This window comes from Pteronotus mesoamericanus, unplaced genomic scaffold (assembly GCF_021234165.1).
Source record: "Pteronotus mesoamericanus isolate MK-2021 breed Mesoamerican mustached bat unplaced genomic scaffold, CSHL_Meso_final scaffold_31, whole genome shotgun sequence".
Taxonomy (NCBI): Eukaryota; Metazoa; Chordata; class Mammalia; order Chiroptera; family Mormoopidae; genus Pteronotus; species Pteronotus mesoamericanus.
Genome location: NW_026555312.1, coordinates 19,098,989 through 19,171,077, shown reverse-complemented (window position 1 = coordinate 19,171,077; position 72,089 = coordinate 19,098,989). Strand labels below are relative to the sequence as shown.

Here is a 72,089-nt window from a genome sequence, read left to right as displayed (position 1 = left end):
TATTCAGGTACACACTGAACCTCTGATTTTTCATACAGGATAGAGAGCTCATGAAGGGAAAACTTGTCTTTCTGTCCACCCCAGAGTAGGGCTCGGCCATACCTTGCACCCAGGAGGCCCCAATAATGTTTGTTGAGTTGAATGCTCATTATTAAGGTTAGTTTGCACTAATGGACTTAATGTGGCATGATTCATGATGTTTGTAAGATCTAGGATCTTTGCACGTTCTACGAACCGAGGGGATTATGGGAGTGCTGACAGTGAACAGTTCCTCAAGGTCATCTTTACCCCATTGAAGACATACTGACCTGCCTTGAATCTATCATTAATTCTCTAATTAAAGTAAAGAAATAAAGCAAAGACTTATTGTCACCTAGCTGCTACTTTGTCAAATTTTTATCTGTTCAAATGTAGATTATCTGATAGTACTTCATTTTGGATTAGTATAGTCATTATAATGATTATGAAAAACGCTTTTTAGATTTTTAATTTGCCAAATTCAATAATGCTGTATTCTATATAAGTGTCTGGCCTCCTTCTGATTCTTATGGCAATGTTAGAGAAAGTAGTTAACAATATTCCAATAAATTATTAACTCAAAAAAGAGGTGTTTATTTTAGACATATTTTCCCAAGCTCTCCCGAACAAGAAGTTATTCACATTAACATAAGGGTGTTTTTGAAAAATATATAAATAGTTTGCCCTCCTGGGCACCAGGAAATTCTAGACATGACATGCACTTGAGGCCTATGGGGTGTGGGAAAGAGATAGCTTGGAAGCAGAGGTCCCTCCTTGCAGGCTCCGGCGATAACTCGGGTGTTATCCTTGGTCTCGCTCCCTGCTCTGCCCCACAGATTGATTCCCTCTCCTAAATTTCATCAGGCTCTCTCTCCTCATCTTTATTCTTATTGTCAGCACCTTAACCTAGCCCTGCATTATCTCTTCCTAGAACAGGGATTGGCAAACTTTTTCTGTAAAGGGCCAAATTAAATACTTCAGGCTTTGTGGACACCCAGTCTCTGTTCCAACTACTCAACGCTGCCATGGTAAACACAGCCATAGACATTGTGTCAGTGAATCACTGTGACTGTGTTCCAATAAAGCCCCAGGCTGTGGGCTGGCTCTGGCCAAAACATCCTTTAACCACTTCATCCTGAAGTCAGGGGTCTGAGTGTTTTTTTTCTTTATATCCCCAGGTCCTTACAGAGGGTCTGGCATCTAAGAAACATTGAATAAAAGTTTGTTGGAAGAATGAATGAGTTCCCTAGTCCAAGCATGCATACCTATGATGTCATGCTATTACTGAGCAGCCAAATATTATTTTCAATTTCATTAACCTAAGATAAAAAATTTGGAGCTCTTTTTAGATTTAATAAAAATTGGAAAATTCATTCCCCTTCCAACAACACAATCTACATGTTTATTTATTGCTATATGTACACTTGTTTCAGAAACATGGACTCTGCAGCTCCTATTATAAGCATTTTAAAACACATTGCTCTTGGTGGAAAGTTTGATTGGGGCTGAACAAGAGGTGTTCTGGTTTTTTTGTTTGTTTGTTTAAACAAGAACATCTAAGACATAGGTGAATGACGAAAAGATCTGCTAGTGGCAGAAAGAATATCTTATCATTAAAGTTTGTGTTTAGTCAGTCATGATTTGTCTATCTTTAGTGTTAATAATTCTTGGAAGAAATTCCTCACCTTGTTACTCTAAGTCATAGCAAAAAGGCTTTGCTTCAACTGTTTGTTTTTATGAAGAGGGGTCGCCATGGGTCACATCACTTCCCTCTGCCTACAGATAACTGCTTGAGCGGGGTGTGTGCCCCGGAGAACTGGCATGAAGCTTGTGTGTCCTACACTGAGTGGGTTCAGCCACTACCAGTATGAACTTCTGTGTCAGAGGAAGACTTAGGTAAATTATCTATCAGCCCCATTAGCAAACTCTTCCAAGGCATTGTGCTTTTGAGAAACTATAAGAGGATTACAGAAGCAAAATATCAAAGTGTCAAAGAAAATTTGGGGTTTATAATTGCATCTGAGGTGATTTCTCTAGCCTTGGCAAAGAACAGTCATCTTCACTTTTAAAAGTGCTTTTCTGAAGGAAAATTGCTCTAAGATTTATCTTTTTACTATCAATCCACATCCCTCTACATCCGTCCTCCCAACCCCTGTCTCTCCTCCACACCTTCTACCTGACTTATGATCTACAGGAAGCACCTTCGACGTGCAGTCAGCATCTCTGATTTGAGTCCTGGCTCTGTTTTCTAAGAGCTTTAGAAAAATTTCCTTTAAATAGGAATTCCCAACTGGGTTCACTGTCTAAGCATCATCTGGGCAGCTTTATAAACTTTTAAGGCAGAGTCTTGGAGGTTGAGTAAAGGAGAGACGCTCCTGAACCTATTTTATGAAAGTTCTCCTAGGTGGTGTGAATGAAGACTTATGTTTTGGATCTACTTGCTAGAACCTCTAAATTACTTTCCTAGCTCATAAAGTGCCGAGTCAATTTTATAATGGCATCATGTAGGTTAAATAAGGCAATGTATGGAAAAGAGCATAATAAATGGAAAAACCAAATATAAAAAAAAAAAAAAAAAAAGAACTCTGTGCACTCCCCAGGAACCAGTGAGATGCTGGAGCCAGCTTCCACCAACTGGCTCAGGAGGGCTGACTGTGTACCTCTCTGTCCAGTGCCTTCACAATGGAGCTTGAAATCAGGGTGGTGGGAGCTGGATACAGGTGAACGGTACAAATCAGGTCTTTCTTGGAAGAAATTCCTAAAAGGGCCTATTGTTTAACCCTTTGCAGCACAGTGCTAACTCCCTTGTAAAGTCAATTTTTCTCATTCGCCTGCATGGGATGTATTAAAAGACAGAGCAACTGACCAACCAAGTGCATTATTTCTAACACTGGATTTCAGAAAGATCAATATTACTTGGTTTCTGTTTTCAAGGAGTCCGTCTGGAAGATAAAGCATGAACTTATGAAAAGATAACTAATCAAAGTAACCTTAACTGCCCTGCATCTCAGTTTTCTCATCTGTAAAATAATCATAAAAATATGTTGTAGAGGAGATAAGATTAAATTAAATAATGTATATAAAACATTTAGCATGTAGCAAAGGTGATAGTATGTACTTAATAAAGATTGGCTATTGTTTTTATTATTATTGAAGAAAGAAGTTGGAGATGAGGAGAGTAGCAGAAAATTAAGATTTGAGGTAAGTAAGCCTATGGCAGTAGATTCAGTCTAGAGACCACTAAAAAGTTAAAGGATCAATGTCAGGCATCTGGTCTACTATCAAAATCCAAGTAGCATAAGAATCTGAAAAATGGGAGGCTTCACTTAGAGCCTCATCTATCACAGAACTTGAAATTGTGTCAGGGGAGATAGAGTTGTTACCAAAACCTACTCACCTCTCCCCACACCAAGGCCTCAGGAACCTCCACAGCATAAGATTCGTGTAAAGGAAGGAAGCAGCAACACATGGAGCCAACGATGAAATTGGTATCTAAGGGAGCAGGGAAAGCTCTGAGCTGGCTTCCTCTCCCCTGTGTTTTGGAAAGGAAGCTCTAACTACAGTAAGTGGGTCATTGTGGATGTTCTGAGCAACCACAAAGGAGAGAAGAGCTAAGCTCTTATTTCCTTCCAGGAAGTAAAAAATATTACTTCATGTGTGTTTTTGGAGGATTATTTTAATGATGTAACTGAATTTTATACCTCTCTCACCATGGAAATTCAAATATATAAAGGAAAAAGTGTTCTGATTTTTTACACAGTAGGATTTAGAGATCTATCTGTTTATATGCTCATAATGATGAATGGCAGGTTGCTGACAATGGATGTGCATTATTGTATCAGTCACTATTCTTAGTTGTAAACAACAGAAACAAAATTTGTCATTTTAAGCAAAATGAGAAATGATTAAAAAGTTATTGACAAACTCAAAAACCCTTGGAAGGATGGAGAACCAGGCTTGGAAGCAATGCAGCCAGGAATCCCTTACTCCCACCTAGTTCAAATATTGCCACTGTGGTTGCAACAGAGGCACTCCTGACTTTAGACATCACAAGGCCCCAGATGCTGCTGCCTCCTTCACTAGTATGGATTCTGCACCACCTCTGTTTCTTCACACCACTGGCTTCTGACTCAAGGGTTGTCATGGGTGCATGTGATCAGTGGGGCCTACCTGATAGGCCCATTCTGAACTGTGCAGGAAGCTGGGAAAGTGAGCGATTGGCACAATCAGCTTGTGTACTGATTATGTGAGATCAGTAAGAATACTTTTGGCTACAGTAATAGTATTCCAACTAAAGGTGGTTTAAACTAGAAGGACTTATTTTCTTATATCATGGGAAGTCCATAACTAAGTGGTTCCAAATTTGGTAAATGCAGGCCAAAGAATGCTATTAATGCTCCAGGTGCTTTCTGTCTTTCTTCTCCAACTTCATCATCCACAGAACACTGGTTTCCATTTTTAGGCTTGGCCCTGCAGGGTTAGGAGATTATGGCCACAATCCTAGACATCACATCTTCACTCAAGGAAGTCCCAAATACAAGAAGTGGTGTTTTTCTTTGCATATCTCTTTTTATTGGGGAGAAAATCTTTCATGGGAAGTTTTACTGGAAACATCCCCTCATATCCCATTGAACAGGATTGGGACATATGTCCGTGTCCTTGCTGCAGAGGAGACTGGGAAACTGATTTCCTGACATTTTTTTGGCCTCCATACTGCAGTGTAGACTACGGAGATAGAGGAGAAATAGGGGAATGGCAGTTAGGTAGACACCCAACAAGACCTGCCATTGCCGCTATCCTTAGAAATGTTGGATGGCAACTAGGCTGATACTATAATGCGGAATTATTATTGGATTTCATCTTTTATGAAAACTCCAGTCTTCCAGCAACACTTTCCTGGTGTGCTTTTTTGGGAAGTATTCTGCAGTTCTGTCTAGGCTCAGCAGGAAAGAATGATGTCAGCAGTTAGTGATGTCTGCCATGGGAATGGGAGAAGTAAGTGTGAGCACATGGGCCAGAACCTGACACACCTAGTCTGGAAAGGAATTGGCCTGTTTTATCAACTCTCTTCATTTCCTTGTGAAGCATATTAATTTGCTTTTGAAGAACTAGGCATACCATCGTTCCAGTGGAGACAGCAATGAGCTTCTGTGGCATCTCACACATACACCACTGCTCTGGTCACTCTCTTTCTGATGTCTGGGCTGTTTCTTTGCTACACATTTCTAGCTGAACGGATTAGAATGAATGCTTGACCTAGGAATAATTGCTAGGTGGTACCAGTACTGGCTGGAGATCACTGTTGTTGCGAGTACAGTCTGATATTTTCTTCTTTAAATGTTTATTTCACCTGTGGTAGCTGCTTTGAGTAAATTTCATGTAAATTTTGTTCCAAATACCAGGGATATTTTGTTCAAATCTCTGTATTCCAAGGTAAAAAGTAGCTGACTCATTTGGCCTTTCTTAGCACATCCCTGCAAAGAAAAGCTTTAATAGTAAACACTACTTCAACCACAACTACTACCATCACTAATGATAGATAAGCAACACAACAGAGTAAACTTTACAGTTTACAAAACACGTTCCATACATGTTATTGCTTTAAGTTTCAAGAATGACAACAGTCTTGTAAATTAGTCAGTGTGGATAATAACAGTAGCTAACTTTTATTAAGTACTTACAGACTTGTAATCACTGGGCCAAATATTTACCTGCTTACAGTCTTTCATTAATTTAATCCTTGCCACGATTCTCTGAGGAAGGTACTATTGTTATTCCTATTTTTCAGACAAGGAAATTGAAGTCCAAAGAATTTAACTAACTTCCCCAAGGTCACATAGCTTGTATGTGACAGACCCTGGATTCAAATATATGTCTAAACAATCTAAACTTTTACTCTTTTTTTTCTAGGGCTCTCCATTGTTATTATTATTCCCACTTTTGCACTGAGGAAACCGATGTCTAATGATGATTGGGAGTGGTTCATCGAAGGCTACCCAGCTAGTGAAGGATAGACCCTTCCCCAACAAGGCTTCTTTTTAAAAAATTTTTTAATTAATTAATTATTTTAAGTTTTTAATTTATTCTTATTTTTTTTAAACTATTTTTTAAACATTTAAAAAAATTTATTTATTATATTTTTAGAGAGAGGCGGAGGGAAGGAGAAAGAGGGGGAGAGAAAGATCAATGTGTGGTTGCCTCTCATGCACCCCTTCCACGGGGGACCTGGCCTGCAACCCAGGCATATGCCCTGACTGGGAATCAAACCAGTGACCCTTTGGTTCGCAGGCCGGTGCTCAATCCCATGAGCCATACCAGCCAGGGTAATTATTTTTTAAAAAGGTTTTATTTATTCATACTTTTAGAGAGAGGGGAAGGGAAGGAAAAAGAGAGGGAGAGAAACATTAATGTGTGGTTGCCTTTCATGTGCCCCCTACTGGGGACCTGGTCCGCAACCCAGGCATGTGCCCTGACTGGGAATAGAACTAGTGACCCTTAGATTCAGAGGCCGGCACTCAATCCACTGAGCCACACCAGCTAGGGCTAATTTTTTATTTTTTTCCACTTCATTTTTCTATTGAATTTTTTTTCCATTATCATTTAGTCCCCTTATCCCCAAGGCTTCTTAATTCATTACCCCAAGGGCCAGAGACAGATGATTGCTGCTATTAAAAGGTAGTTTTAGCTTTTAGAAAAGTTACAGATTGGGATATCATTCATTAGTTGCCAAATTCACCAGATGTTATCTAAACAGAATTCCACATGGCACAGCTGAAAGGCAACAGGCTGGAAGGCAGGTCTACCTTAATTAGAATCTTGGCCAATTATGTAGTAGCCTCTCTGAGCCTCAGGCCCTCTATTTGGGAAATACAAACTACCATACTTTATAGAATTGTTGGGAGGATTAAATGAGATAATCTTATGACCTACCTATATAACGCCTGATACTTAAATATGCTGACCATCCTTTGTCATCTCCACATGCTTCCTTCTTTTTCTGGTTTCCAGAAGGACTGTACTTCCTACAATCTAATCAGGGAAATTTCAGGAGGAAGGTGTGACTTAGTCATGGGTTTTTCCACAGGCATTGACCAAAAACCTTGACCCTTTCACTGCTTTATACCAAATGCATCCATGAAGGCTTTGGCCTTGGGAAGCAAAGGTGAAATATATTGGATGCCCTAGTCTTCTTCTCAGACAGTAAATAATCAAGTCTGAGCCAACAATTTTCCCTGTGTTTGGAGGCAAGATGACTTAAGTGTCAGAGGATCCCAAACCCAAGGACTGTGCATGGTGGGTAAAGACAAAAAGGCTAAGTGTCCTCCAATGGTTAACAGGCAGTCAATATTTATTCTTGAAAGTAGATCCTGAAACTTTCAAGTGATAGCTACAATTTAATAATGCCTTATGCCAGACTGGTGGTGACTTAGGAAAATGTCCCTGATAGTCACATGCAAATTGCTAAATGTAGGCCCTCCACTGAGTGACTTAGGTACTAGAGTCGTTCCTGTCTAGACACTGAGGTCCATGAGGGCTGGGACCTTATAGCCTGATACACAGCAGATATCCAGGAAATGTTGATGTTGGATGTTGCAGACAGACGGGTAGATGGTCCCAACTTCCTCAAAATGAAGATAACATGGAAAGGAGACTCCCGGGTCTTAAAACACCACGTTTGCAAAATCCAGGCTGCTTCCTCTGGGTTTTTGGCAAAAATGTTCCCCTTTGAGTTATTTAGCACACACGTGAAAAGGAAAACTGGATAAAGGAAGTGAGCTTCTTGAATGACATCAGTCCCAGCCACCAATAGCCAGAGAAGGAACTATCCACAGGCTCCAGGGCCAGCCACAGCCACAATGACAACAATGACACTTCAGCTTCACACCCACAGTCTCCTGTTCTGGGGTTAAGAAGGAAGTGGCACCAGAAGTCAAAAAACCTGTTTTAGGTGTTTCTTCTTTGACTGTACAAGATGAATAAGCATGAAACAAAATTTCCCTCTAGTCTACAGTAGCCTTGGGAAATTAGTAGTAACTTTATTTCTGTCCAAGTACCTTGTCTACAATTCCAGAAGCTGCCGTTAGATGAACCACTAGCTTGTTCTTGGTGCTCACTGCAAATGTTTTCCACCGGGACTGATAATCTAAACTAATCCAGGTTCTGAGATTCCCAAACTGGTGCTACCTCCCACTACAGTCACTCTGCAAACATTAAACAATAATAACTTTTCATACAAAGCACTTTGAAAAGTTTAACTTTCTCTTATCTACATACCATGCCATAGTCAACCATTTACCTGTGGATTTTTCATTGAGAGCAAGAACCATTTTTCTTTCATTAACCTTCCTATTTCTATCGTTAACCCACTCATGTCTGTTGAAATAATCCCCAGTTAGATGCCTTCCCAACTCTCCAGGTAGTCAAGGCAGGTACTTCTGTCTCATACTGACCTTTAATGAACCAGCTACCCAAAGCTGAATCTCTAAGTTAGGAAGGAGCACCGTCATGGTTAGAACTCAGGACTCAGGATTACTCTCTTAAAGGCATGCTGCGGTAGGGCTCTAAACTGCCACTGAACGGTATTCTAGAGGGAAAACAAATTTGAGGCTGAGACTTAGGAAATGACCAAATGGGTCTGTAACTCAATGAACACAAACGAAATATTCATGTAGGAGGAACACACAACCCCTCCCACCTCACAAAACTCTCTGAATAGATCTAGAGGGTAGTTGCAAGGGCTGAAGGTGTTAAGATGTGAAAAAAAAATGAAACAAATTCTTTCCCCACTGGATAAGTGAGAACAGTAAAACACAGAACCATCCTGTCAGAGCCATGAGAGAAACATATGCACATTGAAATCATTCCTCCTTGGGCAATTTTACAGAATTCCCCCACTGCTGTTGTACTTTAGAACTGTGTTGGGAGTTATCTGACTGACCAAAATTCTACATCAATTACTCTCAAGCCTTTGCCCAAGGGGAGTAATGAGGGAGATATGAAATATTTTGTACATTAAATTTAGGGAAAATATTCATTCCATGTGCTTTTGCAGGCTGAAGGCACAGTTAGGGGACTGTTGAGACCACTGCTGAGGCACAGCAGGACACAGGGGAGTCACCTTTTCCCAAGATTCTTGATCAAAGATCTCAACCTGGCCTACACGGAGAGAAAATGAAGGACTGTTTAATGATCCAGTTATTGCTTTTATACCCAGTGATGCAGGAATGGAATTAAACAGTAGGCCTAAACATTATCCACACAGCCAAGATGTTGAAATTCAGGGAAAAAAGGCTTCTATAGTCGGTTGCTTTCATAAAATACTTTTATTTTGAAGAAAACTACAATTAGGAGCATTTCCAAGGGAATGTATTTATGCTACACTGTGCTTTGCTAGGAGCAGGAGAGAACCACATAATTTCCATGATGACAAGAGAGACGTCCATCTGGGAAGAGCTATTTCAACATTTCCACTCACTCAGGAAGAAAACCTTGAGAAAATTCAGATAAAGAAACTATAACCTGTGTTCATAAATGATCGACCAAGTCCAGACTCAGAATATTTAGTAACAGAACTTATCTCTAGGGAGTGTCTGAAGTGAGTGAGCTGGTATGAAATCATGGAGTTGTGGGATATTAGACTTAGCACCTTAGTGACCTCTGGACCATCTTCATTACAGAGTGGGCCAGACTGGGAGCTGCCCTGCTTAAACAGCTGAATCCCATCACTGGGAAGGAAGTGCGTCTCAGGATAATCTAATCCAGAGCTTCCAATCCTTTTACGAGAAGCTGTAAAGCACAGTAGTTAAGAGTGTGGACTCTGGAGTCAGATTACAGGGTGGAATCTTGGCTAGGCCATTACTACCTGCGGATTGAGCAGGCACCTTGAGCACCTGAGAGAAGTAGCAAGGCATGAAAAGCATGGAGGACAGAACCTAGTTCATTGTACAGCTACTAAACAGTAGCTGTTATGTGCTCACCTTAGACCCAGGAAAGAGAGGTCCCCAGTGTAGCCCCTACCCACTGAGGTGAGGATGTGCCTACCTGAAGCCCATGTCTCTTTTTCCAGACCATGTCCTAGGTAACTGGGAGCCTGAACTTACTGCCCACACTGCCTGTCACTATGTTCAGGGCCTACATGGGCCTAGTCCCCAGGGTCTATCCTACTGGGGTGGACCACACCCCCAGGACCTAGGGGCAAAGAGGTGGAGTGTGGCTGGAGCTTGGAGTTCTCTCATATGTTGTGGGGAAAAGGGAAGGGCATAGGGCAGGGGCCCAGAGCAGGCTTATCAGTACCACTATGAATCGATGTTATTAACCTCAAAGTGCTCAGAAATCTTTAATTTGAGCCTGGTCTTCAGGTCATTATGAAGGTATATTTACAAAAGCAAGATGATAAAAACATATTTTGTTTAACAATTTGATGAGTAACTTTTAAGTATTTAGACCTACAGTATGTGGGCCTCTATTTGTGCTTTTGCCTGAGGCCCCACAAATGCCTAGTTCAGTTGTTTAAATTCTCATTGCACCAACCACCATGTCAAATTCCTGCACTCCATCATGTTGGACACTAAAGTCCATTATTTCTAAAGAGGTACATGTATATGGCTTCATTATTAACATGTATGCTTTAAGGGAAGTTTGGGCCAGAACTTAGTGGGATGGCAGCCTGCAGCACCAGCAGGCCACTGGACACTAGAGTGGGGCTCATGGGCAAAAGCTTGTCCAGAGTCCGTACAGCCCTAGGGAAATGGTCATCTTGGCCCTGCACAAGCAGGAGTTGGCCGATATCTCTCCAGTGCTTTTCCCTTCATGAGGCTCAGCTACTCCCTCAGCCCAGGCTTTTCTTCCTGAGTCTTTAACACAAGTAATTCCACTTCTAGGAACTCACATTAAAAAGACAAGCAGGTGGCCCTGGCTGGTGGCTCAGTTGGTTGGAGAGTCATCCCACACACCAAAAGGTTGTGTTCCATCCCCAGTCTGGGCACACACCTAGGTTGTGGGTTCTTTCCCCAGCCAGGGCATGTACAGGTGGCAACAGATTGATGTTTCTCTCCCATATCAATATTTCTTTTTCCTCTCTTTCTCTAAAGTCAATAAACATATTCTCAGGAGAGGATTTTTTTTTTTTTAAAGCAGAGTGATATCTGCTTTTTTGCTGACCTCTTCCTAACCCTGGCACAAGGTGAGTGCTCAGTGTATAGTCACTGCACGTGTGAAGGAATGGCCAAGAATTTGTGAAGAAAGATGCTCTCTAAGACAAGATTTGTAATAATTAAAACAATCCAAATGCCTAAAATAGAAAAATGATTAAATAAAATATTCAACATCAATACAATGGAATATTAAGCAGTCATTAAAAGTTATGATTTTAAACGCAGTAAAGTGGGTTGCCCCGTCCTGGTGAATATGTAAGGCTCTACCCCTTACAACATAACGGGTGCACTGAGACAAAGAAATACAGTCCAAATGAAAGAACAGGTCAAAACTCCAGAAAAACAATTAAGCAATGAAGAGATAACTAACCTATCAGATGCAGAGTTCAAAACACTGGTAATCAGGATGCTCACAGAAATGATTAAGTATGGACACAAAATAAAGAAAGAAATGAAGACTATACAAAGTGAAGTAAATAAAAACATACAGGGAATCAACAGTGAAAGGAAGGAAGCCAGGACTCGAATCAATGATTTGGAATGGAAGGAAGAAATAAATGTCCAACTGGAACAGGAAGAAGAAACAAGAATTCAAAAAAAATGAGGATAGGCTTAGGAACCTGTGGGACAACTTTAAACATCCAACATCTGAATCATAGAGGTGTCAAAAGGAGAAGAGGGAGAGCAAGAAACTGAAAACTTATTTGAAAAAATAATGAAGGAAATCTTCCGCAATCTGGCAAAGGAAGTAGAAATGCAAATCAAGGATGCTCAGAGTCCCAAAGAAGTTGGACCCAAAGAAGAACAAACCAAGACACATCATAATTAAATTACCCAAGACTAAAGATAAGGAGAGAATCTTAAGAGCAGTAAAAGAAAAGGAGACAATTACCTCCAAAGGAGTTCCCATAAGACTGTCAGCTGATTTCTCAAAAGAAACCTTACAGGCAAGAAAGGGCTAGCAAGAAGTGTTCAAAGTCATGAAAGGCAAGGACCTACACCCAAGATTACTCTATCCAGCAAAGGTATCATTTAGAATGGAAGGGCAGATAAAATGTTTCCCAGATGAGGTAAAGTTAAAGGACTTCATTATCACCAAGTCCTTATTATATGAAATGTTAAAGGGACTTATCTAAGAAAAAGAAGAAGATCAAAAATGATGAACAGTAAAATGACAACAAACTCACAACTATCCACAACTGAACCTAAAAAAAAAACAAAAATTAAGCAAACAACTAGAACAGGAACACAATCACAGAAATTGAGATCATAAGAAGGGTTATCAGCAGGGAAGGAGTGGGAAGAATGGGGGAAAAGGTACAGGGAATAAAAAGCACAATTGGTAGGCACAAAATAGACAGGGGGAGTTTAAGAATACCATAGAAAATGGAGAAGTTAAGGAACTTATATGTACCACCCATGGACATGAACTAAAGAAGGGATTCCTAGAGGGAGGTGGGTGCAGGGCAGAGGGAGATAAAGGGGAAGAAAATAATGGGACAACTGTAATAGCATAATCAATAAAATATATATAAAATTATGATTTTAAATAAATTCTGGCAGCATGGGAAAATTCTCACAATAGAATTAAAAAACAAAACAAAACATGAATTATATGTAGAATATAGAGTACACAATTATCTGTGAAGACTCGCACAAGTTACATCAAGGTGTTCAGAGTTGTTATCTATTGTGGTGAAATTCTGAGTAATTTTAATTTTTCAATTCATCCTTTTTTGTTATTTAAAAAAAGTTCTACAATAGGTATACATGTATGTATCACTAAAAGTAATGTTTTAAGAGAGAAAACCCTATCAACGAAGTTAACCATGTAACCAGTTGCCAAAGAACACAAGTCATAATGTTGCTATCATTAATTTATGAAGAACTTACACATAGGAAAAAGCAAAAGATAAACAGTCCCATAGAAAAATGGGTAAAATATATTGTGGTGGAGATCAGGTTTCCAGCAAAATCTACTCTGCCTCACTGCAGTCCTAACTTCAGGCTGGGTAGGCCTGCCCAGCCACACTGCATTTCCCAGCATCCCTTGGAGGTACGTATTGTCTTGCAAGTTCCCTCCAGCAGAGAGTGATGAAGTGGAGTGCACCAGTTTTATACCTGGTCCCAAACCCTCTGGGGTAGTTTATAAAGCAGTAGAACACCAGTTCCAAAACTTAACACGTACAGGTTTTCCCCAATATCTGAAATTGGAGTATTCCTATGAAATCTTTCATAAGCCCAAATATTATAAAGCAAAGATATTGTTTCCCTTCTTTATGAAAGTTTATTATACTATTTTGCTTTTATGAAAGATTTATATTAGTACATGTTTTCAATAACTAAAAAAAAAACAAACCTGAAGAGAATTTTTGCTTTTACCAAAAAAGTCATTACTATTCTAATGCAAGTCTTTCATAAAAGCAAAGTGGCATAATGAGACCTTTCAGAAATTGGGGAAAACCTATATTGAGCTGTTAATATGAGCTCAGCACTTTACAGACATGATCTCATTTAATCCTACTAACAACCCATGAGGCAAGTTATAAGAAAAACCTGTTTTTTTCTTCCTATGTAGGAAGAAATCCAGTTCTTCCCCACTGAGCTTTTCTTTCCTGTGTTCTCGTTTCTTCTTTAATTCCATGCTACAGATGTTTCTCGACTTACAATGGCATCAATTTCTGATAAACCCATCATACATTGAAAATATTATAAGTCAAAATGCATTTGATACATCTAACCTACTAAATATCATAGCTTAGCCTAGCCTACCTTAAATGTCCTCAGGACACTTACATTAGCCTACAATCAGGCAAATTCATCTTGCTGTTGCTGTGCCCAGAGAGCATTGCACAGATATTGCTAGCCCAGGGAAAAAAAATCAAAATTCATAATTCAAAGTATGATTTCTACTGAAGTCATACTGCTTTCACACCATCATAAATGTGAAAAATCAAAACTTAGGAACCAACAGTACAATCACCCAGAGAACACTCCTGCTCTGCCACTATGGCCACCAAGCGTATGTAGGAGGTTTCCCCACACCAAACAATGTTCTGTCATACCAGCTGGGTGTCCAAAATTTGACTCAGTTCTGACACTACCTACCCGAAGATAGCATCAGATTCCACTGGTTAAGGGTTTAGTTCTATGGGAAAGACCCCAACCCCACTTCAGATGCCAGTTGTAAGCTTCTGACTGACCTGTTAAGAACTAGAGGTTCCAATGACACCCTCCAACTCAGGATACCAATCACAAGTTCAGGTTGTTACTTGAACTTATGACCAACTGGCTATAAATCATAGGTTCCTATGACTCCTTCCTTGGGCTTAATTCGTTTGCTAGAGCAGTTCTCAGAATTCAGGGAAATGCTCACGTTTACCAGTTTATTAGAGCACATGATAAAGGATACAGATAAACATCCAGATGGAAGAGATATGAAAAGCAAGGTATGTGGGAAGGAGGGTGGCACTTCCATGACCTGTCCGGGTGCACCACTCTCCCAGCACCTCCATGTCCTCGCCAACCTGGAAGCTCTCCAAACCCTGCACTTTTGGGCTTTTATGGAGACTTCATCACATAGGCATGATGGATTATAAACTCCATTTTCAGCCTTTGTCCCTTCTCAAGAGAATGGGAGTGGGGGGCTGAAAATTCCAAGCTTCTATCCATGGCTTGGTCTGTCTGATGACTAGCTCTCATCCAGAAACTCAGAGTTTCCTCATTAGAACAAAAGACGCCCCTATCACCCAGGAAATTACAAGGGTTTCGGACACTCTGTATCAGGAATCAGGGTCAAAGACCAAAGGCCTAAGAACAAGAAATGCTCTTAGTGCTCTTACCCCCCATACTCCTGCAGGAACTTAAGAGGGTTTCAGGAGCTTTGAATAAGGAACAGAGGGCACAGACCAATATATATTTTCTATTATCTCACACAGGTATTATTATTATTCTCCACACTTTAGAGATGAGAAAGCCCAAGTTAAAGAACAGTTTATTCTGTGGCATGCGGTGTATGTATGCATAGCAATGGCCTGAAAAGTTATATACTATAATATTATAGCGGTTATTTCTAAATGCTGAGATCTTATAAATATTGTATGCATATATGTTTTCAAACATATATTACTTGTATAATTTTTAAATAAAAAACTTTTTAAATGACAGTAAATCATTAGAATTTTTTTGCACAGTTTAAGACATTAACCAAAGAACTTTTGAAGGAGTATATAAGTTATTTTTCTTTTTTCTCAGTACATTCCATTCACACACCAAAAAAAAAACCCCAAAACATAAACAAGCAATTTTCACTACCAATATCATAAGCCAAATCTGTAAGCTTCAAGGAGTTCAGAAGAGCTAATCAGTGCTAGGACTTCAAAATCGACCCTGACTGTCCTGTGAAGACTTCAGATTCCCCATCATCTTATAATGAGCCTGGCCTACTGACCTGGGTTGTCAAATTCATAACTGACATGCCAGCATTAAAATGCTATAAACCAGGGGTATGCACCCTTTTTCTGTAAAGAGCCATGCGGTAAACATTTTAGGTTTTTGGGTCCTAGAGTCTGTGATAACCACCGAGCTGGACATGGCTATGGCCCTTATAAAACTCTATTTACAAAAATGGGCTCTGGCCTATGAACCATGGTTGAATGGGGGTTGGTTGGCCAAACCCCATTACAGACCTTTGCTGTTCTGAGCGTGGCCCCTGGACCAGCTGTATCCTCATCACTTGGAAGCATGTCAGAAATGCAGAATATTAGGCTCTTTCCCAGACCTACCAATTGGGAATCTTCATTTTTGGTAAGTGCCTTGGGAATCTGCATCCCATTCAAGCTTGGGAAGCTCTGTGATAGAATCTGATTCTCAAGCATGGCTGCTCACTGATAGCATCCAGGGAGATTTTTTTTTTAAATACTGATCACAGAGGTTCTGATTCATTTGGTACAGGATAGAGGCCAGACATGAGGAAGTTTACAGCTCCCAGGTAATTTTAATGCAAGGCCAGAATTGCAAATCTATGGACATGTCGCCTGAGCCTTCCTGATCATGACTCAGTATCACAGAACACTGCCCATCAAAAGATTAATAAAACATCCATCAGCCAGGAGCAGATATTTCAAAAGAAATTCCTGTTTGCTTTTACTTTGGTAGGTAGGTGGCCTCTATCCCTAACCCTGGGGATGACACCTGTGAGGACCCCTACCAGAAAGGCAAGCTGTCAGCTGCTGATTCATGTTATCTCGGACCCAGGTGGCTTTCACAGACTTGACCATTGAGTATATATAGTGTGTGCAGCCACACACAGACTGAGAATCCAAGCACCATGACTTAGCTTCAAAAAACATGGAAGTACTTAGATGTCATTAATCCAGCGAAAGTGGATGCCTCTAGAAGTCCAGAAGAGTCGCAGGATCAGAAAGCCTAAAATTATTTATAAAAAGAACAAACATGAAGATGCAGAATGCTAGATGGAGTCTTTTTTAAATTTCCTGGGTGACAGGGGGTCAGAGGCATTGTGAAAATATACAGTTTATTAGAAAACAGGGTGCTAATTATGTAGAAGCTCCAACTGGGCCAGGGGGCAGCAATGCTACATGGTAGTGGCATTCAAAGTTGCTCCTATGAAACCTGGAAGCTTGGAGGGGTGGTTTGGGATCGGAATTTCTGCTCCTTCCTTCATATTAAACAACTGTACCCTGCTCCCCAGAAAGTACCGTGAAGGGTGCAAACAAAATGTATGGTCCACCTCAGGGGGAAGGGTTTGCCAAGGAGGGTGCAAGGCAAGGTGGCTGGCAGGCACACACCCTGGCATTTCTGGTGGGTCAGCTATACTCTTGCCCTCTCCTCCAGAGATCTGTGGAGCCCCCTGTGAGCGGGAAGGCAGCCAGTGCACTGCAGGAGAGCACTTCTCTTAGGCAGCAGCAGGAAAACCCAGGACTAGGAATCAGAAGACCTGCCCTGTCACCCACTCACGTGGTGATGATGGGCAGCTTCCATACAGCCCACTCCTCTCTCATTTGAAAATGTTCTGATGTCTGAGGTCTTCTCCAGCTCAGACATGCCTTTGGAACCCTAAAATTAGGGAATTAATTCTCTACTATGCTTCCTCACCCACATAGTCACATTCACAAATGTGACCCATATTTACCTTGGGAGCTGACTTCGTTTTTCACACGTCCACAGACTGAATATGGGTGACCGTTGAACAATGCAGGTTTGAACTGTATGGGCCCATTTATGCATAGATTATTTATTTGTTTAATTTTTTTATCCTCATCCCAGGACATTTTTTCATTGCTTTTAGAGAGAGAGGAAAGGTGACGAGAAGCGAGAAAGAAACATCAATGTGCAAGAGAAACATTGATTGGTCGCCTCCCATACACACCTAGAGTGGCAATTGAACCCTCAACCTAGGTGTGTGCCCCAACCAAGAATCAAACATGAACCTTTTGACTATGGGATGATGCTCCAAACAAATGAGGCACACCAGCCAGGGTTATACACAGTTTGTTTGTTTTTTTCAATTATTAATGACTTTTTAAAAAAATCATTTTCTCTTTTCTAGCTTAGTTTATTATAAGAATACAGTATTTAATACATTTAACATAAAATATATGTTAATCAATAGTTTATGTTACCAGTAGGTTATTGGTAGTTAAGTTTTTGAGGAGTCAAACGTTATGCCTGGATTTTTGACTGCATGAGGTGGAGTTGATGTCCCTAACCTCCATTTTGTTCAAAGGTCCACTATACTTACAATGTGTGGCCAGTCTCACAATTAACTCCAAATGAGGACTATGGGTGTTTTCCTGGGAGACCGACCTGGACCATTATTTTCTAAGTCTGGGAGGAACATGGGTTGGAGACTTTGGACAAGAAGGAAGTCTGTCCCTCCTCTGAAATCAGTTAGCATGGAAAACTCAATTAGAGCAAAAAGAGAGAAAAAAAATAGACTGCATTCTCCATGTTGGGACAACAGGCCTACACTGGGTCTGCTCTGGACAAAGCAGACGTCCAGTCCCTTCCTGTTGCCACATCGCCTTCTGGCCTTTGGCAGAATAATGAGATGCGAGTGTGCCTTCATTAGCTCAGGACAAAGCGAACACAGCATCTGTGAGACCTTCAGAATGTACACATTTCTTTTCCAGGCCGCTGCAGTCCGATTTTGACACGTCTATTGGGCCATACAAAAATTACTCCACCTTTCTTCTGTACAACTTGTTGAAAGGGGTCACAACCATGTAAAATTGCTGTTTCCTGGAGGGTGAGGGAGCACTTCTCATGTGCAACCTAGGACAGAGTTTACCACACAAGACCCCTGAGTCAGACCTCACAGGATGTGCTTGTACTGATGTGGGTGCTCTTTGAAGCCATTTAGATGAGCAAAATGCTCTTTGTTTGTGTTTACAAAATACCGTGGCCCAGATTGCTTCATGTCATAAAAAGTGCTGAGTAAATGCCCTTTATGAATGATTTTTCATAGACTGTGTGCTTTGCTCTAGGTAGAGGAAATAGCTGAGCCTAAGGACAGGCTGGAGATATGAACCATTTGCAGGCAGGGAAATGTTTACTAAGTTAAAGAGCAGGGATACAGCTAAACAACCAGAGAAACGTTCATGAGATAGTCCCACTACAGGAATCCTTCCTCAGAGAAATGTTTTTGGGGGATCATAAATAAAAACAGGAAACTAAAGCATAAGTTTTATCCACTTATTTGCTTTATAACCTTGATTCCAATGCCAGATCTTGCTAAGTCTCAATTTTCTCATCTGTAAAGTTAGAATAATAATAGCATATGCATCTCTTTAAGAGAAATAATATAGTGCACATGGTGCTCTGTTGGCACATTGTAAGGGCTTGATAACTGTCACCTATTATTACTATATCATGTAATTACTTCCTCTTCACAAATCCCGCCAAATGCATGTGACCTGTCTCATGCCTTCCTGCGGCTGCAGTCTGTTCTTCAAGAACCTAGCCCCCACATACCAGGAGGACCAAGATCCCACAGAAATCCTATCTGGTAGGGCTCCACGTCTGATCCTGCTGTACTAAGGGCTTTAAGTCTCTTCTAAGCTACAGACAGGCATTCAGCTCCCTGCATCCAACCTTCCCCTGAATGTCCTCAGATACCTCAAAATCAACATAAGCCAAACTGAAGTCATCATTTTTTCGTTCCCAACCTGCTTCTCCACCAGAGAATGGTACCCTTGGCTTCCATCAGCCTGGGAGGAAGCCTGAAGGGTGCTTCACCTCTCCCCTTGCCCTTGTCCTTGCCCTCACCAGTAGTCACCTAGTCTCCCAGGTCTCACCATGCAGCCCCCTGCTCCACTTCCTCCAACAGCCCCTGCCTATTTGAGGCCCTAGTAGCAGGTGATGTGCATGCTCTGCACCCCACTCAAGGGCCTTCAACAGACTGCTGTTGGTGCCAGAGCGAAAAAGCCCGGCTCCATTGTCTAAAGTTGAGACTAAGTGGTACCTACACCCCAGTTGCCCCAGCAGGATTGGGCTGAAGCTGCCATCTATGCAACTTTTGTCTAAGATCACAGCCTTGGGTGGCCTGTCTCCTTCTCCCACTCTCTCTTGCAGGTCTCCATGAGATCACTTCCTTAATAGACATCTTGCTTACGAATCCTTGTCTCAGGGTCTGCTTCCTGGGCACCCAACCTGAAGCAGCCCTCAGAACTGCTGGTCCAGCCCATCTCAGCAGCCTCTTAGCTGCTCTCCCAGCTACAACCATTTCTCCATCACAATCTTTTTATTTAATGGTCTGCAGCAGTGAAGACGTCTGGTGCTTCCCCCATTACAAATAAGCCAAGGTTCAAATTCTCTAAAATGATGCATGCTGAAGAATTCAGGGTTGAGGATTCATGGTGGCTGTAACTTACACCAAATATATCAATAATTGTTGATCTAGGTGTTCTGCGTGCTACTCTTTTAACTCTCCTGTGTATATGTAAGTTAATAAAATGGAGTAGAGTTAAAAAGTCTCTACACCCATCATTAGGGAAACACCAATCCAAACCACCATGAAATACCACTCATTAGGATGGCCATTATCAGAAAGACAGAAAATAACTAGTGTTGGCTAGGATTTGGAGGAATCAGAACCCTGTGCACTGCTGGTGGGAATATAAAATGGAGTAGTTGCTGTGAAAAACATTTTGACAGTTCCTCAAAAAAAAGTAAGCATATATAGAATTACCATATTACCATAGCTGTTCCAGTTCTGGGTATATATCCCAAAGAGCTGAGAGCATAGTCTTGAGTAGATAGTTGTACATCCATGTTCATATCAGCATTATTCATAAGAGCTAAAACATGGAAGCGACCCACATATTCATTGATGAATGAATAAACAATATATAGTTTGTGCATACAATGAAATATGATTCAGCCTAAAAAGGAAGGAATCTCTGACACATGCTATAGCTTGCATGAGCTTCGAGGACATTGTTCTCAGTGAAATAAACCAATCACAATGGGGCAAATACTGTATAGTTGCATTGATATGAGGTACCCAGAATAGTCAGATTCATAGAGATAGAAAGCAGATGGTGGGTGCCAGGGGCTGAGGGGAGGGGGATGAGTCAGCATTTTAATGGGGACAGAGTTTCAGTTTTACAAGATGAAAAGAGTTCTGGAGATGCATATGGTGATGGTTGCTCAATAATATGAATATATTTAATACTACTGAACTGTACATTTAAAAATAGCTAAGCTAATAAATTTATGTGTATTTTATCACAATAAAAAATTGGAAATACAGTTTCTTATATGCTACTCAACCCTTCCTGAGTTATCTCCAGTCCAACTGCTCAGCTTCATTCCCACTCTTTCTCACCCACCTCATCTGCTGAGTATAAGCCATTCTGTAAGGTGTCCTTTACTTCCCCTGCTCTGGGAAAACTCACCTTCTCTGAAAGGCTTTTCTTCCCATTTCTCACCTGCTGGTCTAATTCATACTCCAAGGCCCACTCACATGATCTTCTCCAGGAAACCTCTGCTCCTGTCGCCCACCCCTGGACTTTAGCCACTCAGAAGTGTGCAGTTTCTTTTCCCACCACACTGCCATCTCTTCCAGGGTATGGCCATGACCTGGTCACCTTGGCCTGGTTCCTGCTGTATGAGTGAGAAGTGCCCCCTCCAGCTTGCAAGTAAGGGTGTGTTTATTTGTCTTTGCACCTTCTATCCTTGTGCAGAGCTCCTAGATCATTTTACTTGCTCAGTAAACGTCTTTTGGATGAAAGTGGGTTAGGGAGGGAGACCTAATTAATAGTCAGGTTGGAAATTTCCCACCATGTTCCACTGAGGCCATAAGGCCACATAGATAAACAGTGCTTTCAGACTGGTAGGCAGTTAGCCACAAGCCCTGCCCCCTCTGCCCCCTCTATGCCCTGACTCACCCGGTCCCTCTCCCATCACTCCTAGACCTGTCCATGCACCAACATCTAAAGGGTAACCCCTTGCACAGTGGAGAGCCACTAGGACATCAAAAGTCCCATCCTTTGATGCCCTTGCTTTGCATGTTGTTATGTATTATGTGGTAAAATTTCCATTTGTGTGGACTTTTTCAGGTGAGAACAAAAAGAAGAAGAGAAAATAATTACTACCAGGAGATGCACAGGCCCAGAATGTGCTGGCTGGAGCCTCTCAGGGACCTTTGACCACCAGTCAGCCCTGAGCTGCCGGTAGATGAGTTTCAGATGCTCCAACATTCATTGGAGAATGGAAAGAAAGCCCTGGCAAGAAGCAAAAAGTGGGTGGCAGCCTCCTGGGAAGCCTCCTGGCTCTCTGACAAGGAGGAATGAATCACACATGGCTCTGGACAGCTTTCTGCCTGATGGCCACCTAGCACAGCTCAGACAAGGGCTGTGCGGAATCAGAGCAACCAAGCACTGGAAGGAGCTCACAAGCCTGAAGGCAGACTGTGGGCCCCTCTGAGCTGACCAAGCAGACAGGCAGGCTGTATCACCTGCAGCACTTCTGCTCGTAAGATTATACCAAAGTGGGGGCATTTTTCCCCAGCAGCACAGAGATGGTGCATACTTAGCATTCTAAGAAGGAGATTATCGTTAAAGATTACCTTCAAATGCAGACACCCTGAGTAACCTCTTCAGGCTGGTTTGGACATGCAGGGTTTCAAGCAGAGAAAGGTAAGCTAGTTTACAGGATTATTAGGAAAGAATCAGTGTGATTTGTCAGATAGTGTGATATTGCTTTCCATGCTAATTTTTACATAGCAGAGGCAGTTGGGGTCTGGGAACCATTGCTGGGGTTGACATCATAGTCAGTGATCAGTGCCACGGCCCACAGGGGGCCTTATGTCGATCATCCACATCTCAGCTCACTTAACAGGACAAGACAGGTGGTGTCATAGCTGTGGGATGTGAGAAATAAAGTATGTTTGGATGAATGAGGAATAAGACAATGAGCCTCTGTGCACACACACACAGAATATGGAAGGTTCATGCCTTCAAGTTGCATGAAAATAATTAATTAATGCAAAAGCATTTTCAAAAGTAGACATAGATTTCAGTTATGAGTAAGAGAATAAAAGTTGAAATTACCTCACTGGGCTGAACTGAGTTAACTTAAATACCTATTACTCTTCTGGTAGACAAGGGGCTGTATTTTCATCCCAAGCAGGAAGCCTCAGTTGAGGTGAGCTTATGTGTTAGCATGCCTGTAGTCTATCAGCACTTAGCCATGCGTGTGGTTACACATCCTTGCTGATTTCATCGCATTTTGTTTTCTTGGAAGAAATTTCAAGTTGCTGCATGAAAATCACATGTTAGTGGAGAGGAAAAACAAACAAGCAGAAAATGCAGCTTTCTTGATTAGTTTGCAGTAGTGGAGAAAGGTCTAGTGGGATTCTGAAGGCCATTTCTTCCTGCTTTGCTGGGAATTGTCACTTATTGATCTATTGGGGGGGGGTGGGGACAAAGGAGCTGACACAAAAAGGCTTTCTCCTGAATTCTGTGCTGTAGAATAGAACAGCACATGGAGAGAAGCAGAATGCCATTGAGAAGACAGGCCCAGAGTGCTTGCTGCTATCATTGACCACCCTGCACGCCCCTGAAAAGAAGCTTCAACCACCAGCCACTTCACTGCCCGGCAGCACCCACCAGGGAAGAGAGACTCCGGCACAAGTTCAATTCCATGGGTTTGGCTCAGGTTCCTCAGTGGCTGGCTTGTACTCCAGAGAAAACTCTTCTGACAGAGATGCACTGTGAGGGAGGCTGTTTAACAGGCAGCTCTATACTGTCTTCTGGGCAGTTTGGCAACTTCATTTTCTCCTTAGAATTCTTTGGCTAGTTCAGAGTCCTTCCTCACTACAATTTTTGTCCATATTCAAAAGACAGTGTGCTTGCCTGGGACGCAGAGCTGCCCTGGGCAAGTGTGCTGGGTGTGTGTGTGCATGCACAGGCACATGTGTATTGAGGGCTTATGTAAGGACACCATGCACACACTCCATGGTCTGTCAGCTCTCCTAACACCATCTCCTGCTTCCACCCAAACATTTCTTCCTCCTGCTCTTGTCTCTTAGACCATATTTTAACCAGTGTCTTGAATTTAAGTTCCTGTGAACAAAAAAGTTCAGCACCTCAAGCTCAGCTGGGCCAGACAAACCTCTCTCCAGTCCCTTCCTGTGCTCCCGTCTCTGTCACTGGTAACATCACAGTGGGGAACAAAGATCACCGCCACTGCTATCCTGTCCCAGGTTCCTGCACCTAGTTAGTGTTAAATGCTGACATCAGTCCTTTCTTCGTCATGTTCTCTCTCATGGTGCCTTTCCTTCTGTTTCCACTGGTACTGAGTCAATAGCCTCCAGCCTGTTTTCCCTGCCCCTGGCCAGAGACTGTCCCCACAATGCCCCCTGCACACATTAAAACTTTCCCCATAACACCTCCTACATGCCACTACTAGGTATCCATCAGGACAAGTCTGTCACATACACCCCAAACACACATGTGCATGCACAGGCAAATATACACAGCCAACACACATACGCACAGCACACCCACTGAGTACACACCACATACCAAACATATGCACCCACCCCATGACAACATACAAGATTACAAACTCCTTTCAGCTCTTTATAATATGCAGAATAACCCTTCTAAACAATGCTCATCCTGGCATGCAAAGCCTCCCCAGTGAACTCCAATCCACTCATCTATCCTGTCCTCCAACCACACCCTGCCCCAGAGATGACACATTTAGGAACTATTTGAACCAAGCTCATCACTTACAGTGGAAAGATGCTTTCAATCCAATATTTTGTGGTTATTTATCTGTTCTATAGACCAGAGCAAAAGACATACCACACATATGCACATGTATAGACACATATGAAAAACATAATCTATATGTGAAGAAGGAAAAATTGTTCAAATGCTGGCTTTTCATGCTGTAACCCTTGGAGTGGAGTCAGGGGTGAGGTTCTGTAGGATTTGGAAGCTGATCCACCAACTCACTTTTGGTGCCCAAATCACAGCTCTTAGCACATTGGGGCTGTAATCCCTGGTTTCCTTCTCTGTCTCCGACTGGATGGAGATTCCTCAGAGCTAGCGGGCACATCTTCTTCATCTGTTCACAAAGAACCAGCTCTCAGATTAGAGGACCAAGCGAGCAGGGCTTGGGTCCTCTACAATCTCCTATACTGAAACAGGATCTGGGGAGCACTTCCATACTGGGGAACAGAGAGGCATAGCAACAGTGATGTCCGTGACATGGGATGAGATTCTGTCAGCCAGTATCTCCAAGTAGTTCTTAAAAGCAACTTGCAGGAAAGGTCTCGAAAACATTGAGGCAAATTTTTGGTGGGTATACATGGTTTCCTTAAACCAATCCACATCACTGTGGACTCCTTAAAGAAACATATTCCAACTAGCTTCCCATACAAAGCTTGCCACAGTGTCTGATGTATCCCTTTGGGTTGCAGCTGTGGTTTTCAGCCCACCCTGCACCTTAGAGTCCCATGGGGAGCTCAGCCCTAAAAATCAGCACCTCCAGCAAAGGTTCTGGTTAATGGTCTGGGGTGGGCCTGGCTTCAGAAAAGCTGTCTGAGTAATTCTAATGGGAAGTCAGGACTGAGATCCCTCACTAACACACCAAGAGCCGCAGAGTTTGGCTTCTCAGTTCCCAACCAGCACTAACATGTTTCAAGAGGGTACATGTTGTTGAAGGTGCTAATGGCACTTGCTTCTATTTCCATTTTAAAATAATAAAGGAATAAAATAACTATTCTGAAGTCCTGCACTCCATAACCTAAGTATTCAGGGTGGTGTGGGGGAGGGGGCGGTGGGAGCATGTTCCGATTTTGTCCCTCAGTGTGCTGACTACAGTAGTCAACGCTGGTGCCTCCAGCAGCCATCACACTGCATTGTTCTTCATCTTAGCTTAACATTGTTTAATTCATGCCCATAATGGACCATTAGTTAATAAACAAGGCATTTTAAATACAAATTTGTGAAGAAAATAATGTAATCATTCATCAAATAAGCCTCAAAAATTTTACCAGTTACATTCATTAAATTGAAAATTTTGAAGGACACCAGAGTCTCCAGTATTTCAAAACCACTGTCCTAGAGAAAATATAGGGGGACTTCTGGCCAAGATGGGGGCAAGATAGATACACTTTGCCTCCTCACACAACCAAAAGAGGAACAACAAGTTTAAAAGCAAAAAAATAACCAGAACTGCCAGAAAACCAAACTGTATGGAGGTCTGAAAACCAAGGAGTTGAAGAAGAAACATTCATTCACACTGGTAGGAGCCGGGGAGATGGGCAGCTGGGGTGGAGAAGATGCGCGGCAAGGCGGTGGCTGGAGGACCAAGCAGGCGAGGCAGTGGCTGGCACACCTGGCGGTCCCACATTTGTGTGCGGATAAACTGGGAGGAACAATGGGGGAGTGAGACAGATCATGGCAATCCAGGGTTCCAGTGCAGGAAAAGAAACCAAAAATAGAACTAAGTAATAAAGAGATAGCCAATCTATCAGATGCACAGTTCAAAACACCGGTAATCAGGACTCTCACAGAAATGGTTGAATATGGTCACAAAATAGAAGAAAAAGTGAAAGCTATGCAAAGTGAAATAAACAAAAATATACAGGGAACCAACGGTAAAGGGAAGGAAACCAGGACTCGCATCAATGATTGGGTGCAGAAGGAAGAACAAACATTCAACCAGTACAGAATGAAGAAACAAGAATTTTAAAAAAATGAGGAGAGGCTTAGGAACCTCTGGAACAACTTTAAATGTTCCAACATCTGAATCATAGGGGTGCCAGAAGAAGGAAAGGAAGAGCAAGAAATTGAAAACTTATTTGAAAAAATAATGAACAAGAACTTCCTCAATCTGGCAAAGGAAATAGACTTCCCGGAGATCCAGGAAGCTCAGAGAGCCCCAAAGAAGTTGGGCCCAAGGAAGCACACACCAAGGCACATCATAATTACATTACCTGAGATTAAAGATAAGGAGAGAATCTTGAAAACAGTAAGAGAGAAGGAGACAATTACCTACAAAGGAGTTCCCATAAGACTCTCAGCTGATTTCTCAAAAGAAACCTTGCAGGCAAGAAAGGGCTGGCAAGAAGTATTCAAAGTCATGAAAAGCAAGGACCTATATCCAAGATTACTCTATCCAGCAAAGCTATCATTTAGAATGGAAGGGCAGATAAAGTGCTTCCCAGATGAGGTAAAACTAAAGGACTTCATTATCACCAAGTCTTTATTATATGAAATGTTAAAAGGACTTATCTAAGAAAAAGAAGATCAAAAATGATGAACAGTAAAATGACAACAAACTCCCAACTATCAATAACCAAACCTCAGAAAACCCAAAAACAAACTAAGCAAACAACTAGAACATGAACAGAATCACAGAAATGGAGATGGAGGGGGGAGCGGAAGAATGGGTGAAAAGGGAATAAGAAACATAAATTAAAAAAAAAAACAACGAGAAAATATAGTGAATAGTTTATCCAATTTCTTTCCCATTTATTGAAAATAGAACTTAACTAAAGAGCCCTGGCCAGGCTGCCCAGTTGTTGGAGCACAGTCCTATACCCCAAAAGTTTGTATGTTCGATCCCCGGTCAGGGAACATTTCTAGGTTGTGGGTCCAATCCCCAGTTGGGCCGCATATGGGAGGCAACAAATTGATGTTTCTCTTTCATATCTATGTTTCTCTCCCCACCCCCTGCCATTCCTCTCTCTCTGGAATCAATAAACATAACCTCGGGTAAGGATTTAAACATTTTTTAAAATAATTTAACAAAAGAAACATCCTCTCATCATTTTAATACAAAAAAAATGAAAATTATAAAAATATTAAGTTCACAGTTCATTTTGATGCTCTAAACATGACTAAATTTCAAGCTGTATTTTAATATTTGTTTTTGTTCAAACCAAATACAATATAATAATTATTTTTAAAATGGTTTGTCAAGAAATTGGGCTTTTTCATATAAACTTAAAGTGTGTTAAATAGCACAAAACACTGATTAAGTGAGAAAAAGTAAAAATGCATCTTACAAATTATGATCAATTATGATATTACATTAGAAATACTTTCTCATATCCTTGAGATCATGTTGATCTGAAATAAAATACTAAAACTAACTTTTGCTCAGCCTCATGTAAAAATAATAAAATTATTTTTTTTTAATTTTGAAGGTGGTTTTTGGATTTTGAAAGAGGTGCATGTGTCAAAAACTTGGGGGAAGTGGTATATTTTCCCTAAGTTGATTATCAGAATCACAGAGGGAGCTTGTTAAACAAAGAGACTTCTGGTTCCCCCCAGATCCATGAATCAGAGTGTCCCAGAGATACTGGGGCACCTCCATTTTCAATATGCACCTCAGATGATTCTGAAGATGAGTTTGGTGGGAAACATTCATCTTATCAGAATGCAGTTTTCCCAAGGCAAAAAGAAGCCAGGAAAGCATGTTTGTCATCTGGCAAAAAAACATGCCAGGCAGAAAAAGGCCAGATCTGAGACCCTGGAAGATCTTAGCCTAAGGGAAGGCAGGGAAGCCACTGAAGGGATGGGTTGAGGAGGAGGTGAGGATTCAGGCTGCAGGTTACCATGTGACATGACCTCTTACCATGTGACCTAGAAAAAGTCACTTGACTCAGGTTTCTCATTTGTATAATGATAATTTTAAAAAATCTACCTTGCAGGGTTGTGGTAAGAATTAAAAGAAATCATCTAGGCAAAGCATTCGGTCTCAAAGCAGCTAATTGTAAGCAGAGAACTCAAAGAAAGGCTGGGAATGACTGTGTAGAGGAATTCTGACTCTGCTTTTGACCTGTCTCAGTGAAATTATTATGACATTTATTGAAACTGTAACTTGTCTGTTGTCTGAGTCTTTTGGGAATAAACTGTTCATAAATTTCACCCATCTGGGATCCATGCCTTTTCTCTCCCTGGGACTTCAATAAGTAAGCACTCCCTCAAAAACTGGACATTATTATTCTTTGGGGTGCTCAAGTTAGAGTGTCCTAGTGAAAGGGATTAAACAATATTGTGTTTGGAACATACAAGGTATGTCTGGAAAAAGTCCATCCACTGTTCATATAACAAGAACAGTTTGTGCAACATTGATGTAACCTGGCAGCCAAGGACACTGGACTGGAATGCACATGTGCAAACAATGACAGCTTCACTGTACTAGTCCATGGGGGCAGTAGACGCTGTTGAGTGAGCGTGTATACTGTGTGGTTGTCACATTCAAAATGACTGAGTGAGTAGAGCAACAAGTCTGCATCACATTTTGCATTAGGCTTGAACATTCCTCCACAGAAACTATTCAGATGATTCAGAAGGCTGCAGCTATGGGCAACTTGTGATTGGCAGCTTCATCACAACAATGTGTCCACTCATGCATCGTGCCTTGTGCAGAGATTTTTGGCAAAATATCAAATGACCCAGGTGACTCAGTCCCCTACAGCCTAGATTTGGTGCCTGGAGACTTCTGGCTTTTCCCAAAACTAAAATCACCTTTGAAAGGGAAGAGACTACAGACTGTCAATGAGATTCAGGAAAATATGATGGGGCAGCAAGTGGTGATTGGGAGAACTCTGTGAGGTCCCAAGGTATCTCCCTTGAAGGGGGACTGAGGCATCATTGTCCTGTGTACAATGTTTCTTGTATCTGGTATCTTCTTCAATAAATCCCTCTATTTTGCAGAGTGTGTGGCTGGATACTTTCTGGACAGAGTTCGTAGTTCTGCAAGCTTCTCTAGATGAAGGCAAGTGCTCTGAAGATGGTGTTTTATAACAGCAATCTCTACTGAGCAGGCTAGGAATCCAGGTGGTATGGGGTGGGGGAAGTACACATGCTGAAATCTTTAATTCTCAACACAAAGAATTCCTTTTCCTAACATCTTTCAGTGATGAAAATGTAATTGTTAGCTAGGTTTACAAATTGGAGGTACACTTCTAAAGGTTGTAGAGTAACTCTCGGGAAGCATAAAGGCTTGTAACAAGATTAGAGGCTCAACTCTCAGACATCACACAGAGAAAAATACATATTCAGGAAGCTAGAGATGGGCTCCCAGTGCAGACCAAAAATGTTATGCGAATACAGTGTGTCTGTATTATTCAGGGAAGAAAAATAGAAAGAAAGCAATCTTGAGACCTTGTATTTCCTCAAAAAAAAAGATGTGGAGTTTTCAGAAGTGCCCCCTGAAAGGATGCCTCCCCCTGGGCCCCTGGCTGGCTCGGCAGAGTGTGGATGGGTAGCTATGGGAAGGGACATGCAAATCAACTTCTGCCTGGCTGCCCAAGATACAATCAGAACTGCAGTGAAAAGGATGGAAGAGAATGAAATGATTATTTTCATCTTTATCCCTTGTGGTTAGGCACGGTTACTCTCAATCTATTGTTCAAGCTGATTGTGTTTTCATATCTCCACTTTCCTTTCAGACGCAAGGCTCTTACTGCTGGAAATTATTAGCATATTTCAGCAAAAAATCCTACAGCAGAAGTATGCCACATGGTGATAATCCTATTCATCAGAAGAATGAAATTGGAAGTTTGGGCCATTCCTATTCATAAAATTACATACCCATAGTTCTCTCCTTGATGATTTTTCCCTTTACTTCTCAGGCTCATGAAATCCAGGACAAGTACATGAGTTTTATAAAGAGAACAGAGCGTATTTGCTTTGGCAAATCTAATGTGCTATTTTACACTTACTAGAAAGGTCCAAAACAGGAGCCTCTCAAGATGTAAACTCAATCTTTGGAGTTTATTACCATGGAGGAAGTGTCTCTTAAAGTGGGTGAGAAAATTGGTGTAGAAATAAATCGTCTGATGTCTGGGTGTGTAGGAAAAACCCCAACCATATTTTCCAGGTAGCGTTCTATGCAAGGTATCAACAGCATGGCCACCTAGTAACCACTAAGCAATGTGGTAAAGAACTCTTATTGGTTACAGTTGGAGATGTGGCAGCTAGTGCTTACATTATACTACAAATTTCTTCTACTTTGAAAATTGAGCCTTGGTAGAATTAAAAATTGATATATGGGCTTATCAGAGGTACCAGATGATCAGCTTCTAGAATATCATCTTTCCTTTATTGCAGTCCCAAAGAGCCAGTTATTCATGATCTCTTAGGCTAACAAATCTAAACTTTAAAAAGATAAATGAAAACCCTGACTACCTGGTTACTTCTCCAGGCCCAGAGGGATTATTTATCATTTATAACAAGCAACCAAGTGTACAGAAGAATTCTCTGCTCATATTGGTACTGCTCTCACTTGATTAACTACCTGGCAATAAAAACTTGTTGCATGAATGAGTGGTGAAAGGGTGGAAATATGGACCAAGAGGGACTTTTATGGGGAAAGGAGAATAGTGTTTAATAAATATATTTTTAAAAAATTAAATTGGAGAGGTAAAAAAATTTATACTTGTAAAAAAAAGTAACTGGTTAATTGGGTAAATAATCACAGGCTTTGCACCTGGATTCATAATCAGCCAACTGGAAAAAGAAGAAAACCCTCTTGAGATCACCAAAAAAGTTGCAAAAGCATTTAAGAGTTTCATTTCCTTAGGAAGTGTGCTCATTCATACCATGTTGTCATAGAGACTTTTAAAAAGTGTTTTCCGGTCGTTTTGTTGTTCCACTGAAGAACCTGGGAGACCACTAAGTAGTGGAATAAGAGGAGATATAAAAGTCCCCACTCACTTTTACCTTTCTCCTTCCCAGTCCCCTCAACTAAAAGAACTCTGTTAGGCCTCTCTTTGATAGAAGAGTTCCTGGAAATGCATTTTTTTGGAAAACAATGACTATTCCCCTTTAGCTAGGAGCCAACTGGGAGGAAAAGTCCAGCTACAAGGGAATAAACCTTGTAGGCAGAAGATGTGCGAAGGCAGTGAGAAGACAGTGTACAAACTCCCTGTACAATGAAGTACCTGTGGTTTCTCTTACCTGAGGTCAACCTCAGTCCAAGAATATTAAAAAGAAAATTCTAGAAATAAACAATTCATAAGTTTTAAATCCTGCACCATTCTGTGTGGTGTGATGAAATCTCACATTATCCTGCTCTCTTCTGCCCAGGATATGAACCATCCCTTTGTTCAGCATCTCCATGCTGTATATACTCCCTGGCCATTAATACTTAGTAGGCAGCTGGGTTACCAGATCCGCTGTTGAGGTATCACAGTGCTTGTGTTCCAGCAGCCTTTATTTCACTTAATAATGGCCCCCAAACACAAAAGAAGTGATGCTGGCAATTCAGATATGCCAAAGAGAAGCTGTAAGTGCTTCCTTTAAATGAAAAGGCAAGTATAGTACAATAAGATATTTTGAGAGAGATATCACATTTACATAACTTCTATTACAGCATGTTGTTATAATTGTTCTAATTTACTATTAGTTATTGTCATCAATCTCTTATTGTGCCAAATTTATGTTACACTTTGTTGTAGGTATGTAGGTATAGGAGAAAACATGGTATAGCAGCTCCTTGATTAAGATCGCTTTGTTCAGCGTTGTTTTGTTATAACATAGGTGAGAAAAAAACTCGATTCCTGGGAGGGCCACTGTCTGTGGAATGTGGACTCTCTCACCACGTCTGCATGGGTTTTCTCTGGGGACTCCAGTTTCCTCCCACATGCCAGAGATGTGCACGTGGGTGACCTGATGTGTCTACATCGTCCCAGTCTGAGTGAGTGTGGGGTGTGTGATATGTCCTGAGGAGGAAGGATGTCCTGTCCAGAGTGGGTCCCACTTGCGCCCTGAGCTGCGGCGATAGGCTCTGGCCGACCCTGACTACGAACAGGTATGGAAAATAATGTTCTTCTTGTTATTAATCTTTCTTAAATGTGTATAGCTCACATTTATTTCAATGTTTAATATTAGAAGGGTTTGGGTCTTTATTTCAAAGTTTGGTGGTGTTTTTGTGGCCAGAAATATGTTGTAGGAATTTAACTCTTGTTGGTATCAGTTAACCTATGGTAAGACTGGTTTCATTACACATTGTTTTGCTTGAAGTTGAAGTTTCCAAGAATTTCCGGACAACATTAGGTGAGGGCTTACTGTACATATAGGGTTCAGTACTATCTGCAGTTTCAGGCATCTCCTGGGGGTCTTGATTGGATCCCCCTCAGAGAATGGGGCATTATTGTAATTTGAATGTGTGTGAATATTTTTACCCACATTATTAAAATGCTTTTTAATTCTGTATTTGTATGTAACAGTTAAATGCTGTGAAAAATGGCATAAATAACATGCTCAGGCCTATTTGTTTTCCTGGGAGTCCATGAGCTGAACAGGGTATTTTCAGATCCAGCGCCATGCTCCCCTGGCAATTACCCTTCCTCCTTTCTCACAGCTCGCGAGGTAAAATGAACAGCCAGAGCAAGAGGGAAGTGGAATCGTTCCAATATGTCCAATATCCTTAGGTATTAATTAAAATTTTTATTCATTGTTTTGGGAGTCACTTCAAACCTTGCTGGAATTAAATAGTTATAATAAATAGTTAGGCAATATGTGTGTAGTTGCATTTTAGGAGAAATTGCATTTCTCCTAACAGGAGACTTAAATTCATTGGAATTAATTGGAAAACACTCATCTCCATTTTTCTCTCAGTTTGAAAAATACTGATGATGTGTCAAAACCTATTTCCCTGAAAGTGAACAAAAGCATCAGAATTAATCACCAAGAGCTATTATCATTGAATATAAAATTACATAAAGGCCTTGGATGACTAGACAGTGCTTAAATTACAGGAAGATGTGGCCATGGGTGTGAAATACGTCGATATCATTTGAGCCTTGGCTGTTTGCTCAAAGCATGCCCCACAGCCACGCCAGGCACCCAGGTATCTGAGACATTGCCTTTACGTAAAACATCTAGTGATGTGGTCTGAGAAGGAGCTGTGTGGGCTCTTCATGGCAGTTGCTTTTGTGTTGGGTATGTCTCTCAAACGCAGTGCTCCAGCACACCAAGGAGACAATCTCACTGTCAGACTGGGATCTGCTGACACTGAACTAGGAGTGGAGTTTTAAGAGTATAATCAGAATCACAGGCGATACCAGTCTGCTGAACTTAAAAATGGGTTGTTAACAAAAAGCAAAATCTGCCAGTGTAGTCTGCAATTGCTCAGCTTCTAAACTATACCTGAAGCCCAAAATCAGTCATCAGAGGTGGCATTGGTTTTCTAGAATAGGTATATATAGAATATCTATATATCTATATATATATGGGTGGTGGTGGAAAGAAAGTCTGTCACGCATAAACTTTCCATACCTATACACTCTCCTCACTCAGAGGCTCAAGATAAACATTGTAAGTGATTTTTTAAAAAAAAAATCTAAGTCAGAGGAAGCATGCATTCCAGTTATTATTAGCTCCTCCTCAGTTATGGCCCAAACTGTATGTTTTTGGAAAGCAGTGCTTTCTCCATCCCTTTAAAAATGTATTTACTATACTTATGTTTTCAGCCTTATGACTTCTGCTCTGGGCTAACTGGGGCCAGGTCATTTTGAATGTTTGAGTTAAAGAGCCCTCAGGAAAAGAAAATTCAATTATTTTTCTGTCTGGGCAAGTGACAGAACAATTCATCATAACAACTAATACCAATATACTTACTTCTATAAACACCAACTCCTTGAACCAAGACACTGGCATTTGGGTGTTGCCTTGAGCTTTTTTTCTGGTTTCAGTTCACTGAACCCTTTATATCTGGACAGAATTTAAACCCCATCGGTGAGGGAGTCACAGTCATGTGATAACATATAGCAGAAATTTGACAATTAGCTGAAATACTTGGGATATGCAGACAAATATGTTAAGTAATTTGGGCTGCTACTGGGAAATAAATACTCAGACCAACTAGAGAGAAAGACAGATGGGTAAAATGAGAGGCTTCATTCATTAATATGGCCATACCTGTATTGAACAAATCTGGGGGTGGAAATATAAATATACGCAAAAACCAAAAAGGAAACCAGGATGTGATTATTTGCTTGGAAAGGAGAGTGATCTGGGACTCTTTGAAATTCTCTTGACTTGCAGTAAGATATCTTCAAACATTATCTTGATGTAAAATTTTGCCCATTTCCTTCTTCCCTGAAGAAGAACTAAAATTGTGTCCAAAAGGTAAAGAGAAATAAACAAGGGTTTCCCACCTAAAATGACATTCTTTAGATTCCAAAAACAAGGCCACATGGGAGGCAAGAAATGCCTTGGAAGGAGAGGAAAGGAAGAACTTAAGTCACTTGGGGTTTATAGCAGGGAACATGGCGGCTGGTGAGTGGGGAGTGGTGCTTCCTCTGACTTAGATTTTATAGCAGGGGAATGGAGAGGACCAGGTGTTAGCCAGTGCACACTGCTGCAGGGAAGCCTAGCCATGCCTGCGGGTCATGGCATTACAGGTGGCAGAAGATGCTCTTTCTATTCTCATTGGGCAGCACCCTTATCGATACCTGTTTGCCCATTGCCTGTGGACAAGGTGCCCATCTCTCCAAAACCTGTGAAGCTCCGTAAGTGCCTCATGTGTTCTTCCCTTGAATGGCCCAAACCATGCAGTTCTTCCCAACACAGGTGGCTCTTTGCTAGTCAGCGGTGCTGTTGGGAGCAAATTCAAGCCCCTGTATGTGGGTAAAGCTGAGTGACAAAATATACCACCCATTTCAAATTCCTGCTCATTCTAATCAAATTTACAGATGGTCAATCCACATCTTTTCAGAAACATGTCTACTCCATAAAATGAAGGGCAATAGAATTCAACCTTGGTCTTTTAACTAAGAGTTCTTGCTCACCTCATGCTAAGCAGCTGATGGTGTGATTAGACGGAGACTACACTAAACGGACAAGATGTTGGGCATGTAGATATAAACAGATATAAAATAAAGTAAACATCAACCCAAATCTCTCCCCACAATTTCTGGAATGATCCTGAAGTACCTCAGTCTCCTCAGTCATTCATAGAATAAAATGCTTACTGGAGACCAATCTAGAGTTTCTATATTATGTGGTACAACTAATATAAATATGTTCAGAACAAATCTCTATTCTGAGGAGCATTAATAATTTTACCGCCAACATTCAGTAGAGTTAAAATAATCAGTAAAGCCCTTTTCAGCTAGCATGTAAGTTGGTTCTATTGTAGCTTAATTGAACATCTAACTTAGGGAATTGGGCATAAAATGTAATATTCTGAACTTGATTTGCCGGGTCTCATGTCCTATGGTAAAACTGGTCTCGGGACTAAGAAGCCTTTAAAAAATGGCTATTGCCACATCCTTTATCACCTCATGCATAACTCTACGAGTTACCCACAAGGTGCAGGAACGATTGATTTTGCTTTTTCCTTAACCTTTAATTCAGTGAATAGTAAATAGTTTGGGAATAATTTTAATGTGCTTGATAAAAGTCCACAGTAACTGATGCTTATATAGAATGTGACAATATCAGCAGAAATAATGGTTTTTCAAAGCAGAAAACAGAACTTTTCTCATTAATTTACACCTTAATTTGAAATCACATTTAGATTATCTGGATATGCCAAAGGAATAGAAATAAAAATATTGTAAAACTACCTTAAAGGAGTAGAAATAAAAATATTATCATTTTGCCATACTCACTTATCTGTCTATTTTATTATGGAGCCAATTGAAAGACAATTTTTAACATTATGACACTTCATTACTCAGTACTTTGGTATGCAAAATCTAAAAACAAGGCCATTTGCATTAAAAATACCATTATTACATTTAAGATAAAAAATAAAACATCTGAAATGCCATTTACTATTCTGTTTGTAGTTTTTCTCAGTGTTCTAAGAACTGTTCTTCATGCTCATTATATGGTTTTATTTTTATATACTAGGGGTGAACTTATCAACACTTGCTGTCACTCTATTGTCAGAAAGCGTGGCTTAGGACACTGTTCTAATACCAAAATTCTCATTTTTGGTAAATTCACTCCCAAACTCAGTGACTTGAAGAAAGTTTTATATGATAACAAAGTCAGCCTGCTGGGATCACTAGAAATCTCTGTTGGCTGCATGTCTTAAGACATGCAGCAGACAATGAGTAAAAATTATTAGGAAATTTTCCCTGACCCAAATCACCATGGACTGACTTTGGGTGGACCATGCTGGGGTCTTAACTAGACTTTTGCTCATGCAGTAGAGCTACTCCTGGGCTATGGAAACTTCAGTTACAGATTTTCTTGCCTCATCACCATGAAGAGCTAAATGCTCCTCAGACATCACTGTGGTAAGGATGAATTAGATTCCAGATTCAGACAAAAATTCTGTTTTGTTCATTGAGGTCATCTCCATGTACTTTAAAACAACAAAAAACCAAAAACTGAGCACTCAGATTGTAGGATGAATGTTCTTTGATGTAAAAATACCTTTACTCTGTCCCTGGCCAGAGAATAGAATCTTAGCCACCTGCTGTTCTCATAGGGTTTTCCTGCTCGTGATGGAGGGACAAATCACTCAAGAGTATATGCAATGTTGCTTTCTGTGAAGACAAATAAAACACAGGAAGAAGGTAGTGGTGGGCAGGAGCATGCTGTCTTAGGAAGGGTGGTGGGGAGGGCCTCTTTGACAAAGTGGTGAATTGAGCACAGACCTGGGAAGGAGGGAGCCATCTGAAAGACACAGGGCAGCTTCAGGCTGAGGCATCCCTAACCAGGAAGCCTGGGGGTGGGACCTGCCTGGCATTTCTGAGGAGCGTAGGCTCGGGGGAGGGGGCAGGGTGGTAGGGGATGAGATGGGGACCGGGGGTGATGGGGTGATATGTCAGTCACATAGAAGTCTTGGAGGCCAGGCTGAGGTTTTGGAGTTTAACTCTGTGGCGGGAAGCCAGGGAGGGAAGCCATTCGCAATCCATACTTAGGAACTGCATAAGGTTATATTAATATTCTTCTGCTCCTTTTTCTCTCCTACTGTATTTCCTTAAGGCTTTGATTTTAATTTATTCATTTTTATTATATAAATATTTTGGCAAGTCATTTTAGATCTTTTGTGGAATCAAATAAGACATTTATGTCTCTTTATGTATCTATATAGTAAAATTAAAAAGTTCTTATTACTTGTTTTGGTCTAACATTGCTGGTTAATATGAGCAGCCATGTTAGCTCAACACAGGTAATAATAAAGTTCAGGCATGGAAATTTTATTTCCGTTTAAAACATAAGGAAGTGCAAAATCCTAGTAGTAACAATGATCCTCTATTTAATCTAACCATGCAAAGAGGCCTGATGTTTATCTTCCTAGGTAGCCCTCGTATAAATATTATGGGCAGGCACTATGTCTAAAGCTACAGTGTTGATCCCTGACTATTTCAATTTTGATCTTCAAAGTTTCTTGGTTTTTTCTATATATATGTTTCCACAAACTAGCTAACTTCGCTCATGGCAGCCAATAGAAAGCAGTTAGCTTGAGTGAAAGTTTCAAGCAGTTAGTAAATATGAAAACAATGTTTAGCTTCAAACAAAAAAATACATTAAGTCATTTCATATATTCATGCATTCACACCACTGAAGTAAGGTGTTGGAAAAAGTACAAACGTTTGTCCATAGGCTATGTCGGGGGTTGGGGGGGGCGAAAGTAGGTTTACAGTTGTTAGTACAGGAAACAACAGAGTTTATTCATGTATTATTATTCATGTATTATTTATTAATCAGTGAATTCTTTTCCAAATAGCTGTAAACCTCCTTTTGTCCCACCCTATATTTATTTTTAGAATATTTTCTGAATGCCAGTAACTGAAAAGTGTAAAACTCCAGCAGCTCTTCCAAGTGGGATTATTTAGTGTTGTGACTAAATACTAAGAGCCTTGAACAGTCTTGGGTTTTCACTGATTTTTCAGTATCAGGTTCAAAAATGGTGATTTAAATGTATGCAAATGCCTCAGTTGCAGCTATGGGTGAAGTCAGTTTTTACTGGCCCTTAAATTTAAAAATTCCATCTTCAGAAAAAGGGCATCATGAAACAATATTCAGGTTGGCAGGAACATGCAGAGATGAGGTCAAGAGGAATGGGATTAGGATTTCTTGTGAGTAACAAGGCTGAGAAGGAATGCTTGGATAAAAATACAGATTCAGAGAGAATTCATGCCCGAGCAGTCATGTGGAGCCCCACCTTACTTTGTAGTCAGGAGACTGAGACACTAGGAGCACAAATGATTGACTCCACAGCTTGCTCAGCATCTGCAGCAACACAGAGGTGACCCTGTGGATAGTACGAGAAAGAATCTGTTAGATAAAATTTTAACACCACCTTCAACTTACTGCAGCAATGCTTGCTTATTGCATTAAATTTGGAAAACAGAAAACTGCACAAAAGAAAAGTCTGTCATCCCACTCTTGAGGGATCATCTCCATGAACATTTTGGTTTGTTCCCTTTTAAATTAAGATGGCTCAATGCCTGGGATTTGGGTTTCCAGGAAAATCTGGATTTACTGATAAATCATGCAATCTTCCTAAAGGCCCAATTATTGGAAATCAAGTCCTGACATCATTTTGGTGGGCAGAACAGTGCTGGGTCTCTGGCGCACTCAGTCATTCATTTCCTTTGCTCACTTATAAATTGAACAGATATTTAGTGAGCATTTACTGTGTGCCAGGCTCTGTGTTCGGCATCAGGTATACAAATACGAATGAGACCGTTCTAGTCCCTGTCCCTGTAGAGATTACATTCCAGTCAGGAAAACATCATTAATGCTTCGTTGCAATTATGAAGCAAGGCACTATGAAGTTGTACAACAGTGTTTCCGGAGACTTTCCAGACTCCCTTTGTCTGGTTTATGCTAGAATCAGCCTCGCTACTCAGAACAGCCTGCAGATGATGAGGTCTGGGAACTTGTCAGAAAGGCAGACTCTCAGGCCTGAACTAGACTTACCAAATCAGGATCTGCTCTTTAGCAAGATCCCAGGGGATTCATGAGGCATATTAAGGTTTGAGAAACACTGGCCTAAAGGGTGAGTGGGAATCAAGAATAGAGGGAGGGGGAAAGCTTGCCAGGCCCTGGAGCAGGCTCTTGGTGGGAAGGTACTCGTGGGCACTTTGAGCCAGTGAACGAAGCCCAGTATGGCAGGGACCAAGGCCAGATGAGGCTGGGGGGCATCAGCAGGGAGGCCCTTGCTTTGGGGCTAGCCATGGGTTTGGGACAACTTATCCTCCACCACCCCATCCCAGAGGGCTGTTGTGAGGATCAGATCTGTTAACGTGTCTGAAAATGTTCGCAGCTGTGAGACCCCATCACTGCTGCTCTTCTGAAGGGAAAGAGAAATGGTTTGTGGTATGCGAGATGCTCACTGATTACCTCCTCATGTCCAGGACAACCGGTGAGACATAACTCAAGACTCAATGATGGTGCCCATATGAAGAGTTTATCAAACCCATCCCACGCACAGATAGTGCTGAAAAAAAGGCTCTTTAGCTCTATCTTTGTATATTGGGGGAGGTAGAGTGGAAGGAGTGGTTACAAATTGTGGAACCTGTGGGGTTTAAGCCACCCTGGGTCCAGGCTCACCTCCCTCACCCAAATCTCACTTCCAGTTTTAGGCTGAGTAGTCAGTCTTATTTTTCAGATTCTTGCAGCTCCCCACTTCCTATTGCGTTGTCAGGTCTAGGATGAGTAGGGCCAAGAGGGTGACCTGGAGGACTGATTGTCAACCTCTACACCATCCTTCTCTGAACTTTGAAGGCTATAGAGAAGGGATAAAACTTTTAAAAAAGGCTAACAGAACAACTGACGAAGAAAATAGAAAAATGAACATCCTTTTGAAAGTCAAGGCCTTGAATTTCATGAAGTCTTTTATTCCCATTATTTACTCTTATTAACCGGATTGAAGTATCTGGTTTCCAAAGCTCTTACCTACAACCAGGCCTCCTTTTCTGATACACCTGTGTAATTCTACACCAGGCTTAGAAGATGGACCGTGACCCAGAGAGCTCCTCTTTGTTCGCCATTTTCACATTCTATCATGTAGCCTGAGGCACTGAACTAGCTAATCAGCTTGATTTACAACCTGAAACCACTCCAGCTCCTGCATATCTATCTGTTCTTAACATTTTTATAACACAGGTCCTCAAAGGTGTTTACAGCACACTTTCTGCTATTTACTGGTTCACAACAGTACGGGCTTTTGAAAATTTTGTTTTAAATTCTTAATGCATGGAAAGGCAAATCCTGGCAAAGCAATTTCAGGTGGGCAGTTTGAGATTATAGGACTGGATTTAGTCATAGGCTGGGCAAGACCAGGAGTCAGAAGTTCCAGTACTTGTTTTAGAGAATCTTCCATCATCCTTTTCATCAGAAAATACTTTAAAAATTATATAAGTAATATGTGCATTCATTTATTTCTGAAATTTATATAAGCATATTATACATGAAACAAAAGTCTTTCTTGACATTTTTCCATCTTTACTTGTTCACCACCCCCAAGGTACCTTTATGGGTTTGGCAGGTATCTTCCCAAACTTAGTGTTGTTTTGTCATATATATCTACATGTTCATGCTATACCCATCAGTCATTCTTATTGGTATTTTTTTTTGCATTGACATTTTGTTTCTGGTATCTAGCTATACTTTCCTAACGGATTCATGTTTGTAGCTATGTAGTATTCCCTCATACTCGTGTCACTCTGCAAAACGCTGTAGGGCTTGGCCCTGGCTCTCTCACCCCTGCCTAGAGCAAGCGATGTGATATTTCTGGAATCAAATTCAATTCTTAAACTATTTCTTGAAATCATCTAGTTAGGGGCAGCCTAAGGAGCCTGAGGCTGCAAATGAATCCCGGTCACTGTGAACCAGATTTCTTTCAATGCGGGCGGTTTCCCAGGTTGGACTCCCAAAATCCCTGTCTCACAAAAGGCTACCGGCTCACTCCGGGACTCTCTTCCCCACAACCAGTCTGTGGTCCTCCGTTTAAAGGATGACTCCTTCGCTGCGGATCCTAGCAGAGGGGTCCCCCCTCTTAGAGGATGACCCCTTGGCTGAGGGCCCAGATCCTGGGAGACATCCCTTGCCTGGCTGAGGCCTGCCCCCTGTCTGTCTTTCTGGCCGCGTCCCCGTCTGTCTGCCTGCAGACAGCGTTCCAGCCTAGGCCGGGCTGTGGCACGACTGGAATGCGCGGAGGGCGGGGGAAGCGGGACGGACGCGGGACGGACGCGGGGTGAACGCGGGGCGGGGGTGCGGCGGTGGCGCGAAGACAAGGACGAGGCAAACAGTCCTAACGCCCGGCGAATCGGGCTCCGGGTTCGGAGTGTGCCCTGAAGCCTCCCTGCGCGCTCGGCCCAGACATCAGCCCCTGCCCGACAACCCTTAAGTACCAGCCCTGTCGTGGGCCGGGTGGGGCGCGCAAACCCCCGACCCGGAGCGTGCCCGCGGATCGTGAACGGGAAAGAAAAAGATCTCCGAGAACCCCAGAGCGTAGGCCCGCCACGCCCTCCCTTCCCACCCTCCCTTCCCAGTTTCTCGTCCAGTCACCGGCGGGCAGCTCCGGGGCCGCGGGGGAAGGAAGCGGCGAGGGCTGTCCGGGTTCGGGCGGGGGGCGCAGAGGCGGGGCCGAGAGCTCGGGTTTCGGCCCCAACTCCGCCGGCAGGGGTCCATGCGGCCCCAACAGCGCGGGCTCCGGGGTCTGCAGCGCGGGACCGTGGGCGGCGAGCCAGGCTACCCCCTCCGCGTGCGTCCCGCGACACGCCCTCTCAACCGGAGGCGGAGGAAAGCGGACCAGCTGCGGCCTCGACGTCGACAGCAGCGCCGCCCGCAAAGGGAAGAGCCTTATAAAGCTGCCGCTCCTCCGGCCAGAGCGACTCTCGCTGCGCTGTCTCAGAAGTGTGCGCGAGGCCCTGATCAGACCTGAGACCCACTTCCGACGGATCCCGATCCCGGACAGCGCCCAGCGACCCTGGACAGACCCCAGGGCGACTCCAGGCACACACCAGCCCGGACGCGCCCCCTGCCGGCGGGCAGCGGGGGCCGAGGGCGCCCCGGAGGCTGGGGCATGCTTGGCCCGCGTTATGGCCTCGGCAGTGTTTGAGGGCACCTCTCTTGTGAACATGTTCGTACGCGGCTGCTGGGTGAACGGCATTCGCAGGCTCATCGTCAGCCGGCGCGGCGACGAGGAGGAGTTCTTCGAGATCCGCACGGAGTGGTCGGACCGAAGCGTGCTTTACCTGCACCGCAGCTTCGCCGACTTGGGCCGCTTGTGGCAGCGGCTCCGGGACGCCTTCCCCGAGGACCGGCCGGAGCTGGCGCGCGCGCCACTGCGCCAAGGTGCGGGGGCCGCGGGCTCCGGGGTGAGGCCGGGGACGCCGTGGATGAGGTCCTAGGGGGAGACTTGGTTGCGAGATCGTTTGAAAGTGCATGAAACGGAGAGGGGAAGGCAAAGGGAAGTTACTTAAACAGAGATTGCGGCTCTCCCTTTCGTCCCCGGCACGGGATAGGGGACACTTCCACTCTCTACTCCGAGATGAAGGGCTTCAGTGGCAAGAGGACAGGGATTCGGCCCATGGAGCCCCGAGGCCGTCCCTGATCGTCACCTAGGACGAGTCACTGACCAGTACCAGTGCGGCGGTCAGTGTAGGGGTGGCCTCCTGGCTTCTCAGTCTCAGCCCCTGGTCCAGATTAGCGATCGCCTCTCTCCCCACTTTCGGGAGGACCGGCTGCGACCCTCCGGCCCGCCCAGACAGCGGCAGGAGGGGGCTGGGCTGGGGAAACGTTTGGGAAGAATTAAGGACAGTGGCCAGCTGGGAGTCGCGTCGTGTCTGGAAGCCGCCCCTCAGAGTCCTTCCCTGGGAGGGGCCGCGACTCTTCTCCGCTGACAGAGAAGCTTGAGTGCGAATTGCCACGCAGGCTTCTGTCACAGCTCGGGAGGGGCAGCTCTGCGGGCAGCTGCAGAGGAAAGCTAGGGTCCCCACCCCAGGGGTGGGTCCAACATTCGGATTTGATTAACTGCAGCGGCCTCCTCCCTCGCCTTGTGACTAGTCCTGGCTCTTGGGGACTGGAGTTTTCAGAGAACTGCTGTGGCTTCCCATTTCCTACTGCCTGGCTGACGCCCATCCCACAGGCTGCCCTTTGGAGACTGGGCAGAGGAGGTTGAAAGAGGGGAGGAAGGGCCAGAAAGGCTAAAGTTGAGATGGGACAGATTGCGCAGCGGGGAGAGGGGGCGGGGGGGGGTGTCTAAAAGGCCAGGAAAGTCTGTAGGGCTTCTGAGAAGCCCCACTTCCTTTACCCTCACTGGGTGACCACCTGCAGTTGGGTGACACCCATAAGCCTTCCCTTCTGCAGTCCTCTAAGTGGAGACCTGGTGGTACTTTGAGGGGACTTACTGATGGTGAGAGTGGCCAGGGAAAAGTCTCCTTAGCTGCTGGTGTGCTTGAGGTCTTACTCTAATTAGCTCTGGTAATGACCTCCCACCTCAGAGTGTGAATTATATGGACCAGTAACTCAGTTCCCGTAACACATCCTCTGGCAGACACAACATTTTGGAAAGACTCCCAGAGCCAGCAGGTTTGGAGGCCCTGAGTGAGAGAGCTTGCCTTTCAGTTTTCTTTTTGCTCCCCAGATTCTAACATTTATAGCCATTCTAGAGATAGTTTAGTGTTATTTTAAACATGGCAGCAGTTTTTCTTGGGTGTGCTATTTGTTTTGGTTGTTTTTTTTTTTAAGTTTTAAAAATCTTTTCTGGAGAACATTTTTTTTGTTGCTTTTGAGAGAGAGAGAGAGAAACATCGATGTGAGAAACATCGATTGTTGCCTCTCAAACACACACCAACTGGGGATCGAACCCACAACCTAGATATGTGCCCTTACCATGGATCGAACCCGTAATCTTTTGGTGTACAGGGATGACAGTCCAACAAACTGAGCAACCCAGCCAGGTCTAAAGGACTTTATAACAGCCCATGATGGAATTGGCTGGATTTCTGTAAGCTGGCTCAGTACCCCCTGGGACCAGACTAGGGGTGACCCTAATTGATTCTAGTCCTTGATTCTCTGCATGGAAACAAGCTGCTCCTTCCCCAAGTACTACCTAGTTTTATTGTACAATCCTAAGGGAAGTCCTTTTCCTTTCTCAGATCTTTTTAAGTCCAGGGAAATCATTTTTAAAGTAAAATACATCACACTATTGGAAAAGAAAAGTCCACCTCATTTCCATGTGCCAGGTATCATCCTAGGTGCTAGGGACACAATAGTGAACAAAACACACACACACACACACACACACACACACACACACACACAATCTCTGCCCTCATGATTCTTATATGGTTGGGAGAAATTTAGTAACAAACAAGATATTTAAAAAAAAATAGTGATAAATGTACAGAAGAAAAAGAGTAATCAAGGAAAGGAGCAATCAGTCATGGGGGCAGTGAGGGTAGAGTGGTTGGAAGGTCCCAAAGGAAGTGGCCTTTGAGTGGAGACCTGAGAAAGGGTGTGAGCTGAGCCACATCGCTGCCTGGGGAAGAAAGAGCATTACAGACAGAGCCAAGAGCAAGTGCAAAGGACCCGAAGCATGCAGTTCCCTGGTGACTTTGGTGAAGAGGCTCTTGTGGCCGGAGTGGAGAGTGTAGTAGGAGACGATTAGGGAGGTAGAGAGTGGGCAAATCAGGCTTAGATTTGGGCCCTTATTCAGAGATGGAGAGCTTGGAGCAGAGGAGTGACTTGATCTGACATGCACTACAGCTGCTGTGTTGAGAAAGACTCAGGAAGGAAGGAAGGAAGCCAGCAAGAGCTGCAGGGACACTGCGCCAGGTGTAGCAGAGCAGGTGTAAGAGGTGGTCAAGCACTGATATATATATGTCTGAAGGAAGAGGCACAGCATTTACTGAGAGACCAAATGTGGGGTGTAAAGGAGTGTCAGGCCAAAAGCAAAGCTTTCAACCTGAGAAGTGGAATTGCCATTCACTGAGATGGGAAGCTTGCAGGAGGAGCTGGTGTAGGGCCCACCTTTGCGTGCCGTATTTCAGCATTTTCTCCAAATAAAGCCTCTCATTGACAGCCTGTGTGATACTAGAGCATGTCTGTGTTCACTGTATCACTGAAGATGTTAATCTACCTGCACAGGGTAGACTGTCTATTCTTAGATTTGAGATCCAAGGGATGGGAGTTACGGCATCCAGGGTATTAAGCAGGAAGGTGTGGACACAGACACACCCACCAGCCTCCCACAACTCTGACAGTTGGAGGAAGATGTGTGTTGTGCTCCCAGACCCTGAGCCTGGCCGCTTACGGTCATGTGGGCAGAGAGGGGAGAAGCTCTGTGCTGTCCCAAAACTAGCTGGGAGAATGCCACCTGATGGAGGGGGACGGACCGCAGAGCCACCAAGTTCACTTGCTAAGTGGATGAAGAAAGTACACAGGCCACATGGGTACGGACAGCACATCAGGAGCACAAAGGCCATCTCTGCCCAGCCTGGTGGGGGATTGGGTGAGCCGGCCCCTTGTCTGTGATACAACCCCCACCCCGTGAATAGCTCCACCTTAGGGTACCCTGTCCCTCTTAACGGGCAGTTCTCACTTCTCAGGGGGATTTGAGGTATCCTTTCTGAACTACAGCCCAGCTCTGGATCTCTTCCATGTGTGGTGCTCCTGGGCTAGGTGCTCTTCCGGGCCCCCCGGGCAGCATAGGTGGCGCGCTCTGCCATTCCGATCCCGTGCTGGGACCGCCCGCCTCCATGTAGCCTGCTCTTTCTCTCTCCTCCTCCTGTTTTATCTTTCCCAAACCGGCACCCTGCTGCTGCCCAGACTTCAGTCTGATTTCCACTCTTTCCTCTGTAAGTAGCCACATGTCTGAGTTTGGTTCATGGTCCAGGAATCTCATCCCATCAGATCTCAGTGTGCTGTGGCACCAGGTGACCGGAGCTAACCTCTCAACTAGAGAAGGAGCTGGCCAGAAACACACAGAGGTGGTTCAGTAGCTGGCGGCCTACGTTGTGGTAGTTTCCCACCAAATTTCAAAGGAGAAACTTAATTCCGCTTCTTGCTCAGACAGCACTATTACCCCACTGTGGCATCCTGGCTGCCCTCAGGGTGGACCCAACGGACATGGGTCCCCTTTCCTTTTTAAAAGAAGTCTAGGCCCCACATTTCTCTGCTGTCTCTTTTTAAAAACACTTTGCCAAAAGGTGGAAGATATTTCTTGCATCATGGGCAGTCAAGAAAGGGCAGTCAGCCAGCCGGGGAGAGCAGGCACCAGAGCATGGCCCTCCGCTCCTGGCAGCACCCTTGCCAGGCATGGCCCTTCAGCCTCCTGTCCTGGGGAGGCAGGGATGCTGGTAGCCCCTGCCCAGGCTAAAGAGGGTGCCCATAAATGGTTCCCCTCCATCATCTTAGAGGGGCCCCTACAGTCTAGGCCTGTAGCTTTGCTGGGGCAGAGGCTAGAATTTGGTGCTTCATGTAGGTCAGGCCCAGGGACTGTGGTCCAGGGGGCAGTTTCATGAGAGGCAGGTTACTGTTGAATACCGAGGGATGGTATGTGTATCACCATCAGAAACAGAATTGCCGGGTGGACAGGTTTCTTGTGGTCAGAGCCTGCAGGGGAAGCCACGGCTGCCGTTTGTTCCCACAGGCAAACCCCGCCATGTGGTGTGTAAGGCCCTACTGGTCTCAGCCCTCCTTGCCCCTGCGCTACCCATCCGGGCATCCTTAGGGCCTCTGTCCTTCCAGATCCCACAGCCTGTTCTCTTTCTCCCTCCCTCACCCCCTTCCTTCAGGCTTCCTAACCTGAGAGGATGTCACCCTGGCTCCCAGTGGACACTCCCACTCACTGTGACCAGTGTTCATCTCACATCCATCCTCCTGGCCAGCATGAAAGCACTGGGAGGCGGGGCTCCTGCCCAGCTCATTGGCCCCAGTAGCTCCCACGCTTGTAGGTTGCCTGGCACGGAGCAGGAGGGCAGGTAGTACTTTGAGATGAGTAAATGATCGGTGCTTCCTGCTGTGAGGGCCTAGAGGAGGGTGATATTCCTAAACACCTTTGGTGTTTTAAGGCAGACTGACTAGGTGAATGGCTTCTTAAACATGTTTAGTAAGGGAGTTCTGCTTTTAGTGGGAGAATAATGAAGAGGCCTAGAGGAGGAAGGATTAAGGGAAGGACACAGTAAAGATCAGTACTTTTAAGTCCAACACATTTCCTCACATGATAAAATAACATTCACTTAAGGGAGCATCCCACAGCTATAGGAAGAAGCAGAGGAAGGAAGGATGTCTCCTCTCACCCCCTTCTTGGGTCCTGAGAAAGTGTTATTTTTTTCTCTACCTCTTCTGTATCCTGCTGCTCCTGTCTCTGCCCCTGCTTCTCATTCTTGGAAAGATGCAGAGAACTCAGTGTGTAGCCACATTCCCAACTCTCACAGTCAGGTATGAGCATCACTGAGCAAGGGCAGCCGGTGGGGCAGGGTGAACCAGCCGGGCACCACCTGTATGTAGCAGGTAGCAAGGGGTAGAGCTCGCGCAAAGTGGCCGCGGGTCCCAGGGATGCTTCAGTGTGCAAAGAATATCACCACTCTTTATGTCCTCAAGCTCATCATTTCTTAGTCTCCGTTTCTTGAATACTGGCTACCTATTTAGGGAACAGGTACACTTAAGAAGTGAGCCTAGAAAGCTTTCCTAGAAAATCTAAAGTATATTTTTTCTAAAACTTGTATGATGCTCAGCCTGTAAAGAATATACGGGTGTATCTCTGAAGCACACAAGACGGCCCCCGGCATTCCTCATCTCATCCACACGTTCTGCTTAACCATACAGTGTGTTGGTGGACACATTTGTGAAATGGAAAAGGAACTTTGTAAATGTAATTTATTATTTGACTTGACTTGAAAGTTCACTTTACAGAAAATTTTCCTAGGGTTCTGTTGTGGGGGTCTCCTCTCACGAGACTTGTGCTCTTTAGGTAATGGACACTTCTTCATGTGATTTGGGAAGGATGTGCTTCCTTGCCAACTAACCCAAGAAGCCTCCTGCCTTTTTTCCTCAGAATTACAGCAGCAGAAGGCACTCAGGTTAGGTTTGGGTCTGGGACAGTTTCCAGAGGTGTTTTGCTCAATGCCTCCTCCCTGTGCGGGGCGGGGGGGGCGGGGCCGGGGGTGGGGGGAGACTTTGAACCAGTTCTGAGATAAGGAAACTAGTTTGTTTGTTTATGTTGTGCCTGGTAGATTTTTGTGCTGCTGTCACCACGTTCAGTTTGGGTTCTGAAAATAAATCAGGTGTTTGTGTTTGCATAGAGAAGCTAATTGTGAAACTGACAGAAACACATCTGTGTTCTCAATTTCCAAGTCTAAACTAGTTTAGAAAGGGCACTCTACCCTGGCTGCTCTGGGCTGATTTTATCCCACAAATGTATGTAAAGTAGGCACACTGAAATTGAGGTATAATTGTGTTATCAATCTTTTGGTTTCAAATTGCTAGTTGGGGCTAAATCTGGATGATATTTTTCACATCACAGATTGTGTAGAGTGAAATCTTAAAAATTGAGGTTAGTTGCCTTTGTGTTGCCCATTCACCTTCGCAAGCTAGTGAATGTGGTGTCAAAAAAGGCGTAAATTAAACACTTTGTAGCCCTTCCCTGCCCTTGAATATGATGTCTTTGGTATAGGAGCTGCATAAGTAACAGTTAAAAAAAATTAAGGTTATATTAGTGGTTATGTTTTTATCAGAAATTAGAAAAATTCCCCTGGGGGCTGTGAAATCTACTTAGTCAACTTCCTAACAGAAGAATCTCAGTGTGGTTGGTAGTGGATTTATCCTTTCCTGCTCTCTTCCCTGGACTAAATCTCCCGGCTTTCACAGAGTGCTATCACTCCCTGCTGGCCAGTTCTGGAATGACAGCCACACAACCAAGAGGTGTTTTGAGTGTCTCTGTTTAACTGCAAATTCACAACCATTTTGCTGCCTGCAATATTTATTATTTCAATCTCAAGCAGTAAAACTGAGTCAGACAAGATCTCCATAAAATTCTCATTTTATCCCTAATGTTTGGAGTGTAAAACATAAAATTTTAAATAATCCTAAATTACTGTTTTTAAGCACATTGAAAAAAATAAGGTTTACAGAGACAAGAGGAAAGGAGGGAGGGGCATGGGGAAAAGGAAGGGAAGGGGAAAGTCAAGGAACATATAGCAAGGACTCATGGACAAAACCAAAGGGGAAGAGCTGAGGGAGGGAAGGAGGGAGGGGGCAAGGGAAAGTGGTGGGGGGTAGGCAGAGACAAATATATTGGAAAAAATAAAGGTTACAAATTACAAAAAAAAAAATAAGGTTTACAACTGTTATTTGCTGCAAACAATTGATATTTGAAAAAGCTGCTAAAAAGTCAAAGCTCCTGGGTCACAAAGGACTGATACAATAGATAGGATAAAAAAATAACAACAGATAAGCTAGAAAGCAACCCACTCCAATGCCTGTAATTAGTTTGTTTGGGGTAGCAGTACTTCATGGACTCAGTTTCTATCATCTGTCCCTGAAAAATAATGCAATGTCCCATACGTGGGTTCTGCTCACAACTTGACTTCTCAGTGCTGTGTCATTTTAGAATTAATAATCATTTTGGGTGTCACCAGAAGGTCTTTGTGGATTTCCCAGTTGTGAAATTGAGAAACCTGAAGGAAGAAGCCCCAGTGAGCACAAAACAATTCCAAATTTAAAAATGAAGATTTATTTCTGAACTGTTGCCTCAGAGAGCAGTTTGGGGTTTGTTTATATTAAAAAAATTTTTTTCTTAACACATTTATTTAATGTACCCACCACTTGATGGGAAACACTTAAAACAATCGAAGTAGGGTGATTTCCAGGGCCAGGAAAGGAGGGAGATGTGGATGTTGGAGGGTTTTTTGTTTTGTTTTTTTAATCCTCACTGTAGGACATGCTTATTGATTCTAGAGCTAAGGGAAGGGAAAGGGAGAGAGAGGAAGAGAAACATCGATGTGAGAGAGAAACGTCCATTGGTTGCCTTGCGCATGTTCCCTGACTGAGGATCTAACTGGCAACCTTTTGGTTTACCGGACGACACTCCCACTCCGACCAACTGAGCCACCTTGGCCAGGGCACGTTGGAAGTTTAAGAGGGCCAGGCTGTTAGAAGCCCCCAGAGGAGTCGTGAGTCCTTCATGCCCCCTTGGCTGGGTGCTGGGGGCTGTGCTGGGGCGAGGCAGCCTCCGTGGGCCAGTCCTGAGGTCCCTGCTTCTCAGCACTGTGCTCCTGGCTCTGGTGGTGCTGGTGTAGCATCCACTGGCCCTGGCCTGCTGCTCTTAGATGGGTTTCAGTGAGTACAGTTGAATCCATCACTTCATGAATCGCCTTTAATCAGTTGAGGCCCCTCCAGGGGAGAAGAGTCCAGTGCGCCTGTCAGTCACGTGGACAGGATTCTTTGGAGAAAAGAGGGCAGCACCTTCAGAAAGTTGATCTAGATGGCCAGCTTGACTCTCACATGGGAAGCCAGGATGGAGGAGTAAATGATAAAAAAAGTGCTCCAACCAAAAGCCCAGAGTTTACTAAAATAAGCAACTGTCATTTGTGTTCTTGTAGGAAGAGATTCCAGTGTCTTCCTCTCCCCATTTATATTTCCTCTGCCTCCCTTTGTTTTGAAGCATGTTTCCGTTTCTGTGGAGTACCACTTGGCTTCCATTCAGAAACAGGACAGGTGAAAGGAAGCCATGTGGTTCTGCACGCTTCCACAAATAAAATCAAACCAGGATGGCCGGTGACTACGTACCTTAATGCCACTTTGCCCTCTTCGGGCTGCTTTCTTGTGAAGCCAGTGACCTAGAACCTGCCGGCTGATTGGTCCTGGCTGGGGTCTGGGTGAATGTGAAGTGATTAAGTGTGAGCTACATCACTATCTCACAAGCAGGATGGAGCGTATACCTGGGAGATAACTAATACTTAACTTATTTGCTCTTTTAGGCAACTTTATGCAGTCAGCAAATAGCTAGCAAACACTGAATCCCCTTCATGTGTCTGGCTCTGTGCTGATTGCTGATAAAAATGAGATGAACCGAAGGCACCTCCTACCCTCAGGTTCACGTGGTGGACTTGGGAGACCCATAGGTGGAGGAGCAGCCACAGTGCAGAGTGGTGAATTCTGGAGAGGTCAGGAGAGAGTTCCCTGGGAGCCCAGAGGCAGACCAAGTCTCCTGGCCTTGATGTGGGGAGGCTTCACAGAGCAGAGGGCATGTGCCCGCCTGTTAAGGGCCTGGTGGGATTTTCTCATTCACAAGCCTGGAGATGGGGGAAGGTCGGCAGGAACGTTGTCCCAGCCACAGGCAGTGCTACATGGGGTGGGGTGGGGGTTCTGTTTGTGTAGCATGGACCTGTTCCTCAGGGGTGGTGTGAGGGTGTGGGGTACACACTGGGCACAAGACCAGTAAGGTGGGCTGGGGTCAGATCCGGGAGGGTCTGTGCACTGAGTTAAAGCACTGATACTATTTCCAGAGGCCTGATCATGTGCCTCTTGCCTTTCTCTAGGTCATTCTGGAAAATGGGTCACCAAGAAGATAGGGTTGCCCGATAAAATGCTGTTAAGGTTGAATTTCAAATAAACAATGAATAATTTTTTAGTAGACATCTATCCAAACTATTGCATTATTCTTTGTTTATCTGCAATTCAGATTTAAATAGGTGCCGTGTGTTTTATTTGCCAAATCTGGTCACTTTAAAAGAAGAGCAATATAGAACAGGATGTATTTATCTGGTGAAATCTTATTAACCCAACCATAGGTTGAATGTTAATTAAAGATGTAATCAAAATTATGCTGTTAAAGCAAAGATACAAGAATTATAAACCTCTATGTTAATTTAAGATTGTTAAATTATGTTTTACAACGTATAAAATGGGTATAAATATGCTCTGTGCACTCACTGAACAAGAGGGTAATCTTCCTACAAATGTGCCTACAGAACACACTACTGTGATACACTCGATTGATTTAAGACTAGTAGTCTAGCTGTAATAAAAGTTGAAGTACAATAATAGTTTTACTCATCTTAGAATAATGAAACACTTTGTGGGGATGATTTACATAACTATCCTTTCTTTTTGAAAACAACTATACAGAGGATTTTTTTCCCTCTTTCTCTCCACACACTTCTCTGTAGCAAGCAGAAGATCAAAGGGTTTGGTGCAAAGTGTATGTGTTTGCAATTCTGTTCCCAGGAATTCAGGGCCTGGAGAACAAGCATCCTGAGAGCCTGGCATTTTCTTCCCTCTCCTTCCTGCCTCCCGCAACGTGCAGGGTGGTGTGGTGGCATGGGCCAACCTGGGGGAGAGGAGGAGAGGGTGACCCAGTGCTTTTTCTCTGGTGGTAGCTGGGGCATCATGCTGGGGTATGTGCACGGCTGAATGGACAGAGGCCGGGGTTTCCCAGCCGTCAAGACATCACCCACCCTCATGCCTCTGGGACTCCTGCTTCCTGGACAGCTGCCATCTGGCCACCTGGGCCTTTTTGGCTTACAGAGGGTGGGCTGGGTCAAGCAGGGGTGTCCTGTGCTTTAGGAAGTTGAGAGAACGATTCCTGGCCTCGATGTGAGCTGGCATTGTGGAGGACCCCTAATGTAGCCTGGACCTTCAAAAATGCCCTCGCGCTGTGTCTGGGGTTACTTCTGATTTCCAGGGACCGTACGTTGTGGGCCTCTTAATTTCAATATGTGGTTTATGAAATTAATTTTATCACTATGTAGGCTTAGTCAACAAATTGCCTAAAAACCAAACAACGCTTTTTCCTATAAAACAAAATGAAACCAGAACTTCTAAAGAACTCTTGCTTCAGTAACTGATAATAGTTCTGAGATTTCAGCTTGTGTGGTTTGGTCAGCGCTCACAGGCGCTGTCATCCCAGGTCAAAGGAAGTACGTGAAAGAAGCAGAGTTCACTGGGAATCCGATTCTTCTCGTCCCTCGGAGGCCCGCATACAGAAGCTGTAATGGGGAGATTTGTGTTCCTTACTGCTCATGGGGAGTCAGAAACATACCCTGAACCTTCATGCTGCAGCCGTAGTATTTTAAAAACAGCATGCTGCACTTTCTAACCGCCACTCAGGGCTTCTGGTAAGTAACAAGGACAGAAGCTCGGATTCCTGAAGAGTGCTCTGAGTTATGCCACATTGGGTCAAAGTCTGATTTTTTCCTTTCAAACTCAGCATTTAAATGACTTGTCAAAATATGGGCCCTAATTCGATGGGCCTGTGTCCAGTAGAGCGCTTCCCTTCTTTCACTGTGTTCTTGGGAGTCGCTGTGTCCTGGGCAACCTCCTCTAGCTGTACCCCCCGCACTGGTGGCTGCGGAGTGGTCCTGGCTGAGCTCTGGTGTCCAGGGTATTTACGGAGCTGGCCCAGGGTGTACTGCTTAGAGGGGTCTTGGATGGTCTGTCTGGCTTGTTCCTGCCGGCCCCACTCATTGCCATCTCCGGCCTGCCAGACTCCTCTTTTTGGATAGGCAGTGCCACTAGCATACATGCAAGTCATTCATTGGGTCTTTGAAACTTAATGTGAGGGTTAGAACAGGGCTCTCAGGATGGGTTTTATATACATGAATGAGGCTGAGCAGATTTACCCAGACACCTTTCATGCATGGTGACACTGGAGTACCATCCTCATCATGAGATGCCTGGTGTCTGTATTTAATCCAGGAGCACATTTCCTGGTCTGTTTTTCTGATTTTATACATGTTTGTCTCAATTGTAGGACTGGTCGCCATAAAGGATGCCCATGATATAGAGACCAGGCTCAATGAGGTGGAGAAGTTGCTGAAGACCATCATAAGCATGCCATGTAAGGTAAGTGAGGGCAGATGCGGGCTGGGTGGAAGGTCAGCACATGTGGCCAGTTTTCACATAACTGACCTGCCTGCTCCCTTTGCCACTTGCCCCTTCCTGAAGTATCAGGCCATAGGGACATGGGTGGATATAACCAGGGGAAAGGGAGACTCCTATAAGCTCCGGTGGCTTTATTTATTTTTTTCCTTCCTGGGAAAGTGGAAGATAGGAACCAAGGAGGTATTGAGTAGGAGGGAACGTGGCCCCCCCACTATGGTGGTTTTGTGTTCTTGCCTCTGTGCAGAAGCCCACAGGTCTTGCTGAGGGTGTTTGAGAAGAGGGAGTGTGGAAGCCCAAGGGAGTGTTAGCATCAACACTGGCAGGTAGCCTTTAAGGAAGTTTGCAAGCTTTGTGTGCAGCAGTGATTAAGAACCTGGACTGGAGTCAGGCAGACCACCTAACTCTTGTAAAGCTTTTATTTCCTCCTCTGTGGATGGGGAGAGTTGCTGCACTCATAGTTTAGTACAAAGCAAAGGGAGATTTGGTGAAACTGGGGCACCTATCAAGCACCCAGGGAAACTAGCCATTGTTTCCGTTACCCTGTCCTACCTGTCCCTGGGGCCTGCATTTTAGCTACATCGGGCCAAAAGGAAATGAAAAGTCCAGTGATTGCCACTTCCTCAGTGTGGTCCGTCCTGTGGGCTATCTAAATAACTCAGGGGCATTAGCATCAGACTGGGTCACCTCGCAGACGATGAATTTTTAGTGATTAACCTATTTCTGCCCAGTATTCTAGGTCAGAAGTTGTGCTCACCTTCTTTGAAAGATCTCCTCTGGATCAGGTGTTAAAAAATGACAATGTACATAAAATTCAACCCAGCTTTCAAAGTCCGGTGAAAATATCAGGTAAGAGCTACAGAGAAGGCCTGGATAAAATGCTGTCGTGGCTTTCTGCAAGCCTTTTCAGGGTGAGGCCTGTGTGGTAGGACATACCTTCCCCCCCGGGCTCTGGAAAGACAGTCCAACAGAATGCTGACAGTAGTGGGTGAGAGGCTATTACCAGATCTTTAGGAAACAGTGTGCTTTCTGACATACAGGGTATATTCTTTCTGCTTCTTAAAGGAGTTGTTTGTCATATAAATTGGAGCTTACTTAAGAAATAGTATAGTGAAGAAAATAATTACCAAGGCATTTTTGAAGCAAACTGCTGGAATCAGTAGTCTAGCCTGCTAAAATAAGACGGTTCAACATAATGTAGCATTGAATTTGTTCTTAGTTTTAGGGCAGCCATGGCCAAAAGGGGAGCACACAGTTTAGATATCATTAGCATTGATAAGTTAACTAAAAAGTTAACTAAAGAGGCAAGGTTAACAGCAGTAAGAGCAAATTGTCACCTGAGCAGAGCGGCTGGCCAGCTCACATGTAGGGTCAGGTAGAAGAGTAGGGGAAGCCTGGACTTCACCCTTTTGGTAGTTTTCTAAGGTCTGAGGTGCACGTGTCTTTAGAAAACTATTATTTCTTTGTGGTATGGTTTTGGTGAAGACTGCTGAGGAGCATCCTGCAGAGAAAAGAGCTCTGTCCTGGGGGTCTGAGGTACTGGGCATCCCCAGGCTAAAGGCAGTCAGCTTGTTTTGCCGAGAGATAGCATCCGAGTGCAGTCTTGGAGGAGTTGGCCAGGTGGTAAGCGGGGGCGGGGCAGGGGGGAAGGCAGTAAGTCGTAAGAGGAAATGAAGCTCAGCTAAACATGAGAGCCCGTGGGATGTCTTGATCTGGAGGAAGGAGAGAGGAGGGACTCTGTGTCCAGCACTCCACTAGTGAATGGAGGAGGAAGGAGAGAAGAGCAGGAATGGAGGGGCAGGGCTCAGAATGAAGTTGATTGAGGAAGAGTTAGCAGATGAGAGCGGAGAAGAACCCAGAGCCGGATCCTAAGCAGAAATTGGTGGTCACGGTGATGGGGAGAAAGAAGAGGGCAAGCTGGGATGACTTCACTGGTAGAAAAGTGTTCTTTTGAGTTTGATGCCACAGCAGGGATAAGGGTCCTACTTGTATGCTGGGTGAGGTGGACAGGTTAGGCAAGTTCTGGGAACCCAGAATGGAAAAGGTACTTCTAGATATGACTGTGTGTGAGCAGGATGGGCTTTAAGCGTGGTTTTGTCTCTGCTGCTTTTGGTATCTACCCACAGCAGCTTCCTGTGTTTTCTTAGAAAGAAGAGCAGGGAGGTTCAGGAGCCCTCCTTAGCTGGAACTGCTAGTATCCAGACCCTTATTTATAGTGGAGTGAAAATGGCTGTCATTTATCCTAGTGGATGTCTTTGGACTCTAGTCTTATGGGCTCAGAGGGGGCTCCAGGACCCTAATTCTCAGCCGTTTGGGATTTTGCATGCTGTCCCCTGGAAGAGGGGCAAGATTCTGTCCCTCAGTACACAGTAGAAAAGTCCTGGCACTGGTGTCTCTGTTTTGCTTTCTTTCTGTTTTGAGCAAATGGGAGAGCAAAGAGCAGCACAGTCCTTTTGGGGCCAGTGTGGGTGGCAGGAGCCGGAGTGTTGCTTCAGCTCGGCCCCCAGAACATTCCTTGCCCTCTGTCTTAGTGTCCTGTCTCATCAATGACATGGATAAACATACAGTCACATTTACTCTACAGAGCTGAGAGTGCTGAGATGAATTTTAATAGGCATAGTTGTGGAGTCCCGAGCTGAGCTTTTAAATATGTTCTCCATGCTTTTGTGTGAGGACTGAAGACAGAGGTTTTAGCTTATACCATACATGAGCCTCAGCAGGACCTTGCATACATGGCTAGGGATGCAGCGTCGAGGTCTAGGAAGACAGAGATAGTGACCTCCATGTGCCAGCCAGGAGCCCTAATCATCTGGGGCAGCATGCTCTGCCCTGGGGACATAGCAGTGGGCAGAAGTAACCACTGCCAGTTTTGGCTCTGCACAGAACACTTTGTAATAAATGGAGCTGCCTAACAGTGGAGTTTGTAAACATCTTTTGCAAGTCTGTCCCTGAAAGTCTCAAGCCTGGGGGCCTGTCCACAGAGTCCCTGCACAACCTGACAAGCTGGGGGTGCCGCTCTCAAACCCTTGCAGAGCTAAAGGCCTCTGACTTCAAGGGGTTTCCTCCTCTTCCTCTGTCCTAGTCAACTGGGCACCAAGTTAGGGGATTCTCCCTTTGAAGCTACCCAGCCTTCCCTTCTTTACTCCTGGACTAGTGGCCATCTTTCTGAGCAGGCCTTCCCAATATAAATTAGCATGTAGGAGTGCAGGCAGGAGGGGGTATTCCCACGGATGTAAGGACTCACTCTCATTATTCATTACATGATGAAATCAGTATATTAAGGCAACGGACTGTGGTAAATTCAAGAACACTTTTCAGTGAAACTGGTATTTGCAGTAGTACTGACATCCCTTTGCAGAACTAGTGCACACACGGGCAAGCTGTGTCCTTCGGCCTCAGTCCCATATTACAGGTGTTGCTGGATTCGGGGATCCCCTGCCCTGAGCCTCAGACCTGGCACCTCCAGAGAACATCCACATACATCTATCAGCCTCCCCCTTTCCCTAGTGTAGACCCCAGATAGATGCTGACGTGGTCATCCCAGAACTCGGATTTCCTGGGCTTGTTAATTTTCCCAAAACCTTATGCTCGCAATAAAACCCAAGACCCCTAGTCATTCCAGGCATGTCAGAATCTGGCTGACTCTAGCTTTTTGACTTTGTCACCATAGAGCCCAATGCTGCACACCCTCAGCCTCTTGTGGGCTGGGCTTTGCTTGTGCTGTGGCTGTCCCTCAACCACCACTCCTATCCTGCGAAATTGGATTCATTTGTGAAAATGCCCTGGCTTGCTGCCACTCACCCAACCCCTCCTGCTCCTCTCCCTACAGACATCTTAATGTCTTCTCATGCTGTTGACATGGTCTTTTAGGGAGGAAATACATGGGGATGGGCACTGGCCTCCCTGGCTGTCAGAGACTGCTCTTCACACTCTGTCTTGGGAGCATCCAGCCTCCTAATGTTCAGACTGTACAGGGGCCTAGAGCTCCAGTAGGTGGCGCCAGGCGCTCGTGGTGTGAGAACTGAGCCTCATCCTGGGTCCCCAGCAAGAACAGTCTGGAAATACTGTGGACTCCTGGTGATGCTTTGGGTCAATACAACCTTAAACATTCTTCATCCCATGTTAATCTAAGTGCTTATCAAATCTAAGAAAAAAAGCTATATATAAATTAATGAGCCGAAGGACTGATGGCATATGGGGCAATGAAAATGTTGTTGCAGTTAAAGAAGAAGAAAAATGACTACTAGGCAAACACTGCCTAGTAATTGTTGCAGAAAAGATCCATTGGTAGATGTTAAGATTAGTGGGGAAAAGTTTCAGGAGAAATAGGAGCTGCAGAGTCTCAATGCATCTCTCCAAAAGGTATTTCTTAACTACCAAGAGAAAGATAATAACCTTACTTTGTAGAAACTGGCAGAAACCTCCTTACCCAGGTGATACAGACCCACATTCCAGGGGGAAGGCCAGTTGACATCACATAACCCCTGATGTGATGCACGCAAGAGAATGTGGTATCCCTCTGCAGGATTCCTGCCCAGGACGCACCACTTCAGTTGAACTCATGAAAAATGTCAGATAAATTGAGGAAAGTCCTCTTCAAAAGTGTCACATCATGAGAGAGGAGAATAGACCAATGAACTGTCAGAGGTCCTAGGAGACTGCAATACAACAACCTAATGCAATAAGTGGTCCTGGATGGAGTCTGGAACCAAAAAAAAAAAGGGACATTAGTGAAAAAGCTGGTGAAAGTCAAGTGAGGGAGATAATTAGTTAATAGTATTGTGTTAATAGTATAGTATTAATTTTCCGCATTTGATAATTGTACTATAGTTACCTAAAATGTTAACATTAGGACTTGGTGAGGGGTATGTGACAATTCCGTATTATTTTTACAAAGATTTTGTAATTCTAAAATGAGCTCAAAATGTTAAGAAAAATAAGAAATGGCAAAGCAGAACTCTACTTAATGTGAAAAAAATATGAATCCAAAAATGTAGCTTGAAAATGAGCTATTTCATGGAATCAGTCATGTATATGATTAAAGTAATTGAGTCGGCTAATGATTCTCGTTCTTTTTGCTCTAGGTACTAAACTGATTTCTAAGAAATTAACAGTTTAAGTGTGTTTGAAGATAGGTTCAAATGCTGTAACTTTTTTGCAATGATAACATTGCTTTGGTTCTTTCTATGTGTATGACACAACAGATATGAAGACATTAGCAACAATGGCAGTAACAACTGTTTGTCAAGCCCCAGGCACTTATTAGGTTCTTTACAAATACCATCTCCTTTAATCTGCATCGGACGCCCTTCAGGATTGATACTGTTGTTCCCATTTTACAGATGAAGAAACTGAGCAAGAAGGAGCCTGCTCCTCAGGGATAAAGATCAGAACTGGATTTTTCTCAAGGGCCCGGTTTGCCTTGCAAACTATTAAACCATATTTCTGTGCATAAAAGACTAGCATAGGCAACTAAAGAATGATTTACTACACATCTGCTTTTGGGGGCTGGTAAAGATTCCATTTTGTGGAGTTTCAAATTTCACACTTAAGAAAGATTAGGAAGTTCCTATACAAGGCATTTCTTTGCAACGTTCAGCAATGTTTTAAGGCCCTGACATTTGTTTTCACTTGTAAGGTTCTCCCCCAGAAATTCCCTTGGCAAGGGGATGAGAGAAAGGTTGTAGGGCTGTCTGCTGGCTATATTGACATGACTCTGAGGTTTTATATACTTCCTGAGATAGATTTGAGTCAGACTTAAAGGAAAGCAGTTAAAGAAGGTGTTTTTTTTTCTTTTTAATTGCTTATATTAGTGCTCCCATACATTTACAATCGAGAGGGGAGAGAATCTTAGTCTTTCTTGTTAAGATTTTGCCTTCTTCAGAATCGCTGAGGCTTTGGTAAACATCTTTTTGTACCTTTTTGCACCTAGAAATGGAGTCAACCATAGAGGTTTCAAGCACTGACTTTCCGGTGGTTCTCAGTGCTCCTTCTCTGGACTTGCAGATATTTTGTGCTTGTTCTTGAGCAGGTGGGCTCTCGGGTGGGCTCCCGCCAGGAAGACAGCGCAGGGGAGGGCATGTTGTGCTGATGTCACAGTGACTGACTGAGCTGGTGTTGCAGAAAACCAGTGAAACATTAGCTGTCACTTCTCCAGAAAGCCAAGTGGAAATTTTAGCAATGAATTACTTGGCAAATCTTATTGATGAATAGTCATTTTAATCCTATGGGGGTGAGGAGGAAGTCTTCTGTTTTTCTTTCTTCATTTTTGTGTAGTTTTCCTAATTCTCTTCATATGGAAAGAAACTTAAAGAACTGAGAACCAAAACCTAGAAAGATTAAAAATAAACATGGAGTTAAACTCTCACTTACATAAAAGCAAATCCACACAAGGGAATAAAATAATCTAAATTATGGTTAGGTGTAGGAAAAGGAATAAAACCCTCTCTCAGACAACAGTAGCATCAGATGCCCAGTAAGATTGGGTGCCCATGTTCCCTATGCCCAGGTAGGAGAGAGGAAGGGCTATTTTGAGCTGCTTGTTTCTGTGTGTTAGGCCTTGAATGGGAAGATGATAACCGTTTGGAAAATTCTTTGAATTTGAGAATGTATAGGAAGTTTTCCAGTTATGGCTCCTGAGTCCCAAGATCACAGAGCTCATTGTTGGGCTGGGCTGCAGGACCTGAGCTCCCAGCTGGTACCAGTTCAGCTGCCACACCCTCAGACATCCTATTCCCATCCCTTCCAGCACTGGATGACCAGACCCAGGTCCTTGAAAAGCTAACGCCATGTAGCCAATGTACACACAAAGACATTTTCTTTTTTGGCCTCTTTAAATGATCAAACTTTGTGTTTCTTGGTAAAAAAAAAAATCAATTTATATACAGAATTAGATAAAGTGAAAAGTGAAGTCACCTGTTTCGTTTAAAATGCACACTGATCTCATTTAATCGACACAGCAGCCCAGGGCGGTGATGGTGTTACTCTGTCTCAGATACAGGCAAGACCTTAGAAACCTGCACCCCCTGCAGCGTGCCTTGGACTTGGACTTGGACTCGGACTCAAACCCAGACTGACAGATGTGAGCTCAGTGCTCTTTCTGCTCCAGCTTCCAATGCATGGGGAAGGGTATATGGGGAGAAAGCTCAGAAAACCAGAGCCTCTTCCTTGGGGAGAGAGAGGCCTCTCAGCTTGCATAGGTCAGGTCAGCAGGTGTGGCTCCTGTGAAGCTTGGCGTCAGCCCCTGGATCTGTGTGGCAGAACTCCAGAATGGGCTCCAGAATGCTCCTCTGGGGTGCAGAGTGTTCTCTTAAAGTGTGGAGGGGGTGGGGCCATAGGTAGAGGAGGAGGTCTGAGTCTGGAGATTGGTGTAAACCCCAAACTTGAAAACTTCAAAATCTTACCCTTCCTGAATGTTTCTTTAACTGTTTTCATTTTCAGAAATCATGAGGTCCAATGGATTTTGTTTAGCCAATACAGAAACTATTGTTATTGACCACAGTATACCAAACAGAAAAGAGCAGCACCTGGGTGTGGATTCGGCAGAGCATTTGTAAGTACACTGACTTGAATGTAGTTTTATAGATGGGATCCTGGAGCCGACAGCCAGTGCCAGGGCCTGGAGTTCACTGCCATGCAGAGCTCTGTAGGTTGGAACTGCAAGTGGCCAGAAACATACAGCCATCCTGCCAGTATTTGGACATTTATTTAAAGAGTTTGCAACTTTTCTAGAGGATAGTAAGGCTTGGGTTCATAAACCTTGTGGGAACAGATTTCCTTTGCCCTAGTAGCTGGCTATGATGGGACATCAAGGAGAAGTGGCCAGGCTTCAGGGGCTGGTCCTTGCTGGGCCCTGCAGGGGTACAGGAGTCACAAGCCTTCTTGATCATAAGGCCTGGCCTCCTAGGATGGGGAGAGGTGTTACCTATATGTTGGCCTCACGTCGCAGGGCTAGAAATTCTCCAGACTCCCAGGTGGCAAGAGCCTGGCCCAGAAGGCCTGCTCTGAAGGGAGAGAGGCTGTGTCTGATTAATGAAGGCAGGACAGCCAGAAACACCACTTCTACATCTATACTTTTCCTTTCTCTTATAACAGAACTTTGACCACAGTAATTGTTCTGGGAAGCACCACATCTGGGGCCCCCTCAAAGCACAGCCGCCTTCATCCTTTTTGTGCTTCCGGTCATCTCCTTGGGAATTATCGGGAAGCCGCTTGAAGGGGCATCATAATTTGGCTTCTGTTGACTGTCCAGGCTAAGCCCAGGGCTCTTCTGGTGTATGAGCGTTAGGAAGTCTCTTAATCTCTCCTGGCTTCTCTTTATCTTTACAGTGGGACCATTACGGTCTCTCCGTGTCTGTTGTGAAGACCTTAGGTAATGAGTGTGAAATGCCTGGCTTAGGAGCCCCTGAGGTAGCTCTGGGTGTGCAGAGTCTCCCTGTGGGCACATGAGAAGCACATCCCGTGCTTGAAAGGACTTCTCAACATCCCAGGTTCCAGCCCATCCACTCAGCTGAGAATAAAAATGGGCTAGAGCAGGCTCACATGCGGAGACACACATCTAGGCTAGTTGACTGCAGGACAAAGTGTGATTCCAGGATGTGTCACCTCTGTAGGCCCCCTGCTTTGTGACTGACCCTCATAGAATGGACTCCAGCCAGCAGTTCCCACTTTCTTAGTTTCTCAGTTGTTTCTTGGGTGGATGGCACAAGAACCCTTCACAGTGATGTCATGAAATGCTGGTATAAAAGGTTTGGCTGGAGAGGCCAAGGGGATGGTCCTTCTCTGAAATACTGTTGTCCCTTTGCATGCCTTGCCATGACACATACAGGGCATTGCACCTGCTGTATGTGCATATGGATAGCACAGTAGTTCAGGACCTTCAGGTGCTCCATGCTAATGCAGGGCTGGCACAGTAGGGTACAAGATTGATGTTTGTTAAGTGAGTGTTGGAAAGGAGAGGTCCTCTAATGTAATGGGCGGCATGTCTGGCTAGGGCTTGTCATAGTGTTGACCATCTTTCATCACTAGTTGCTCTGTCCTAGCAGCTAGTCCTAGCTCTGGCTCCAGTGTTCCTCAGGTAACCTTTTCCTTCTTGAGAGGCTTTGAGAGGCCTTTTGCACCCTGGCGTGAGGCCAGTCATGAGAAGTTAGTTCAACTTAAAGAGTTCTGCTGAGGAGAAACACACAGAAAGCAAGGATGGTACCATGACTGTCCCAGCTAGCCCAGAGCTTTGCAAGGATGGGCATGACTCAGTCTTACTATGTGGCCACCTGCCCAGGACACCTGGCTGACAGGGAGAGAAAGCAAAGGAAATTCTCCGTGATTCCAGCAAAGCTTAAAACCTAACAAAGAAATGTCTGCCTTCAGGCGGCTTGGGGGAACAATTAGAAGGGCTTCCTGCCTCCGGCTTGCCAGGTATTTCTCTAAGGGCCTGATCTAGGGCAGCATGGCTGAGCTGATGATCTACTGTTGTCTATTTCTTGGGAGCTGTGTGTATTCATACTCCACGGGGCTGTCAGGCAGGTGGTGTGTGGTGACTCCAAGGTCAGGAGGACATGAAGAGATGACATTTGAGTAGTTAGAGGCTTTTCTGCCCAGCCGAAGCCATCCTCAGTGATACTCAAGGGAGGCTGTTTGGCCCTGAAGCTGTGAATTCAGTGGTGTCTGATCTGCTTGTTAAAAGGGTGCCATGGAGCCAAGTAGTCTGCTTCCACCTGTCCCTGGAGAGGCCAGATACCAGCCCCCAGGACCAGAGACCCACAGCACTCAGGGGATGAGTGGGTGTGTCTGATGGGGATGAGAGTCACCCTCTACCTGGTGACCACCCTGCTTAGCTGGAGGGGTTGCCAGGCTCCCAGGAAATTCACCGCTGAGGCAGCCCTCACTCTGTCATCATAGATTGGGAGCAGAAGCATTTGCCAGGCCTGCTGAGGACCAAGGTGATTCATTTTCCTGAGCATCCCAGCTTCCTCTTTCATCCTCGATCCTCACGGTCATCTGACCTGAGGGCAGGAGATGTAGCTAGGGGATAGGAAGCTGTCTGGGCAGGGCTACATCTTAGCCGTCACTGTGGCTCTCTCCCTCTCTTGGCTTGAGCCTTTCCCTGCACCCAACAGTCCCCTTTTGGTTTCATTCCAGTGCTGGTTTGAGGGAAGAAATGTATCATCTTACAACAAAGCTAAAGAGATGGCCTTGTCTCCATGAGACACGATGCCCCATAGGCTGCACATTGTTTCCTGTCACAGATTCATCTCCATTTCCTCAGCCCATGATCCCAGGGCAGGGTGCAGGGCAGGGTGCAAGGACTCTGAGATGGGCCCCGGGCCCTTCCTGGAATCTCCCCACATCCCTCACTGTGCAGTTAAAGGAAAACCCAGCTCTGCAGCCTCTTCTTTACCCTACTTCTATCAGCTTAGACTTGGAGGAAGCATGCAACTCTCTGGCCCCATGTTTGAAGTTAGCAGGATTCTGCACTGTGTCCTCTTGATGCAAGGCAGGACCCATATCTCTGTGCTCCCATGCAGTGCCCCAGCCAGTGTAGCCAAGTCCGATACTCATTAGCATGCCATTTGGTCAGTTTGTGTCCTTCCAGCCTCTCCAAAGCGTTCCAGGTATAGTTGAGCACATACAAGAGTCTGCAAGTAGTGAGGCCTTCAAGCATCAGGAAGCAACACGCAACACACTGTACACTGCTCCCGAAGGCCTCTTCCTGCTTCTGGTGAGAGCTGAGCTGTGAAGGAGATGCCCACGCATGTCTGCCAGGCCCTAGATTCTTAGTTCAGGAAGATGGAAAAAGTACAATCAGCATCTCATCTCCATTCCTGGGGAGCATGTACTTTCTGCCCTTCTTTCTCTGTTATTCATCTTCTAAAGTTTGGAGTTTTTTGTTTTCTAGCTTAGGAGGCCGTGTCTGGGTGGTTTCAGTTGAAGGCTCCCCTCTAGAGGGAACCCACCCCACTGACGTTACTGCCCTCACCCAGCGCCTCCCTGGGTTACTCCTGCCTCCTGTGTGCCCCTGACCCGACGATAGAGTTAGATGGTGAGCCTGTGACCATGATGGCATTTCTCATTTTTGCTGTAGCCTACAGGGCCCATCCCATGGCAAGTTCCTGTTCCCAAAGACAGGCCCTGCCTTCTTTGTTCACTGCTGTGTCTCCAGAGCTTGACACAGAGCAGTCCCTAGACTGAAAAACTGTCACTCTGTGAATGAATGAATGAATGAATGAATGAATGAATGAATGGCTCAATAACTATTGGCTAATGAATAGAGAGCAAGTCTCTAAGGCACTATAAACCAGAGCTGTGACAGTCTTTAGAGTAGGGACCATTTCACCTCATTTGTAACCATAGTTCTTTCCACACTTCCTCAGCAAGCATTGAAAAGGCTACACCCACTGGTCAAAGCACATTGTGGAAAGCCCTCCTTACTGTTTTGAGTCGATCCCTGAGTGCCCTCCTGTCAATGGCATTCTGTTCTCTCTCCGTTTCAGCAGAGGGTAGGGGTAGGTGAGCCAGCCTCAGCCCTCACCTCTGTCCTTTCCATTTCAGGTTTGAGAATGGCAGTGAGTTTACCTCAGAGCTGGAGGATGGTGATGACCCAGCATCATATGACACCAACCTTTCCTATTACCACCTGGTCCCCTTTGAGACGGACATTTTGGACTGAGCCTTCAGGGGGCCCCTTCATCCCCAGGCTTCAGTTGCTGCTGGTTCTGCTGCTGTTCACCGCTTTGGCTCCAGGCCTGGGCCCTGAGGTGCCTGTGTTGACTAAGCATGGCTCTGCTGCCATGCTCCACTCAGCACCCTGCATCAATGGGGCCTGGTATTCTGAGAGTGGATCAGTGGAGTTTTCTGCGGTTAGGACCAACCTCAAGGTCTCCAACAACAGGAGTCAGGTCTCGGGAGTCCACGAAGCCTGCTGCTACGGACAGATCTTCTCTTTCCCCCGCAAATTGCCAGCCTGTTTCAGCCTTCCTGAGACTAGCTCCTCACAGTGTTTGGAGGAGCCACAAGTGCCTGCAGGATGTCTCAGTGCAAGGGCAGAATACCTAGGGTCTTTCTGGGTTCCTCCTCTCCTGTGATCACTTCCTGGAAAGGAGCCTTTCTCTTGGTACAGTGGCTCAGGGCCCGCCGGACCCCCCACATTCCCTGCCATCCCTGCCATCACAACCACACAAAACAACCCATGTGAGATTTTGTTGAGTCGACAAGTTCTTGACAACATAGGCAGGGTATGTTAAGTAATCAGCATTTTCTTAGGAACCAGGATGGGTGGCTTTTGTTTCTTATTTTCATCTTTTATCTGGAAACTGTGGGCTAGCTTTGTGTCAGCCAAAGGAGGTGTGAATTGTGAATAGGGACAAGGACTGTAGAAATCATTGACTGTCAGGTGCTTATATAAGCTGACCCTGAGTTAAAAATGCTCCAGTAGAGGAAGAGAATCCCTGCCTAGCCTGCCAGCATATCTGCAGAGTAGCAGTGCTTTAGCCATCCTGGGTATCAGAGGTTCAGCTCTCCTGCTGGTTACCCAGCTCTCAATGATAAAATTGCCATATTAACATGAAAGGGTGGGAATGAGAGGAAGGCCACTCACTCAGCCTGCCTATCACCATTTGCCCTCAGGGAGGGGCTGGGCTCTGCGTGCTTCTGTCCTTTTAAGTCTTCACAGTGTCTACTAAGGACCAACATTTGCTAATGTAAATAATAGTAAATTATTGAGAATCCTAATTCTTTTACACAGTCTGTTTTTTAATCTATTTTAATTAAATAAAATTTATTACTCTCCTTTTATGGATGTAAGGTGTTTGTGTATAAAGGTGTGCCTCTTTGTAGTCCCTTCCAGGAGGGGATAGAAATCAAACCTGTCCCCTTAGGCTGGCCCTGAGCATGCTTCTCTCATTGTTATTGAGGAGTATGTTTTATTCTTTCCATAGGGAATAATCTGTCCAAAATGAAAAGTGAATAAACAGTTGAAAGAAGCAAAGTATACATTCTTTCCAAGTGCACATGGAACATTTTCTAAGATACATTACATGGTAGAACATGAAACAAGCCTCAACAAATTCAAGAAAATTGAAATTACATCAATTGTGCTTGGATCACAATGGCTTGAAACTAGAAACCAACCTCAAGGGAAAAACTCAAAAACATTCAAATACATGGAGACTGTTATTAAATATTGAATGGGTCAACAAAGAGATAAAGGAAGAAAATAAAAAAGTATCAGGAAACATGGAAATGAACATGCAATGACACAAAACCTATGGCACACAGTGAGGGCAGTCCTGAGAGGGAAGTTGATAGCAGTATAGGCCTACCTAGAGAAGAGAAAAACCTCAAATAAACAACCTAACCCTACAACTACAAGAAGTAAAGGAACAGCAAGCAAAGCCCAGAGCAAGTAGAAAGAAAGGTCAGAGCAGTATTAAATGACGTAAAGATTAAACGAACAATTCAAAGGATCAATAAATCCAGGAGCTCGTTCTTTGAAAAGATAAACAGACTCATCAAGAAAAAAAAGAAAAAGGAACCAAATAAAATTGGAAATGAAAGAGAAGTTACAACCAATACCACAGAAATACAAAGGATGGCAAGAAATTACTACAAACAACTATATGCCAAGAAATTGGACAACCTGGGTGAAATGGACATATTCTTAGAAACACATTTTCCAAAACTGAATCAACAAGAAACAGAAAGCCTGAATAGACTGATAACAACTAGTAAAATTGAAGCAGTAATAAAAAAACTGGCCCACAAAAGCCATGGACTAAATGGCTTCACAGGTGAATTTTACCAAACATTTAAGGAAGAACTAACTCCTATCCTCAAATTATTCCAAGAAACTGAAGAAGAGGAAGGACTCCCAAACTCTTTTATGAGGCCATTATCATCCTAATTCCAAAACCAGGTAGAGACACAGCAAAGAAAGAAAACTACAGGCCAATATCTCTGATGCACATAGATGCTACAATTTTGTTGTTGATGCACAACAAAATACTGGCAATCTGGATTCAGCAATACATTAAAAAGATCATACATCATGATCAAGTGGAAGTCATCCCAGAGATGCAAGAATGGTACAATATTTGCAAATCAATAAGCATAGTACAACATAAACAAAATGAAGGACAAAAATTACATGATTGTATAAGTAGATGCTGAAAAAGCACTTGATAAAATCCAGAACATATTTATGATAAAAACACTTAGCAAAGTGGGAATAGTGGAGCATACCTCAATATAATAAGAGCTATACATGTGAAACCTATAGCCAATGTTATACTCAATGGGCAAAAACTAAAAGCTTAACCCTTAGGTTCAGGAACAAGACAAAGGTGTCTGCTTTTACCACTCTTACTCAGCATAGTACTAGAAATTCTAGCCACAGTGATTAGACAAGAAAAATAAATAGACATCCAGTTTGGAAAGGAGGAAGTAAAACTATCATTGTTTGCAGTTGATGTGATAGTGTACATAGAAACCCCTATAATATCCACCAAAAAACTACTCGACCTAATTGAATTTGGCAAAATAGTGGGATACAAAGTCAATATTCAGAAATTGAAGGCATTTTGTATACCAACAATGAAACATCAGAAACAGAAACTAGGAAATAAATCCCATTTACTATAGCAAAATGAAAAAATAAAGTACCTAGGAATAAATTTAACCAAAGAGGCAAAAGACCTGTACTTGGAAAATGATAGAACACTGAAGAGAGAAATTGAGGAAGATACAAAATAAATGGAAGCATATACCATGTTCATGGATTGGAAGAATTAACACCATTAAAATGTCCACACTACCCAAAACAATCTACAGATTCAATACAATTCCTATTAAAACACCAAGGGCATACTTCACAGATCTAGAACAAATATTTCAAAAATTTATATGGAACAACAATAACAACAACAACAAAAAACAATGCTCCAACAGCCTCAGCAATTTTGGGAAAGAAGAACAAAGTAGAGGGGATCACAATATCTGATAGCAAATGGCACTACAAGGCACTGTAATCAAAACAGTCTGGGACTGGCATAAGAACATACACATGTCAATGGAACAGAATAGAGAACTCAGAAATAAACCCAAATCTCTGGTCAATTAATATTGGACAAAGGGAGTGTGCGCACAAAGTGGAGTAAAAATAGCCTCTTCAATAAATGGTGTTAGGAGAACTGGACTGGTACACACACACACACACACACACACACACACACACACTCACACACACTCAAACACTCACACACTCACAAATGAAACTAGACCACCAACTTACACTGTACACCAGAATAAACTCAAAATGGATAAAGGACTTAAATATAAGTTGTAACACGATAAAAATCCTATAGGAAAACATAGGCAGAAAAATTTCAGATATCTCAAGTAGTAATATTTTTGCCTTATGTATCTCCTAATAAAAACTTAAACAAATAGAAGAATCAGAAATTTTCAGCCTTTAAACTTTCAGAGAATCCATACCAGAGGAGTTCAGGTTCAGGTGTGAGGTTGCATGCAGTCTTGCCCACATATTTCTCCAGAGGCTGGTTTAGAACAACTGCTTCTGTCTTTATTTGCTCTGTGTCATGTCCTTCATGCCATGCTATCCAGGAGACCCCTTGGCAGTTTTGGCCTGAATACTCCTTATCACTGACAATTGTGAGGGCTACTGTCATGAAACTTATTAGGCTACTGAAAAGTGGTGTGCCATTGAAACAAAAATCATTTTTGTTAAATCACATGATTTAAGCCACCTAAGTTTACTGTTTGAAAGGAACCTTCAATGAATTCTAGTTTTAGACAGAGGAATCATGCCCTCTGTGTTTTATAAATAGATGCTATGGGGGACTCCAGCCCACGAAGCCCTCCAATTTGCCGCAGATGGAAGAATGAGTTATTCCAGACACTGTTTGCTTGTCAAGGAAAGGGAAGGCAATTCCTTCTAGTGGGGAATGCCCCAAGCCCTGTGCTCAATGGCTTTTATTGAGAGGGTTACAAGAGGGAGGTAGGTAGCAGGAATGGATAGGTAATCTTATTACATCAGTAACTTAAGGTCACAGAGAATAGGTGATGTTTAAAGAACACAATGCAAGAACACACAGAATTGCTTGGATCCGAGTTGAGTAAACGTATGGTGCCAGATGGGATTTGGGTCAGGGTCCAGGAATTTTGTAAATTTCCTTCCTAGCCTTGAGCTTGTTACCTGGTATAAGATTAACAGAGCTTGAGGGAGAAACAAAGCATCAGCTTCAAGGAGTGTAATTTATTTCTAGGCCTGATTTCCCCCAGGGGCCCCTGCAGTTATTATTGGGTCTTGCCTATCAATCGCATTACCAGCGTTCTGGGCAAGTCTTATGGGGCCTCTTCTAGGCCCCAGCTTGCGTGGGACTATAGTCCCTGATACCACTCAAAACGGCCCCCAACAAGATGCTGGACTTCAAGAATGAGACAAGACTTTCTTGATGTGAGAGACACACAATGTGGATGTCATCTTGGTCTGTTTCTGCTCATGCCAACAGAATTGACATGCTGAGTGGTACTTGTTTGTTGTGGGACATTAGACAAGCACAAGCTACCTGGTAATTGAGCAGATGGGACTCATTAATAAAAACACAGTTTTCCTCCTGGGGATAGAATGCATTCTTGGTCTTCATTTAAGAAGGCATTCTCTCAAATTACAAGTATATTTATTGCAAGTGAAATTTCTGTCTCATGTTGGATGTGCTAATGTACCTCATGCTCTTACTATTTTAAAATGTAGATTTTACTATTATGAGGGTCTGACAAAACCAACAGATCAGAAGGACTGCCACTGAAAATATAGTTTGTTACTCAGAGATTCCAAGAAAAGGGGTAAGGTGGAGGCATGTCACATTATGCAAGAGCACTTGGGGAAGCACCAGGGCCGGTCAGGAGGAAAAGGGGGTAAGGGAGCTATGGGCAAAAGTCACCATTGTGTTTCCATAGGGAGGAACAGATGAGGCAAGGTGAGCAGGTTTAGGATTGGCAGGGTTGAATAATGTCAGTGGGCTCTGGGACACAGGGGCTAGCCCTCGTTGTTGGTACCTGGCCCTGGGGTGATTAGGTCAGGTGGACAGTGGCCTAGAGTGTGAAAGCCCCACATAGGACATTGGTGTTGGGGGGGTGTCTTCTGGATTGGTTTGTTTGCACATACAAGGCATACTCTAAGGCAGTTGTTTACTATCTATAGGCATTGGCTAACCCTGGGAGAAGTTGTCCCTCCAAAGTCAGCAAAGTCTCAGGGTGTTTAAGCATAAAATACAGAAACTAGAAGACGTAATTATGACATACACTACCCCTATAAATCCTTGTTCTTTGGATTGGAGGGATCTGATTTTATCTCTTGCTGAGGGCACAGAGAACACCAAAAATGTTGCATGTCTTTATGCCTCATGCAAAAAACCCTTCCAACATAAACAAGACCCTGATTACATATAGTTGTTACTTTTTTTTTTTAGCCTTACCTGACGTCATTTTTCGTTGCTTTTTAGAGAGAGAGGGACGGAATAAGAGAGAGAGACAGAGAGAAATATCCATGCGCGAGAGAAATATCAACTGGTTGCCTTTTCATATACACCCCAATTGGGTG

General features: G+C 43.8%; 1 protein-coding gene and 1 non-coding gene across 2 annotated transcripts; both read left to right on the top strand.

The window, feature by feature from the left end:
- Positions 1 to 42,397: 42,397 nt before the first annotated feature.
- On the top strand, positions 42,398 to 67,253 carry PXDC1 (PX domain containing 1). Its single transcript, XM_054591902.1, has 5 exons — positions 42,398 to 42,943; positions 54,348 to 54,439; positions 55,207 to 55,324; positions 61,916 to 62,027; positions 66,023 to 67,253. Exons 1-5 carry the CDS (start codon positions 42,688 to 42,690, stop codon positions 66,138 to 66,140), a joined length of 696 nt encoding a protein of 231 aa, XP_054447877.1. The 5' UTR covers positions 42,398 to 42,687; the 3' UTR covers positions 66,141 to 67,253.
- LOC129085830 (small nucleolar RNA SNORA13) lies at positions 49,155 to 49,288 on the top strand. Its single transcript, XR_008530764.1, has one exon. It is a non-coding gene; the product is annotated as a small nucleolar RNA SNORA13 (small nucleolar RNA).
- Positions 67,254 to 72,089: the final 4,836 nt, after the last annotated feature.

Excerpts from the sequence above, each read along its gene's own strand:
- PXDC1 (XM_054591902.1), top strand. The coding sequence starts at position 42,688 with ATGGCCTCGGCAGTGTTTGAGGGCACCTCTCTTGTGAACATGTTCGTA. Across the intron at positions 54,440-55,206 it reads TCATAAGCATGCCATGTAAG|TATTCTAGGTCAGAAGTTGT; the intron begins GTAAGTGAGGGC and ends ATTTCTGCCCAG. Across the intron at positions 55,325-61,915 it reads AAGTCCGGTGAAAATATCAG|AAATCATGAGGTCCAATGGA; the intron begins GTAAGAGCTACA and ends TTTCATTTTCAG.